General features: G+C 44.9%; 1 protein-coding gene across 1 annotated transcript; it reads left to right on the top strand.

Annotated features, from left to right (window-relative positions):
• The first annotated feature begins 33,321 nt into the window (after positions 1–33,321).
• On the top strand, positions 33,322–36,239 carry LOC123085263 (ribosomal protein S4, mitochondrial). The gene has a single exon (XM_044506885.1). The coding sequence runs from the start codon at positions 34,794–34,796 to the stop codon at positions 35,865–35,867; it is 1,074 nt and encodes a 357-aa protein (XP_044362820.1). The 5' UTR covers positions 33,322–34,793; the 3' UTR covers positions 35,868–36,239.
• Positions 36,240–72,089: the final 35,850 nt, after the last annotated feature.

The following is a 72,089-nucleotide window of genomic DNA, read 5'->3' as shown; positions in this document are numbered from 1 at the left end:
TATCCAAGTGTGAATTTTGGTTGCCAGAAGTGAGCTATCTAGGCCATGTAATCTCTGGCAAGGGTATTGCTGTCAATCCCGAGCGAGTTCAAGCCATCCTTGATTGGACTCCACCTGAGACGGTCAAGCAAGTTCGAGCTTCCTTGGCTTAGCGAGCTATTGCTGCCGCTTCGTCGAGAATTTCTCCAAGGTTGCTAAACCTCTAACTGAACTCCTCAAGAAAGATAAAAAGTTCGAGTGGACCCCACAGTGCGCGTTCAGCTTTCAAGAACTGAAAAGACGCCTGACATCTGCTCCCGTACTGGTACCACCAGATTTCTCGAAGGACTTTATTATCTATTGCGACGCCTCGCGACAAGGACTAGGTTTCATACTCATGCAAGATCGTTAGGTAATTGCCTATGCTTCACGGCCATTACACCCCCATGAGGAAAACTATCCCACACATGATCCAGAGCTTGCAGCTGTAGTCCATGCACTGAAAACTTGGCGACATTACCTTCTCGGTAATCGTTGAGAGATCTTCACCGATCACCAAAGTTTGAAATATATCTTCACCCAACCAGATTTGATTCTCAGGCAAAGACATTGGGTCGAGTTGATCTCAGAATACGACTTAGGAATAACATACACCCCGGGCAAAGCCAATGTCATGGCTGATGCGCTAAGTCGTAAATCTTATTGTAACAACCTGATGTTACAACAGAGTCAACCACTTCTCCACGAGGAATTTCGTAAGCTTAATCTTCACATTATTCCTCGAGGATTCCTATCCACCCTGGTAGCGAAACCTACCCTTAGGGATCAGATCATCAAGGCACAGAAGGTAGATCCGGGAATCTCCCATATTAAGAGAAACATTAAGAAAGGAGTCGCGAATTGTTTCTCCGTTGATGATCAAGGTGTCGTATACTTTGGAAACCGCTTATTGGTTCCCATGGCACGAAACCTGAGGCGGCTGATCCTTAAGGAAGCTCATGAATCCCCTCTCACCATTCATCCCGGTAGTACTAAAATGTATCAAGACCTACGACAGAGGTTTTGTTGGACTAGGATGAAGAGAGAAATTGCTCAATATATTGCTAGTTGCGACATCTGTCGTCGTGTTAAAGCAGAGCATCAACGACCTGCTGACACCCTTCAACCTTTGGCTATTCCTGAGTGGAAATGGGATAAAATCAGTATGGATTTCATTACTGGGTTTCCCAGGACCAAGAGAGGGAATAATGCTATCTTCGTCGTGATCGATCGTCTTTCCAAAGTAGCCCATTTCCTACCCGTTCATGAGAGTATCACCGCTAGCGAGCTAGCTGACCTATACATCTCCCGAATTGTGTCTCTTTATGGTGTCCCATTGGAAATTAACTCAGACCGTGGGAGTCTCTTCACCTCTCGATTTTGGGAAAGTTTCCAAAATGCTATGGGAACTCGTCTCTCTTTTAGCACCGCCTTCCATCCTCAATCAAGTGGTCAAGTAGAGCGAGTCAATCAAATTCTGGAAGATATGCTCTGAGCTTCTGTCATCTGATTCGGAATGGGTTGGGAGAAATGCCTTCCATTCGCAGAGTTCGCTTATAACAATAGTTATCAAGCTAGCTTGGGCAAAGCTCCTTTCAAAGTTCTTTATGGACGAAAATGTCGAACGCCTCTTAACTAGTCAGAAACCGAGGAAAGACAACTCTTTGTCCCAGATATGATTCAGGAAGTACAAGAGCAGGTTCGTGTTATTCGTGAAAAGTTGAAAATAGCCCAATCTCGTCAAAAGAGCCAATACGATCGTAAACATAAGTTCACGACTTATGAAGTCGGCGAGAAGGCTTACCTTCGGGTTACTCCGTTAAAGGGAAACTATCATTTCGGTATCAAAGGAAAATTGGCTCCTCTTTACATTGGACCCTTTCGCATTCTTGCCCAACGAGGAGAAGTTGCCTACCAATTGGAACTACCTTCGCATCTTTCCAGAGTTCACGATGTCTTCCACGTTTCTCAACTCAGGCGTTGCTTCGCGGATCCAATCCGTGGAGTGGACCACGAAACGCTTGATCTACAAGATAACCTCTCATATCGGGAATATCCTGTTCGTATCCTTGATCAAGCCGAGCGTACCACTCGATGCCATAATATCAAGTTTCTCAAGGTTCAATGGTCACACAATTCCGAGAAATAAGCTACTTGGGAAAGGGAGGACTGAATCTCCTTCTTCCCGACGAGTCCTAAATCTCGGGACGCGATTCTTTTGAGTGGGGGTGAGTTGTCACATCCCTGCTTTTAGTCATGCATTAGGGTTGGTTGAACTTGTGCATCATGTTTAAATTCCTTTTGAACTTGAAATGGGGCCTAATCAACCCCAACACCCCCCTGAAAATGCTAATTTCCAACAATTGGAATTTCAATGAACCCAAAATGCCCTTCATAAAAGCCCACCATTTTTGGTTCTGGTTTAAACCTCTGCCAAAAATGGTCTTGCGATTTATGGAGCCATTCTGGATTTTTGAACAAGCCATAAGTATTTGAATTTGGGCATTTTAAATGCTACAAATATTTTAAAGTGCTCAAATAATCTTGGAAGCATTTTTAGGCAGTTGAGAATATTCTCAAATGTGCCTCTGAATATTTCCAGGATTTTTGTAAATGGAATGGTATTTTAATCATTTAAATACATAGAGTAGAGCTAATAAAAAAGAGAAAACAAAAAGGAACAGAGGACTTACCTGGAAGCCCACCTAGCAGGCCCACCTACTGGCCCAGCCCACCTCTGTGCTAGCAAGCTTCCTGCACTCGCCAGCACAGGCAAGCAGCTGCTCGACGGCGAGCACAACATGCATGCCACGCAGCTGCCCGCCGCCTCGCCACTCCCCTCGTCGAGCTATCGACATGGGACGAACCCCTTCTCTCTCCCCGACCTCGCAGACACTCGCTCTCCACTCTGGCTCCTCTCTCTGGCCCTCCCGGACGACGCTCGAGCCGTCACCATCGCCGCCGCTCATCGCAGCCGCGTCCAACACCATCCCCGAGCCGCGCCACCGTGTCTAGCAGCGTCGCCGTCGTCGACTACATCGACTAGCCAAGCCGCACGATGCCGGAGCCCCTCCAACATCGCCGTCACCGTCGTCTTCAACCTCGGGCCGCCCGAGATCGCTGTTGCTGTTCCGACCGCACTGAGCCTTCCTCGAGCACGCTGACCGTCTCTACGGCTTCCCAGTGAGCTATTGCTCCTCCCCTTTCTCTCAGCTTCGTCGCTAGAGCTCTCTAGCCGCCGTGCCTCTTTCGTTCGAACTCACCGCTGCCTGAGCTCATTGCCGACGTAGCTACGGCCGCTTAGCGGTCCCACTGGCATGTCCAGCGTGCTCACCGCATTGCGTAGATGTTGTAGGTGCTAGCGCCACGCCGCCTAGGCCACTGCAGCCATGCGCACGAGCTGACCCGAGCTTCGGCCTCTGCCAAGCTCGTCGCCGGCGATGCTCCGGCCACTCCCCGGCCAAGCCATCACCACGGCTGGATGCGGGCGAGCACCAGTTGCCTGTAGCTGCTCTCCGCACAGCAAATGGTGCCCTATGGGCAAATCCCGCAGCACGCCGCCGCGTCTGGGCTCATCGGCGGCTAAACGCCAGCAGACGCTGACCGCTGACCGGCGAGGTTTGACCCTGCTGAGTCAGGTTGACTTCCCCCTCTCTCTCACTGACATGCGGGCCCCGCCCGATTAATTACTCTGTTAGTGCTAATTAACTAGGTTAGTTTAACTAGTATAGTCACTGACTAGTGGGCCCTGCCCAGTTAATTAGACTAACTAAACGTAGTTAGTGCACAGAGTCACTGACCAGTGGGCCCCACTGGTCAGGTTTGACTAGCCCCTGGCGCCTTTGACTCGCTGGCGTCACAGTGACACAGTGGTGATGCAGTTATTTAATTTCTGGATTTAGTTTCATATAGGAAATTCCAGAAAATAGCCTAAACTTCTAAAAATCATAGAAAATCAACCATAGCTCCAAATCAAACAAATTATATATGAAAAATGATCAGAAAAATTCAATATATCCATTTGTAATGGTTTCATGCATGACAAAACACTATAACCTTGCTGTTTAGGTGAAACAAGATAATACACTTATTATGCATAAGAACATTAACTTTCATTTGAATCTTTGATTCAAATGAACCCATTTCAACTTGTTTCACATTGCATTAGGCATGACACATCATTTTGCCATCTCATAGCATGCATCATATTGTTGCATGTTGTCATGTGTTGATTATGTTCTGTGTGTCCTTCGTGGTAGGTTCTGCCTCCGAGGATATCTCCGAGTATCCAACTAAAGGGCAGTACCCTACTACCACTCCATCAGGCAAGCAGCCCCATTGATCATATCTATACAATCCCATGTTCTTGCCTCTGCTCTCATTTATTGCATTAAGAGAACAACGTTTCAAACTGTTGTGTGCTACGGTAGTTGAACCCTTATCCTCTGCATGACCTGTCATTGCCATAGTAACTAGATGAAATCCACTAGCATGTGTAGGAATTTATGGAGCCATGTATGTGTTTCCTACCTTGCTATGCCTGCTATGCTTAGAGTTGTGTCAGGTCTGGTTCCTCTAGGTGATGGGCTAGAGTGAAATGATTATGCCGGTAATGTGAGGGATGTGTTGAACATGTTTTGGTAAAGGTATCGATGAGAGGCCATGTAGGAGTACATGGTGGGTTGTTTCATTGAGGCCGTCCATAAGAACTGAGATCTGTATGTGTGATTTAAGATTCAGTTACTACCATACATTGGGCCCGAAACCAATGGACACTCTCGGCTTCTTAATCACCCTAGTACTCTGTCCAGGAGTTGCAATTAGTTTCTGGTGTTTGTAGGTTACGTGTTGGCGGCCGTGCATAGCGCTGACCCTAGGGGTGGGCTATGTTGCGGAAGATACACAGTGGCCGGGTATGCCGGGCGTCCGTTTGGCGTCTCGAGACCCTGTTCAGATTGTTCGGGGCCGTATGTGGAAACCTCGGACCTACTCCCTACGGATGGAACCTGGATAGGCGATAAACCTGGACTAGAGACTTGAGTGTTTAGGTAGGCTGTGGCCGACACCCTCGGTGGGCTTCCGCTTGAAGGTTGCCGGGTACATGTCGTGTAAACGGCGGTAAGTGGTGAGAGCGTGTATGAAGAAGTACACCCGTGCAGGGTTAACATCATCTATTCGAATAGCCGTGTCCGCGGTAAAGGACTACTTGGTTGCCTATACAGTTCATAGACAAGTTAATGGCTACTACTAAAAGACTCAAGATAAGTGTGAGTACCGAGGATGGCCCTCTCGTAGGATGACGAGGGAGGATCCCCGGTGGAGTATTGTGTTGGTGATTAGTGGACTTGTGTGCGAAAACTATTTTACTAGTGGTGTCTCGTAGGATAGCCTAGCCAAGAGTCAAAGCTGTCTTGCTGCAATAACTCCACCACCTTCTTGAGAATGAGCACGTATAGTAGGTTCTGATGTAAGACTTGTTGAGTACCTTTGTACTCATGTTTGCTTAATTACTTTTTTCAGACGACAACACCGCCCCTCCGATGGGTTTTATGTAGATCTTGACGTCAATGAGTGACTTGCCACCCAGGTGGTGATCCTGGCCATGGAGGGCCCTATGTAGGTAGACCGACGTCGATGAGTGTCTGTACTCAGACTATTTGCTTCCGCATGTGCTTGTATGCTTGTATGACTTGAGTGTCGGGTCATGTGACCCCTACCTGTATGAACATGTTATGTATGGCTCTCTAGAGCCTTTAAATAAAGTGCTTGAGTTGTAGAGTTTTGTTGTCATGCCATGTTGTATTTACACATATCGAGCATATTGTGTGTATGATTGAAATGCTTGGTATGTGTGGGATCCGACAATCTAGTTGTTTATCCTTGGCAGCCTCTCTTATGGGGAAATGTAGTCTAGTGCTCCTTGAGCCATAGTAGTCCGCTACAGCCCGGTTCACCAGAGTCCTCCTAGCCCAGCACTACTACTCAGGACACTTGACTGGCCGGCATGTGTTTCACTTCGTTCCTATGTCTGTCACTTCGGGGAAATGTCACGCAGTGACTTCCGGAGTCCTGCCTAGCCTGCTACAGCCCGGGTCCCCCGGAGTCCTGTTAGCCCAGTGCTACAGCCCGGATTCACACGCTGATGATCGACATGCTCGATGTGATTCATGTATGCCTGTCTCCATAGGTTTGTGCCACTTTGGGTTCACGACTAGCCATTTCGGCCCGGGTTCTCTGTCATATGGATGCTAGCGACACTATCATATACGTGAGCCAAAAGGCGCAAACGGTCCCGGGCCATGGTAAGGCGACACCCGTGGGGATACCGTGTGTGAGGCCGCAATGTGATATGAGGTGTTACCGGCTAGATCGATGTGACTTGGAATTGGGGTCCTGACAATAAAAGTTCTCCAACTGCCCTAAAATTAAATATGATTTTTTTCTAGAATATTTGAGAATATCTGGCACTGAAAACACAACAGAGGGAGCAAGGACCTGTCTATGAGGGTGGAGGGCGCGCCCCCCTGTCTCGTGGGCCCACGGTGCCTCCCCTACACTTATTCAAGATACCACACACGCCTTCCTCCCACAAACACCACCAACCAGCTCAAACCCGAGCCCAAGCTCATCTTGCTGCCATTTACGATATGCTTGCTCAAAGTACCTCTCAGAAAACTGCTTTGGGGGATTGTTCCTTGGTATGTGACTCCTCCAATGGTCCAATTAGTTTTTGTTCTAGTGCTTTATTCATTGCATATTTTTGCTGCTTAGGTGACCATGTTCTTGAGCTTGCATGTCAAATTTATATGGCCAAAAGTAGTTTTGATGCATGATATAGTCTCTAGGCACTTATGGGAGTAGTTGCTATCAATTTTTTTGAGTTTGATTCACTTTTATTTTGAAGTTACTAAAATTTCAGAAATTTTTCAGAGGAAGAAATATGTTTAGGAAAATGTACCAAGGTGGTCCTTCAAGGAAGGAAGGACCCATGATCGCAATACGTGATGCCGACGAAGAACCACCGAGGGAAGCTCAAGTGCGGGCTTGTGAATGGCCTTCAGAGGACTTTATGGATCAAGCAGGAATCAAGGAAGAATTTAACGCATATGTGCGTAATGCTGATCTTGAGAGCTTCGACGCAAACAAATGTCGCCAGCACCACTATCTCACTGATTCCTTTGTGAGGAGGTTTGAATTTTCATCATCACGTAATTCTCAAACTGTCCTATTTGATCTTTATGAAAATTCTTATACTATGGACTTAGAGGATTTCAATACTGTTTGCAAACTTCCACAATGGGGCAGCACTAGTGAGCCTCGCAAATCTGATTTTAGAGATTTTCTTGCTAGTATAACTGTGGGGGAATCTAGAGATATAACACAAGCTACCATAGGGAGCATTCATTTTCCTGCCATACATTATTTTGCTCTCTTCATAGGTAGGTGCATAAATGGTAAAGATGAAGCATGCCACATATGTGTGCCTAATCTTAGCATTCTCAGAAGCGCTGTTTTAGGAGATAAACAATATAACTTGGGAGCCATTGTTGCATGTAGGTTGCATAATAATAGATTTAATGGAGATTTCTTTGGTGGAATTTATGCAACCCGTCTAGCTTATTTTCTTGATATACCCATACGTGGGTATGATATTGAGTTGCCTCCTATTTATTTAGATTATGAGGCTATGGTTCGTCATCATTTTGTTGAGAGGAACTATCAGTTCCTCCAATACCGACTAATCTTTGACAGATGACGCACTTATCACGTCGCTCTCCCTGCTCCTTCTTTCTTTGAATCTCAGGCAAAAGGGAGATATGTTATAACCAGGGAGGAGGCGGACGAGTATAAGAGGAGGACGGAGACGGCCCGTCTCCAAGCGATAGCTCATGAGGCAATAGCTGCTGCATCTCAGTACGACCCCAACTATTACATTGGATATCCACCAGGCCAGCCATGGCCATAGACCAACTTAGGCCAAAAGCCTAAGCTTGGGGGAGTACATATTTCCCACCGACATTACATTCATGTTCACACACTCATTGCTAGTTGTCGGTGCTCATACTTTTTCATTGTATCATCCATGCTAGTTTATTTTCCTTTTTATGCTTTCTTCTTGTGTGTTTAATAAACCTTGATAAAAACAAAGAAATTAGTTGTAGCTTTTAATTAGTTTACTTTCCATGCCTGTTGTAGTAGTAATTAAAAAGAAAACCCAAAAATATTTCTCGTTCTTCTTTTGCTTGTTGGGAGCTTTCCCGTGTAAATAGTATTATTTTATTTCTTGTTCTTTGGGGGTCGAGAGGAGAAGACCATAATGAAAATGTTAAAAGTGGCTCTTATATGCTTTATTGTTGATCTAACAAAAAGCCCATATTACCTTGTCTTCTCTCTTGAATTGAATGCTTGCTGATTCCAGCTTAGTCCAATGCACGTGTGACTATTATTATTATCCACACTATTCGGTCGTGCAAGTGAAAGGCCATAATGACAATATATGATGAACTTATTGAGATGTGAAAAGCTGGTATGAACTCGACCTCTTGTGTTTTTGTAAATACGATTAGTTCATCGTTCCTGATTCAGACTATTATGAATAAACATGTTTGCAATGACAAATAGAGATTATAGTTGCTTATGCCATGCTTAATTAGCTAGGAGCTTATAATGGTTTACCTTGCGTGCCAACATGCTATTAAAATGGTTGTGATGTGGTATGATAGGGTGGTATCCTCTTTTGAACAATTCGAGTGGCTTGACTTGGCACGTGTTCACGCATGTAGTTGAAACAAAATCAACATAGCCTCTATGATATTTATGTTCATGGTGCATTATATCCTACTCATGCTTGCATTCAGTGTTGATTAATTTTAATTTATGTTCATGACTGTTGTCGCTCTCTAGCTTATCGCTTCCCAGTCTTTTGCTAGCCTTCACCTATCCTAAGAGGGAGTACTGCTTGTGCATCCCATTCCATAAACCCCAAAGTTATTCCATATGAGTCCACCATACCTACCTACATACGGTATCTACCTACCGTTCCAAGTAAATTTGTATGTGCCAAACTCTAAACCTTCAAATAAACATTCTCTTTTGTATGCTCGAATAGCTCATGTATCAACTAGGGTTATCTGTTTCTTCCATGTTAGGCGGGTTATTCTCAAGGGGAGTGGACTCCGCTCCTCACTCACGAGCAAATGGCTGGTCACCAGGATGCCCAGTCCCATGCTTTATGCAAATTAAATCAAAATAACTGCAAACAAAACTCCCACGGGACTCTTGTTAGTTGGAGGCACTCGTTGTTTCGAGCAAGCCATGGATTGTTGCTTGTTGGTGGAGGGGGAGTATAAACTTTATCATTCTGTTTGGGAACCGCCTATAATGTGTGTAGCATGGAAGATATCGCCATCTCTTGGTTGTTATGTTGACAATGAGAGTATACCGCTCAAAATATTATTCATATCTATTTCAAAACTGAGCTCTGGCACCTCTATAAATCCCTGCTTCCCTCTTCGAAGGGCCTATCTAATTTACTTTTATGCTGAGTCATCATCCTCTTATTAAAAATCACCAGTTGGAGAGCACCACTGTCATTTGCATTCATTACTGTTAGTTTACATTGAGTATGACTTGACTGGATCTCTTTTACCATGAATTACAATGTCTAGTCAGTCCTTAATCTTTGAAGGTGCTCTGCATTTATGTTTTGCGGTCTCAGAAAGGGCTAGCGAGATACCATCTTGTTATATCATATTATGATTGTTATGAGAAAGTGTTGTCATCCGAGATTTATTATTATTGCTCGCTAGTTGATTATGCCATTGATATGAGTAAACATGAGACCTAAATGTTCTTATGAATATGGTTAGTTCATAATCTTTGCTGAAAACTTGAATGCTAGCTTAACATATTTACAACAACAAGAGCAACCAGACTTTGTAAAAGTTTTTCTTTATCACTTTGAGTTTATCAACTAAATTGCTTGAGGACAAGCAAAGGTTTAAGCTTGGGGGAGTTGATACGTCTCCGTCATATCTACTTTTCCAAACACTTTTGCCCTTGTTTTGGACTCTAACTTGCATGATTTTAATGGAACTAACCCAGACTGACGCTGTTTTTAGCAGAATTGCCATGGTGTTATTTTTGTGTAGAAGTAGAAGTTCTCGGAATGACCTGAAAATCAATGGAGAATTATTTTTGGAATATATAATGAATATTGGAAGGAAGATTCACGTCAGGGGGTGCCCCACCTGTCCACGAGGGTGGGGGCACGCCTGCGCCCCTGCCTCGTGGGCCCCCTGACGCTCCATCGACTTCAATCTGGACTCCATATATTCACTTTCGGGGAGAAAAAGTTAGAGGAGAAGGATTCATCGCGTTTTACGATACGGAGCCGCCGCCAAGCCCTAAACTCTCTTGGGAGGGCTGATCTGCAGTCTGTTCGGGGCTCCGGAGAGGGGAATCCGTCACCATCGTCATCATCAACCATCCTCCATCATCAATTTCATGATGCTCACCGCCGTGCGTGAGTAATTCCATCGTTAGCTTGTTGGACGGTGATGGGTTGGATGAGATTTATCATGTAATCGAGTTAGTTTTGTTAGGGTTTGATCCCTAGTATCCACTATGTTCTGAGATTGATGTTGCTATGACTTTGCTATGCTTAATGCTTGTCACTAGGGCCCGAGTGCCATGTTTTTAGATCTGAACCTATTATGTTTTCATCAATATATGAGAGTTCTTGATCCTATCTTGCAAGTCTATAGTCCCCTATTATGTGTTATGATCCGTTAACCCCGAAGTGGCAATAATCGGGATACTTACCGGTGATGACCGTAGTTTGAGGAGTTCATTTATTCACTATGTGTTAATGCTTTGTTCCGGTATTCTATTAAAAAGAGGCCTAAATATCCCTTAGTTTCCAATAGGACCCCGCTGCCATGGGAGGGTAGGACAAAAGATGTCATGCAAGTTCTTTGCCATAAGCGTGTATGACTATATTCGGAATACATGCCTACATTACATTGATGAACTAGAGCTAGTTCTGTTTCACCCTAGGTTATGACCGTTACATGATGAACCGCATCTGGCATAATTCTCCATCATCGATCCATTGCCTATGAGCTTTTCCATACATTGTTCTTCGCTTATTTACTTTTCCGTTTCTATTGCTAGCATCACTACAAAATACCAAAAATATTACTTTTGCTACTATTACCTTTTACCACCGTTACCACTACTATCATATTACTTTCCAACTAAACACTTTGTTGCAGATATTAAGTTTCCAGGTGTGGTTGAATTGACAACTCAGCTGCTAATACTTGAGAATATTCTTTGGCTCCCCTTGTGTCGAATCAATAAATTTGGGTTGAATACTCTACCCTCGAAAGCTGTTGCGATCCCCTATACTTGTGGGTTATCAAAACTCAGCTGCCTTATGTTCTAGTTCTATAGGTAAGTGACATGCTTTTCCATAAACCGTTTTATACGGAGCCATACCCATAGGAATTTTATATGCAGTTCTATAGGCCCGTAATACACCATCAAGTTTATTGGACCAATTCTTTCTAGATCTATTAACAGTCTTTTGCAAAATTAATTTAAGCTCTCTATTAATCAGTTCTACTTGACCACTAGACTATGGGTGATATGGAGATGCAATTCTATGATTGACATCATACTTAGCAAGCATTTTACGAAACGCACCATGAATAAAATGTGAACCACAATCAATCATTAAATATCTAGGGACTCCAAACCTCAGAAAAATAACTTCTTTAAGCATCTTAATATAGGTGTTATGATCAGCACTACTAGTTGGAATAGCTTCTACCCACTTAGTAACATAATCAATAGCAACTAAAATATGTGTATACCCATTAGAGGAAGGAAACAACCCCATATAATCAGAGCCCCAAACATCAAATGGTTCAATAACAAGTGAATAATTCATAGGCATTTCTTCACGTCTACTAATATTACCAATTCTTCAACATTCACCACAAGACAAACTTACGGGCATCCTTGAAAAGAGTAGGCTAGTAAAAACTGGATTGCAATACCTTATGTGCAGTTCTATCTCCAGCATGGTGTCCTCCATAAGCCTCGGAGTGACACTTGCGTAGGATCTGTTCCTATTCATGCTCAGTTACACAACATCTAATAACACCATCTACTCCTTATTTATAAAGGTGTGGGTCATCCCAGAAGTAATGTCTTAAATCATATAAAAACTTTTTCTTTTGCTGGTATGTGAAACTAGGTGGTATAAATTTAGCAACAATGTAATTAGCATAATGAACATACCATGGAGCAGTACGAGAGGCATTTATGACAGCTAATTGTTCATCAGGAAAGCTATCATCTATAGGTAGTGGGTCATCAAGAACATTTTCTAACCTAGACAAGTTTTCTGCAACGGGGTTCTCATCTCCATTTCTATCAATAATATGCAAATCAAATTCTTGTATCAAGAGAACCCATCTAATAAGTCTAGGTTCAACATCTTTCTTTTCCATAAGATATTTAATAGCACCATGATCAGTGTGAATAGTTACTTTAGAATCGACAATATAAGGTGTGAACTTATCACAAGCAAATACAACTGCTAAAAATTCTTTTTCAGTAGTAGCATAATTTCTCTAGGCACTGTCTAGAGTTTTACTTGCATATTGGATAACATTTAATTTCTTATCAACTCTTTGTCCTAGAACAGCACCTACAGCATAATAACTAGCATCACACATAATTTCAAAGGGTAAATTCCAATCAGGTGGCTGAACAATAGGTGCAGAATCAAGGCTCTCTTAAGTATTTCAAATGCTTCTACACAATCATCATCAAAGACAAAAGGAACATCTTTTTGTAAGAGATTAGTCAGAGGCCTAGAAATTTTTTAGAAGTCTTTAATGAACCTCCTATAAAAACTGGCGTGACCAAGGAAACTTCTTATACCTTTAATGTTCTTAGGACACAACATCTTTTCAATAGCATCAACTTTAGCTTTATCAACTTAAATACCTCTTTCAGAAACTTTATGCCCCAAGACAATACCTTCATTAACCATGAAGTGGCACTTCTCCCAATTCAAGACAAGATTAGTTTCTTCACATCTCTGCAAAACTCGATCAAGGTTGCTTAAGCAATCATCAAAAGAAGTTCCATACATGGAAAAATCATCCATGAAAACCTCAATAGTCTTTTCACAAAAGTCAGAGAATATAGCAGTCATACATCTTTGAAAGGTAGCAGGTGCATTACATAAACCAAAAGGAATATGTCTATAAGCAAAGGTACCAAAAGGGTAAGTAAAAGTGGTATTTTCCTGATCCACTTTCGACGCGGGTATTTGAGAGAAACCAGAATAACCATCTAGAAAGCAAAAATGTGTATGTTTGGATAATATTTCTAGCATTTGATCTTTAAAAGGTAAAGGGTAATGATCCTTTCTAGTAGCTTTATTTAATTTGCGGAAATCAATTACCATTCTATAACCTATAACAATTCTTTGTGGGATCAATTCATCTTTAACATTAGGAACAACAGTAATGCCTCCCTTATTAGGGATACAATGGACAGGACTTACCCACTGACTATAAGCAACAGGATAAATTATACCTGCCTCTAGAATCTTCAGTATTTCATTTCTTACCACTTCTTTCATCTTAGGATTTAACCATCATTGGTGATTAACAACCGGTTTAGCATCTTTCTCCAATTTTATGTTGTGATGGCTGATACGTCTCCATCGTATCTACTTTTCCAAACAATTTTCCCCTTGTTTTGGACTCTAACTTGCATGATTTCAATGGAACTAACCCGGACTCACGCTGTTTTCAGCAGAATTGCCATGGTGTTATTTTTGTGCAGAAATAAAAGTTCTCGGAATGACCTGAAAATCAATGGAGATTATTTTTGGAATATATAAAAAATACTGGAAGAAAGATCCACGTCAGGGGGCCCACACCCTGTCCATGAGGGTGGGAGTGCGCCCTACCCCCCTGGGCACGCCCCCTGCTACGTCTTGAGCTTGCGTTGGTTTTCCCCGAGAGGAAGGGATGATGCAGCAGAGTAGCGTAAGTATTTCCCTCAGTTTTTGAGAACCAAGGTATCAATCCAGTAGGAGGCCACGCGCAAGTCCCTCGTACCTACACAACACAAAGAGCTCAACGCAACCAACGCGATAAGGGGTTGTTAATCCCTTCACGGTCACTTACGGAAGTTAGATCCGATAGATAATATTTTTGGTATTTTTGATATAAATATGCAAAGTGAAAAGTAAAAGGCAAAGTAAAAACAAAACAAGATTAAAGTGATGGAGATTGATATAATGAGAATAGACCTGGGGGCCATAGGTTTCACTAGTGGCTTCTCTCGAGAGCATAAGTTTTCTACGGTGGGTGAACAAATTACTGTTGAGAAATTGACATAATTGAGCATAGTTATGAGAATATCTAGGCATGATCATGTATATAGGCATCACGTCCGTGACAAGTAGATCGAAACGATTCTGCATCTACTACTATTACTCCACTCATCGACCGCTATCCAGCATGCATCTAGAGTATTAAGTTAAAAACAGAGTAACGCCTTAAGCAAGATGACATGTGTAGAGAGATAAATTCATGCAATATGAAATAAACCCCATCTTGTTATCCTCGATGGCAACGATACAATATGTGTCTTGCTGCCCCTTCTGTCACTGGGAAAGAACACCGCAAGATCGAACCCAAAGCTAAGCACTTCTCCCATGGCAAGAACTACCAATCAAGTTGGCCAAACCAAACAGATAATTCAAAGAGACTTGAAAAGATAACCAATCATACATAAAAGAATTCAGAGAAGATTCAAATATTGTTCATAGATAGACTTGATCATAAACCCGCAATTCATCGGTCTGAACAAACACACCGCAAAAGAAGAAGATTACATCGAATAGATCTCCACAAGAAAGGGGGATAACATTGTATTGAGATCCAAAAAGAGAGAAGAAGCCATCTAGCTACTAACTATGGACCCGAAGGTCTGAGGTAAACTACTCACACTTCATCGGAGGGGCTATGATGATGTAGAAGCCCTCCGTGATGACGGCCCTCTCCGGCGGAGCTCCGGAACAGGCCCCAAGATGGGATCTCGTGGATGTAGAAAGTTGCGACGGTGGAATTAGGTTTTTGGCTCCTCTTCTGATCGTTTGGGGCTACATGGGTATATATAGGAGGAAGGAGTACCTTGGTGGAGCACCAAGGGGCCCACGAGGCAGGGGGGCGCGCCCTGCAGGGGGGGGGCGCCCCCTACCCTCGCGACCGCCTCCGGTACTTCTTGGAGTAGGGTCCAAGTCTCCTGGGTCTTATCAGAGAAGAAAATCACGTTCCAAAAAGAATTTTTCTGTTTGGACTCCGTTTGATATTCTGTTTCTTCGAAACACTGAAATAGGAAAAAAATAGCAATTCTGGGCTGGGCCTCCGGTTAATAGGTTAGTCCCAAAAATAATATAAAAGTGGAAAATAAAGCCCAATATAGTCCAAAACAGTAGATAATATAGCATGGAGAAATCAAAAATTATAGATACGTTGGAGACGTATCACCCCCTGCCTCGTGAGCCCCCTGACGCTCCACCAACCTCAACTCCAACTCCATATATTCGTGTTCGGGGACAAAAAATCAGAGAGAAGGATTCATCGCATTTTACGATACGGAGCCGCCGCCAAGCCCTAAACTCTCTTGGGAGGGCTGATCCGGAGTTTGTTTGGGGCTCTGGAGAGGGGAATCCATCGCCATCATCAGCATCAACCATCCTCCATCACCAATCTCATGATGCTCACCGCCGTGCGTGAGTAATTCCATTGTAGGCTTGCTAGACGGTGATGGGTTGGATGAGATTTATCATGTAATCGAGTTAGTTTTGTTAGGGTTTGATCCCTAGTATCCACTATGTTCTGAGATTGATGTTGCTATGACTTTGCTATGCTTAATGCTTGTCACTAGGGCCGAGTGCCATGATTTCAGATCTGAACCTATTATGTTTTCATGAATATATGTGAGGTCTTGATCCTATCTTGCAAGTCTATAGTCACCTACTATGTGTTATGATCCGGCAACCCCGAAGTGACAATAATCGAGACCACTCCCGGTGATGACCGTAGTTTGAGGAGTTCATGTATTCACTATGTGTTAATGCTTTGGTCCGGTACTCTATTAAAAGGAGGCGTTAATATCCCTTAGTTTCCAATAGGACCCCGCTGCCATGGTAGGGTAGGACAAAAGATGTCATGCAAGTTCTTTTCCATTAGCACGTATGACTATATTCGGAATACATGCCTACATTCCATTGATGAACTGGAGCTAGTTCTGTGTCACCCTATGTTATAACTGTTACATGATCGATCGCATCCAGCATAATTCACCATCACCGATCCATTGCCTACGAGCTTTTCATATATTGTTCTTCGCTTATTTACTTTTCCGTTGCTACGATTACAATCACTACAAAACCCAAAAATATTACTTTTGCTATCTGAAAGTTCAACTATCCCTGGGTGGTTTTGGTAATTCCTAACAACATATATTTCATTGAGCTAATGCTATTTCACGACGAACATTTCAGGAAAGCTCAATGATTGGCATGGCATGGATGAGAAAAGTGGACCCCTCAAAATGCTAATGACAAAGAATTGGCTCAAGCTCAAACCTCAGGACTCTACATCTTTTCATTTTAAGTGATCCAAGATCACATTGAGTCCATAGGAAAAGCCAATACTATTAAGAGGGGATGAGGTGTTGACTAATGGCTTGCTTTCTCAAAGTTCTTTGTGATATGCTCCAAAACCCTCAACTACTTTCTCACATCCACATATGTCCCAAACCAAAAGTCAAACTCGACCACACCGAAATTTTCTATCCGGCGCCAACGAGTTTAGTTGACATGGCCACTGCCATAAACCCTAGTCTTTTCGGTCTCACCAATAGGGATCTCGGTCTCACCAAGATGGGATTGTAATCTCACTGTTTCCCATTCGTAACATTCCGGTCAAACCGAGATGAGCGATCGGTCCCACCGAGATTGCAATGTAAACTCTCTGTTTCCCTTTCGAAACGTTTCGGTCCAACCGACATGAGTGAATCGGTCCCACAGAGTTTGCCAGACCAACTCTCTATTAGTCCATTACCAAATTCGGTCTCACCGAGTTTGTGTAAGCGGTCTCATAGAGATTACATTATGCCCTAACCCTAACGAAATCGGTCCCACCAAGTTGACATGTCGGTCCGACCAAGAATCCTAATTTTCACATTTCGAAGTAAATCGGTTTGGCCTAGTTTTATGATTCGGTCCCACCGAGTTTGGTGATTTGTGTGTAATGGTTAGATTTTGTGTGGAGGTTATTTACACCCCTCCACCCACTCTTCATTTATAGAGTTAGCCATCAGATCATGCTTATACTTCCAACTTACATTTTCTGAAGAGAGAACCACCTACACTTGTGTTGAGGTCAAGATATTCCACTCCAACCACATAAATCTTGATCTCTAGCCTTCCCCAAGTTGCTTTTCACTGAAGTCATCTTTCCACCAAATCCAAATCCTGTGTGAGAGAGTTTAGTGTTGGGGAGACTATCATTCGAAGCACAAGAGGAAGGAGTTCATCATCAACACACCATTTGTTAACTCTTGGAGAGTGGTGTCTCCTAGATTGGTTAGGTGTCACTTGGGAGCCTCCGTCAAGATTGTGGAGTTGGACCAAGGAGTTTGTAAGGGGAAGGATATCGCCTACTTCGTGAAGATCTACCCGAGTGAGGAAAGTCCTTCATGGGCGACGACCATGGTGGGATCGACAAGGTTGCTTCCTCGTGGACCCTTCTTGGGTGGAGCCCTCCATCAACGTGGATGTACGATAGCACCACCTATCGGAACCACGCTAAAAATCTCCATGTCTCCAATTGCGTTTGCACACTCCAAACTCCTCCCTTTACCTTCATATGCAATAGTTTTACTTTCCGCTGCTATACTCTTAGAATTGCATGTGTAGGTTGATTGCTTGACTTGTGCTAAGTTGCTAAAATCTGCCTAGAACTAAAATTGGGAAAAGGCTAGATTTTTATTTTGTCAAGTAGTCTAATCACCCCCCCTCTAGACATACTTTCGATCCTACAAGTTGTATCAGAGCTTTGGTCTCCATTTACTTTGATTTCCATAGCTTTTGTTGGTCATATCCTTGGTTTCACAACCTAGGAGAGTATGTCGTATAGCGAGGGAAATTACCACCGTAGAGGTCCTTATTTTGATGGTACAAATTTTGCTTGTTGGAAGCATAAGATGAAAATGCATATTCTTGGACATAACCCCGCCATTTGGGCTATTGTGTGTATTGGCTTGCAAGGTGAGTTCTTCGACGGGAGAGAACCAAACCGTGAAGCTACCGCGGAAGAGTTGAAGATGCTACAATACAATGCTCAAGCTTGTGATATTATCTTCAACGGATTATGTCCCGAAGAATTCAACAAAATCGGCCGTCTTGAGAATGCAAAGGAAATTTGGGATACTTTGATTGATATGCACAAAGGTACTGAATCTGTCAAGGAACCCAAATTGGATGTGCTTCAAAGTCAGCTTGACAAGTTCAAAATGAAGGATGGTGATGGCATCGCTGAAATGTACTCTAGGCTTGCTCTCATCACAAATGAGATTGCCGGCTTAGGAAGTGAAGAGATGACCAATAGATTCATCATCAAGAAGATCCTAAGAGCCTTGGATGGAAAATATGATACCGTGTGCACATTGATCCAAATGATGCCCAATTACAAAGATCTCAAGACAACGGAAGTTATTGGAAGAATTGTTGCCCATGAGATGTCACTCAAGGATAAGGACGAGCTCCGCAACAAGTCAAGTGGTGCTTACAAAGCCTCGTGTGATGCTCCCACATCATCAAGTGAGAAGCAAACCTTCAATGAATAATTGAGTCTAATGGTGAAGAACTTCAACATGTTCTACAAGAGTAGAAGCAAGGAAATAAGTTCCAAATCAAGGTCCTACAATGACAAAAGATCTTCTAGTCGTTAGTGCAATTGCTACAATTGTGGAAGACCCGGACACTATTCCAATGAGTGTACGACTCCCTACAAAAGAAGAGAAGATTCTCCCTACAAAAGAAGAAGTAGAAGAGAAGAATCACCATCACAAGAAAAAAGGAGTAGAGATGATCGTTATGAACGAAGACCCTCTCGGAGAAGCAAGGACAAAAGGAAGGACAAGTCATCAAGCAGCTACACAAAAAGAAGACATCAAGCTCATGTTGGTGAATGGGTATCCGGTTCTGACTCCGATGATCACTCCGAATATACTCAAGATGAAGGTGTTGCCGGAGTAGCACTTGTGACAACCAACTCCTTCGACATATTTGACTCACCAAATGAAGGAATTGGGAGATCCTTCATGGCTAAAGGTCCAAAGGTAACACATCCCGAGTATGTTGATTTCAATAGTGATGAAGATGATTTGCTAGGAGATGATGATTTACTTGTTGACAACTCTAGTTATGAAAACTATGATGAGCTTGCTATAAACCATGCTAATCAAGATAAAACGAATGACGATGATAAGAAGGAGATTGAGCATCTAACTAAAGAACTGAACACTCTCAAGTTAGCTCATGAAACTATCTTGGAAGATCATCGAGAACTTTTAAGGACTCATGAGAAGCTACGCTTTGAAAAGCTTAACCTTGAGCAAGAGCATGAGTTTTTAAATGCAATCAATGATGATCTTCGCAAGAAAAGTTCTTCTTACATTGCCAAGCGTTTACTCTTGTCTACTTACATGCCACAAGTTAAATCTAGCAACAAGAACAAGAAAGATTCTTCATCTAGTAGTAACAACAATCATGCTAAATTCAATGTTGTTTCCTCTAGTAGTTCTCTTGATTCCACTAATGATTCTCTTAGCCACGTTACACTTCAGCAAGAAAATAGCTTATTGAAGGGAATTATAGAGAAAGATGTTTACAAAAGCCTTGCCGGAAGTAAGTAATTTGAGGAAACTGTGCGTAAGCAAGTAAGACACCGGAAGAATCAAGGTGTTGGTTTTGAACAAAAGTTCAATGCCAATGGAGTTGAGTGGGAAGAAGATCAATACCCCAAGAAGAAGTTTGTTCCTCAACAAGAGAAGTATGATCCTACTTCTTTCAAAGGAACACAATCTCAAGATGATCTTCCACCATAAGACCACAAGCAAAAGGGCAAGGACAAGCTTCAAGAGGAGATTGATGCATTTGAAGAAGCTCCTAAGGCCCTGGTCAAGTGGGTTCCCAAGACTACATCAAGTTCTACTTCATCAAGTACGATTGCAACTCCAAGGATTCCTATCAAGATGGTGTGGATCCCGAAGAAGAAGAACTAGAGAGTTCTTGAGGGTGACTACACCAACATAATTCACTCACATATCTTTGGCAAGGACAAGTGCAAACAACTTTCATATCTTGCACTAGTTCAAGGAGTCACAAACCCTCTTGTTGGTAAGACAAGGGACAAGGTAATCTAATGCTTCGATGGACATCATCTTGTGTACACATCACTCTATGTCTATGGATATCATTGTTTGTTCCTTGTGGGACTAACCCATGTAGGTATTGAAAGTGCAACTCACTCCAAAGGATTGCTCCGAATGATCTACATAAACATTGAGCATCCACATCTTCAACACCTACATGAAGTCATCATCGACAAAACCCAAGGTTAGTTCATCCCTCTTAGGGGGGATATCACATCTAGGGGGAGATTTACTCTAATCAATTGAGCTAAAGCAACTCTAATGGTGTGAACACAACAATGCTTTATGTAAAAGTGGCATCCCCACTTGTGCTTCAACGATGAGTATGACTTACGATCAAATGTTCTCATTTGACTCATAAGTCAATATACTCATATATAGATGACCTAGTCATCGCCAGTTGTTTGATAGATGCTAGAGTGTTTGTGCATGCTTGTCACATTCTTTTGCTATCTTATTGTGTGAGCATGTTGGTTGCATATTTTACTCATTTGAGGACATCCATTTGTTGATTGTTTGGCCTATTTCTCTCTTGCCAAATGGACGGACAAGAATGCCTAAGAACTCCCTCTAGCTATCTATGCTTTTCTTGTCTCAAACTATATTCATGCTACATCACAAAGTTTGAAGAAGTCAGATTCGAACCACTCTGTGTGAGGAGCACTCGAAGTTCCCGATTCATCATAGACTTAAACTTCCAAAACCTCTTTGTGTTTCTCGGTCTGACCGATTCATCCTTTTCCATCCTACCGAGATCACTTAGTTGATCCAGGTTTTCAATCTCGGTGCAACTGATTAGAACCTTTCGGTCACACCGAGTTGCAGTAACTGCCTGCAATTTGGCATCTCGGTGCCACCGAGTTATTCCACTCGGTCACACTGACAGGGTTAGGTTATATATACAGACGGGCCAAAATTTGGAAAAATTTTCTGAAACCCCTTCGCCCGTGCCTAACCTACTCTGCCATTTCGGGTCTTCGGATCATCCTCTCATCGCTAGTGACCTCCCGCCACTGGTCTCCGCCGCTGTCAACGGAAATCTGCCCCGCCGTTGGCACCGTATCAAGTTCGCCGCCGAACTAGGGTATGAACTTGATCTTTGTGCTAATCCACAACTTTGATTCTTAGCACATTGTGTTGCCATGATTCTTGCCATGTGTGAAATCATCCTGTCCAGCGAAAATGCACCGTAGATTAGTTTTGATTTGAAAATTTAGGGTTAGGTCTCCGCCGAATTCATCTCAGACCGACCGAGTTGTAAAAATCGGTCTCACCGATTTGGCTTAGGCCATTGCACATGCGTTTTCGGTCTAGTTTTCCCACCATAAACTGGATTCTGAGGCACACACTGCTACCCAAGTCAGGTGATCACAAGATGATCAGAGTACATGCTATAAACTTGCTGCACATATTTGATGTCCCATAGTAGTTCAAGGTCATGAGCTTGATTGTTGAGACAATCAAGAGGACTGATGCTGACCAGAAGAGAAGTTGTGGGTATGCCCCACAAATTCAGGAGCTCATCAACTCAAAGATGCGCACATGCACATATCATTTGGATAAGGAGCACCTGCCCATCTACCCTGATTTTGAAGACAATACTGTTGTAATGACTGAAGAAGATCCATCATCTGTGCAAGGACATGAGAAGAGAGAGAAGGCAAGTGCAGAGAAAGCTGCAAGAATGCCAACTGCTGAGCAGGCATCTCAAGCCTTCTTGAAGACCAAGGAAGATCATCTTGGATATCTGATCCAATCCACCCTGAGGATTGAGAAGGGCTTGGCCACCCTGACTAAGAACCAGGAGAGTTTGGAGAGGATTGTTGAGCAGAAGTTCTATGATCTGGATGTCAAGGTAACTGCTATCCAAAGTGCAGTTGAGCAGCTACAGGAGGAAGTAGAGGAGAAGAAGGGAAAGTCCACTACTGATGCTTTCAAGAGAGTGCCACAAGGCCCAAGGTGTGCCGCAGTTCCTGTGTCCGATACTCGAGCTTCAGTGTCAGCACCAGCAGCCACAGCTCCAGTGTCACCTCTAGCACCCACTCCATCAACTCCAACTACTTCATAGTAAGCCTTCATCCTTGGAGTTCTCTCTACACTACCTCCCGAAGATCAAGCCTGAGAGTCATTTAGCACTATGCATTTTTGAACTTTTTGGTAACTTGTTGCCAAAGGGGGAGAAAAATGTATAGATCATAGGCTTCGAGAGAGAGAGAGAGAGGGAGAGAGAGTGTGTGTGTTGATCCTTTTGATCTCTCTTGCTATTTTGATTAAACTTCTTTATCGTGTCCTTGTGTGGGATACTTGTTTGATCATGTGTTTGATCATTTGCTACATTAATGTTTGGTTGAATGATGCTATCCGTTACATTCCTTATATGATCATTCACTTGCTTGGTGCTGAGTGCATGCTTTTAATCTCTATAATTTTGAGCTCCCCACAAAGATGTATGTGACATGGAAGAGTAACCCATGATCCTAATTGATTGTGCATTTGCATTCCAAAGCAAATTCTAAATAATGCACAAATTTAGGGGGAGCTCTTTCTTATCACATACTTCTCAAAGCGACGATGTTTCTTTTAATTTTTCTCATTTGTCGAAACTTTGATCTATATGTTGTCATCAATTACCAAGAAGGGGGAGATTGAAAGTGCAACTATCCCTGGGTGGTTTTGGTAATTCCTAACAACATATAGTCATTGAGCTAATGCTATTTCAAGATAAACATTTCAGGAAAGCTCAACGATTGGCATGGCATGGATGAGAAAAGTGGATCCCTCAAAATGCTAAGAACAAAGAATTGGCTCAAGCTCAAAGCTCAGGACTCTACATCTTTTCATTTTAAGTGATCGAAGATCACATTGAGTCCATAGGAAAAGCCAATACTATTAAGAGGGGATGAGGTGTTGACTAATGGCTTTCTTTCTCAAAGTGCTTAGTGATATGCTCCAAAACCCTCAACTACTTTCTCACATCCACATATGTCCCAAACCAAAAGTCAAACTCGCCCACACCAAAATTTTCTATCCGGCGCCACCAAGTTCAGTTGACATAGCCACTGCCAAAAACCCTAGTATTTTCGGTCTCACCGATAGGGATCTCGGTCTCACCGAGATGGGATTGTAATATCTCTGTTTCCCCTTCGTAACATTTCGGTCAAACCGAGATGAGCGATCGGTCCCACCGAGATTGCAATGTAAACTCTTTGTTTCCCTTTCGTCATGTTTTGGTCCAACCGAGATGAGCGAATCGGTCCCACCGAGTTTGCCCGACCAGCTCTCTGTTAGTCCATTACTAAAATCGGTCTCACCGAGTTTGTGTAATCGGTCTCACCGAGATTATGTTATGCCCTAACCCTAACGAAATCGGTCCCACCGAGTTGACATGTCGATCCCACCGAGAATCCTAACGTTCACATTTTGAACTAAATCGGTCTGACCGACTTTCATGATTCGGTCCCACCGAGTTTGGTGATTTGTGTGTAATGGTTAGATTTTGTGTGGCGGCTATTTATACCCCTCCACCCACTCTTCATTTATAGAAAGAGCCATCAGAACATGCCTACACTTCCAACTTACATTTTCTGAAGAGAGAACCACCTACACTTGTGTTGAGGTGAAGATATTCCACTCGAACCACATAAATCTTGATCTCTATCCTTCCCCAAGTTGCTTTCCCCTCAAATCATCTTTCCACCAAGTCCAAATCCTGTGAGAGAGATTTGAGTGTTGGGGAGACTATCATTTGAAGCACAAGAGCAAGGAGTTCATCATCAGCACACCATTTGTTACCTCTTGGAGAGTGGTGTCTCCTAGATTGGTTAGGTGTCAGTTGGGAGCCTCCGTCAAGATTGTGGAGTTGAACCAAGGAGTTTGTAAGTGCAAGGAGATCGCCTACTTCGTGAAGATATACCCGAGTGAGGCAAGTCCTTTGTGGGCTACGGCCATGGTGGGATAGATAAGGTTGCTTCTTCGTGGACCCTTCGTGGGTGGAGCCCTCCGTGGACTCGCGCAATAGTTTCCCTTCATGGATTGAAGTCTCCATCAACGTGGATGTACGATAGCACCACCTATCGGAACCACGCCAAAAATCTCCGTGTCTCCAATTGCGTTTGCACACTCCAAACTCCTCCCTTTACCTTCATATCCAATTGTTTTACTTTCCGCTGCTATATTCGTAGAATTGCATGTGTAGGTTGATTGCTTGACTTGTGCTAAGTTGCTAAAATATGCCTAGAACAAAAATTGGGAAAAGGCTAGATTTTTATTTTGTCAAGTAGTCTAATCACCCCCCTCTAGACATACTTTCGATCCTACACTATTGTTACCACCACTATCATATTACTTTGCTACTAAATACTCTACTGTAGATATTAAGTTTCTAGGTGTGGTTGACTTGACAACTCAGCTGCTAATACTTGAGAATATTCTTTGGCTCCCCTTGTGTCGAATCAATAAATTTGGGTTGAATAGTCTACCCTCGAAGACTGTTGCGATCCCCTATACTGGTGGGTTATCAAGACCATTTTCTGGCGCCGTTGCCGGGGAGCATAGCTCTATTCTTTGAGTCACTTGTGATTTATATATGCTTATCACTATGAAGAACTTGAAAGATCATAGAACCAAGATCTATCCCTCAACTACGAGGGGAGGTAAGGAATTGCCATCTAGCTCTGCACTTGATTCACCTTCTGTTATAAGTAAACTTGCAACACCTACACCTGCTATTCATTCTGATATGTCACATGTTATTGATGATGCCACTTCTGCTTTGCATGATACATATGATCAAACTACTTCTATGCTTGATACTAGTGTGTCACTTGGTGAATTTCCTGATGAACAACTTGCTAGGACTAAAGAGAATGAAATTATTGAAACTGATAATATTGATGAAAGTGATGATGAAGATTCTCCCCCTAGGTATGAATTGCATGTTGTTCCTGAGGGTTATGTTATGTATGAAGATACTGCTAGAGACTTTCTTGCCTGCAATGATATAAGTGATCTTAAGAAACTATTAGCTAAGCTTAAAGAAAAATCTCTGAATGCTAGAATGAAATATGATCCTACTTATGCTACTTCACCTATCTTTATTACTGATAAGGATTATGATTTCTCTGTTGATCCTGATATAATTACTTTGGTTGAATCTGATCCTTTCGATGGCTATGAATCTGAAACTGTTGTGGCACATCTTACTAAATTAAATGATATAGCTACCCTGTTCACTAATGATGAGAAAACTCGCTACTATTATATCCTTAAATTATTTCCGTTCTCATTAAAGGGTGATGCTAAGATATGGTTTAATTGTCTTGAGCCTGGTTGTGTGCGTAGTCCCCAGGACTTGATTTACTACTTCTCTGCTAAATATTTCCCCGCTCATAAGAAACAAGCTGCTTTAAGAGAAATATATAATTTTGTGCAAATTGAAGAAGAAAGTCCCCCACAACCTTGGGGGAGGCTTCTCCAATTACTTAATGCTTTGCTTGATCATCCTCTCAAGAAAAATGAAATACTTGATATCTTTTATAATGGACTAACCGATGCTTCCAGAGATTACCGGATAGTTGTGATGGTTGTGTTTTCAGGGAAAGAACTATTGATCAAGCTGAATTGCTATTGTATAATATGTTGACTAATGAAAATAATTGGACACTTCCTGAACCAACTCCTAAGCCAACTCCAAAGAAAAGGGGTATTCTATTTCTCAGTCCTGAAGATATGCAAGAGGCAAAGAAATCTATGAAAGAAAAAGGTATAAAAGCTGAAGATGTTAAGAATTTACCTCCTGTTGAAGAAATACATGGTCTTAATTCATCACCTATTGAAGAAACACACGGTCTCGATAACCTGACACAGGTAGTAAAGGTAAATTCTCTCTATAGATATGATAAAGCTGAAATCCCTCCTGCTAAGTTTGTTAGCCAATGTTTGGATGAATTTGATAACTTTATGGTTAAGCAAGAAGATTTTAATGCTTATTTTGGTAGACAAATGAAACACAATGCTTGTATGATTGAACACTTGAGTGAATATATGGCTAGTGTTAAAGGTGAACTTAAACTTATTAGTAAACATGCTTCTATGGTTACCACTCAAGTAGAACAAGTACTTAAAGCTCAGAATGATTTGCTCAATGAATTGAATAGTAAGAATAATAACTTTGATGTTAGAGTTGCAACTAGAGGAGGTAAAGTGACTGATGAACCTTTGTATCCTGAGGGCCACCCTAAGAGAATTGAGCAAGATTCTCAGAGAAATAACATTGATGCACCTAGTCCTTCTAAGAGGAAGAAAAAGAAAAATGATAGGACTTTGCATGCTTCTAGTGAACCTGTTGTAGACACACCTGAGAATCCCAATGATATTTCTAACTCTGATGCTGAAACACAATCTGGTAATGAACATGAACCTAGTGATAATGTTAATGATGATGTTCATATTGATGGTCAACCTAGCAAAGATAATGATGTAGAGATTGAACCTGTTGTTGATCTTGATAACCCACAATCAAAGAATCAACATTATCATAAGAGAGACTTTATTGCTAGGAAGCACGGTAAAGAAAGAGAACCATGGGTTCAGAAACCCATTCCTCCTAAACCATTGTGATAGCCTGGCTTAATAGGGATAATAGACTACTCATATCAATAAGGAATTACTTCTTTTCCGGAAGCCCATTCGGACAGAACTCCAAAGTTAAGCATGCTCATCTTGGAGTAGTTTTAGGATGGGTGACCGACCGGGAAGTTGCTCCCGGGTGCGCACGAGTGAGGACAAAGTGCGCAGAAAAGACTAGTATTGCTGTGGGGCTAGTCTAGATCCCGCCAGGAGTAACGACCACCGGCGGGTGTGTCCGAGGCGTTACAAGTTGGTATCAGAGCCGACCCTCGCGGTTACATGGATGTTTGCGGATAGGTGTGCGGTCATGTTGTTCATGACGTTTGTGACCCGTCGTGGCACACGACATGGTACATGTACCGGACTGGATGCACAGACGTATGTGCCAAGAGGGAACATTCCTATGGCCCAACGAGGACGTCGGTTTCTCTGAGTGGGGGTCTATGTGATAGCCTGGCTTAATAGGGATGATAGACTACTCATATCAATAAGGAATTCCTTCTTTTCGAAAGCCCATTCAGACAGAACTCCAAAGTTAAGCGTGCTCAGCTTGGAGTAGTTTCAGGATGGGTGACCGACCGGGAAGTTGCTCTCGGGTGCGCATGAGTGAGGACAAAGTGCGCAGAAAATACTAGTATTGATCTGTGGGTCCAGTCTAGATCCCGCCAGGAGTAACGACCACCGGCGGGTGCATCCGGGGCGTTACAACCATCGAAGAAAAAGGACGATGAGGATTTTGAGCGCTTTGCTGAAATGATTAGACCTATATTTTTGCGTATGCATTTGACTAATATGCTTAAAATGAATCCTTATGCTAAATATACCGGAAGCTGACATAAGAGAAAGATACCGGAAGCTGCAATTTCCACCATGCTTTCTAATTATACTTTTAAGGGTGGAATACCAAAGAAACTTGGAGATCTAGGAGTACCAACTATACCATGCTCCATTAAAAGAAACTATGTTAAAACTACTTTATGTGATCTTGGAGCCGGTGTTAGTGTTATGCCTCTCGCTTTATATCACTACTAGGAAAAGGGCTATAGATAGGATTGACACTAATGGCGCACCAGGGAACTAGTGCGCCACTACTATATACTAATGGCGCACCAGTTGGGGATGCGCCATTAGTGTGGAAGACACTAATGGTGCACCGGAAAATAGGTGCACCACTAGTGATAATTTTTTTCCATTTTTACATACATACTAATGGCGCATCCTACAGAAGTGCGCCATTACTAGTTCTAACTAGTAATGGCGCACCAGACAGGGAGTGCGCCAGTACTGAATTTTTTTATATTCTTTTTTTTGCAAAACTACTAATGGCGCACTGCCTCACAGTGCGCCATTACAAGTTTAAACTACTAATGGCGCACCCTGTAAAAGTGCGCCATTAGTATATATACCGGAAGCTGACATAAGAGAAAGATACCGGAAGCTGCAATTTCCACCATGCTTTATACCTACTATTCCGTCTGGTTTTTGGTTTCTAGTCTGATTTTATTAGTTGCTATGATTGGGGCTATAGTACTTACTATGCATAGGACTACAAAGGTGAAAAGACAGGATGTATTCCGACGAAATGCCTTGGATTCTAGGAGCCATATAATGAACAGGACTATTTCTCCTTTTGGCCATAGCCATAGAAGAAGCTTCTCCTCCGGAGCGGGGGGACCGCCTGACAATTACAAAGAAACCTTTAAAATGTGGATTTAGTGCTCAGAATATAAGGATTTCCCTGGCTTAAAATGCAAGATAGACAGACTTCTTGCATTCCTTGAGCCTGGGGAGATCCTATTCATGGTAAACACGTTCCCCCGGGACTTTCCTCTGCTCGAGATCTTAGAACCCCAGGATATCCGAAATATAATTGCTCACTCGCACAAGCAGTGGAAGCCACCCAAAAAGGGAGGCTAGTAATTTTTTTGGTAGGTTTGTATTGTTTCTCGAATTGGTAGGTTTCTCGAAGTAGTTTTAGTAGGTTTCTCAGGAAATAGAGATGCCGAGGCCCCTACTTACCTTATGGGTAGGTAGGGGGAAGGAAGAGTGGGTCAGAGGGCTTCCTTCACAGTGCATACCTCTCTTTCTCTTTTGAGTTTTTCTGGTCGCGCAAGATCTTTGGTCTTCCCCCGGAACCGATGAAAAAGCGGGTCGCTTCTTATGGACTCGCTCAGAATGATTCTTTTATATCTAAGGAAAGGGGATGACATTATCGCCATTGATTGAATTCGTACGTCTATCGCTATCCCGGGCCGAGGAGAGGGGGTTTCGGAAGGAGGAAGGCTCGTTTCATTATCGAATATCGTGTAGAACTCACTTGCCCTGCCTTTTGCTAGGAGAGTGTAGTTCGAGCATTCTATTGTGTGCTCGATCCGTGATACGCAAAGCAATCTCCTGTTTACTATTGATCTAATGACAGTTGATTGAGACTTGCCATTGTCGTCTTTCGAAAGCGAACTCTTATCTGGTTGCACTCGGGTTCTCCTGTCGACTTGTTTTTCAATAGTAAATCACAGGCAGTATGCCCTATTTGAAAACATGCAATGAGGGTACGAGCAACACTCCCCAAACTTGGCATGACTCATCGCCATCTTGTATTCATGATCTTACCTCTATTGGTCACAAATGCATAGCATAGGATCGAGTGGATCGGCACCCAATAGGCCAGATTTTCCTATCTTTGATGTTAGAAGTGATTCCAATCTATTTTTCTATAGTGATAGTTCACACATTAGCAATTAGCACTGCCTCAAAGCAAACATAGGAACTAGGGAGTTCATCGAGAGAAAGTCCCTTTAGTTTCGTACTTCCCTGTTTCGGATTTGCATATGTCTTTAATCGCAATAGTTGTAGAGAAATCCCTCAATCACGGGACAATCCTCCAGGGCAAAGGTACTTCCAAAGCTCAGAAGGTTCATCTGTGCATGAAAGGAATGAAACAAATTCCATAGAAAAAATAGGAAAATCCCCACCGAGATCGGTACCTATCTAGATCCCCAGCTTCGACAACAAAACTCCTTCGCATTTTGCGACCATTCCCGCGAGGACTACGATTCGGATTATCTAATGTCATCCCCAAACAGAATTACACCTCTTAAGAGGAAGGGACGGCCCTCTATCCGGTGTGGGTTCCTACGAATTATTGTATGGTTCCGGATCCAGGTCCCTCTGCCCTTGCTTTTTGTTATTCCATAGGGGTATGGATTGAAGTAATCACTAATCCAGGAAAGATGGATCTTTAGCTAGAAAAACGAAAAGCCAATACGCCATGTATCAAAACAATAGGGATAGGGGTAGTTGTATACCACCTACGAATAGGAAGATCCTGGGTTTTGTAAGAAAACTACGAATAGGAAGATCCTGGGTTTTGTAAGAAATCCAATTTCATCAATTCTAAGCACGGTAACGGCAGTGCTCCTATCCAACGGCCGGGGATCTATTCGATTTCTCAATTTGCTAATGCCGATAAGCTTAGGTTGTTATTTCATCGTCTTGCGCTAAAAAGGCACCCTCCTATTATGCTAACAAAGGGACGGATAACGGCAAAGCGGAACAGCAATAGCGAAAGCAGGTACAGTAACGGCGCAATCCCTAAAAAAAGAATCAAAATAGAGAAATTTAGAGCGCTGCGAATTTCCTTCTTTTGATAATGCTACCCACACAGTCACGGCTCCTATCCGGTCACCGGGTTAAACAATTGATTCCTCTCAACGCATCCCCGCGGTAAAGAGCTAGTCGTATTCTTTTGAGAATTCTCTAGTTGTATTCAAGCAAGAGTCCTCGGCATCCTACGAAAACAAGCGCTAGGAATATCAATAGCGTTAGCGTTAGCGTCCTGGCCTTTGCTTGGGGATTCCTCTATGGAATTCCAAACATGCCATTGCTTTGCCTTTGCTCGTCCCTTTGATTCAATCCTTCTTCTCCTCGAAAGCTACAACTAGAAAATATATTCTTCTTTGCCGGTGCGAACCCTTCTTTTGAATAACAACCATTGGCAAGACCAGCGAAATCCGAATACTAATCCGAGGAAAGCCCATCCCTACTTCCCTTTGCTGTTGTTCCTCGAAATCCTCTACTAGTCATTGGTTTCAAAGCAAAGGTATCCGGTATAGGGGGTCGTGGGCAGGTTAGTGTTTCATTTCGATAGGTGATAGTGGTATACCCAAACCATATGGTATAGGTCTTGGAAAGGAAAGTAAATCAAGTCCATCTTACAGGATTTCTTCACTTGCTTGGGCTTAAGCGGTACCAGTACCCGGAGAATAGTTCCATTCTCTTTCTCCACATGACACCCTTGTGTTGTCAAACTAATGAATCCCTCTCCGCCCCTGCTCCGACAAAGCAATAAGCACTAGGGTATCCACCCACCCGCCAGTTCGAATAGCCGGTTTCCTCCCCTTCCGCTCAAGCTAAAGGTTCTGGGCTACGGCTTCCGGTTCCGTATTCCGATTCGTCTTCGGATAGCATTAGAAAATCCCTTTCATGCCTTGCCAATACAACTATTATTTTTCTTAGCCGAGGAGCCTTTGGAAGTACCGTTGTTGGATCGGATTGAGCCATTATAGGATCGGATAAAGATTCACTCTTTGCCAATGCCTGCTTCCTTGGTTTCCTACTTTCTGCATCGAAAGTGACTTTTTGCTCAGTATCGAGAACCACTTCTTCTCCTTTTCGAGGCGTAGATCGCCCGTCATCTGATTTGCTTCGTCAAAGCGGATAGCATTATGGAATTGATTATATTCGTAGAAAAAGCACCCCTATTTAATAAGTCCTCGGAAATGATCTCATCCAGTACTTCTCTCAGCCTATTTGCCAAGACTTTGGAGCATAGCTTGTAAATGACATTGCACAAAGATATCGGCCTATACTGTGAGATTTCTTGGGGGTTCTACTGTCAGCAAGTGCACTATTATTTACTTCACCGCGTACTTAAAGAATTGTTGGTAGCAAAGAACAGCACCTGATAGAAAGGATGCTAACCAAGCCTCTTCTGTTTAAGCAAGGCTAAGCCAGAATAAGGGGTACAGTAGGCTGGTGACCCTGACGATAGCACTAAGACTGCCTCGGGAATCTCCTCAATCGTTGAAGAGTGCCTCGGGAATTGAATAAAAGCACTGATATCCATATAATCCTACAATTATGCTCTATTCTCTTGAAGAGAAGACACTTGAACTTCGTCATGTGCTATTGATCCTTTTGAACCTAAATTCACATTGGCTCTTTTTGGCATACAGCTTTTGTTTTTCTGTGAAAGTCCTCCTTCCTCTGGACAAAGATTACATTAGAGGTGCCTCGACCCGAAAGAGCATGATACAATCAATTAGGACGTAGCTCTGCTACAAGAAAGGATAGGACTTTTGCCAAGTCTAGAGTTCGACTTCTAAAAAGAGAAAGCCACTAACAAAAAGAAAGAAAAGAGGAGGAAGCTGGACTTACCTCTGTTCGAGATACAATGAATCGAATAAATAAGTCTTATGGATGAATGTTGAAGACGGACGATACAACCCTACTAAAAGTCACAAAGCTCACTTCGCTATCAGGCCTAGCAGCTGCTTCATAATATAGGTGAGATAGATTAATTGATTGTTTCTTTTTTTTGTTATAGAATTCTAAATCGAGCATTAGTTTGAACGACATAGAAAACTCTTTTCCAACTAAGCACTCTTGAGCATCAAGCAATTATATGGCTTGGATTCGGTCTGTTCCATCTTTTACCTTTGGAAAAATAAAGGGATTGGAGCCGCAAATCCTTGTTGAAGAGGATATCGAGCACAAGAGTGAAGAGTGAAGAGTAGAGGGCGCATTGGATGTGCGCTCCCTATGAACGATGTCCCACTAGAAATGGATCTTCGGAAAGAAGAGTGTTTCTCTTGATATTTCTATTCTATTCTATTTCTATAAGTGAATTATTGATCAAGATCAAATGGAGAAAATGTAGATGTGAAACTATGTTCTTTGAACACCTTCTTCCATGCTATTGAAGCTGGCAAACAGGGGAGTGAGTGAAGAGAGAAGCCATGCCTCTTTCGATGTGAGGCAAGCGATGAACGAGTAGATGCTGCCCTTAGACCAATTTTCTCTTTCGGTAGCTGACACCGAGATGGGCTAGGCTAGGAAACCTTATTCGAGACGATAGGGATGGTAAACAAAGCGATGGGGTATACGTACGAATTGGAATACAAATGAAATCATTGCCTATAAAGATGAACCCGTTAGCGTATAGGAACAACAGCATATGAAAGTTGGGTGGATACTCCTATTTAATTGGTTTAACCAGAAACAGAGGATAGGATTCGAAAAGTCAACCGGAAACCGAGCCCTAACCTTTAATTGATGAGAATTTCCATACCCCTACTACTCGTATGTATTGGCGTGGGTTCGTATGTAAACATTCGTATTGGCTTAGCAGAGCACTTCGTATCCCGCCACAACCGATCCTTTGCTTCCTTCTCACTCAGCTTTTTGACTCAACAGTCGTTCCCCCTGTTACACAAAGCTACGTATACAGGGGTAGTTGTTCATCCCTTTTGCTCGTGACATATCCCCTCGCTCTGTCTTCTATTCCTTCTGTGCGTTACGTTACTAAGGCCATCGGTCTTATGGAAAGAGAAGGCATATAATCGATTCTTTGACCGGCTTTGCTTCTTTCGTGATTCACGTAGATTGGAATTCACTTTCTTTAGGGCATGGCTAGTTTCGGGTTTTCTAAAACCATCGCCCAACTCTTTCTTATTCAGACACGCCAACTGATATGTTGGATTAACAAGCTAGGGAATAATTGGGGCTTATGTGGACCCCTTCCCTTTAATTTAAGAAAGAGGTCTTCCTAGCTGACTTGAAACTAGATCTTCTTCCGAGTTTCGTTCTCTATGGCTTGTGAATTGCTGTACTGCCTGTTTCACTCTCTTCTAAGGGATCTCCTCCTATGGAGGTATGTAAAGTGGGTTCTATCGCATTTTCCATCTTAGGGCGAGCAATATAAGCAATTCTGGTATCAACAGATACATTGTTTGGGAAAGAAAGTGAAAACAATAGATCCAATTCTGGGTTTTGGGGATGGATTTCTCACAACCCTGAGGTGCTTGCTAATCTCTCGGACGAGTCGATGTCAATAGCAATTCTGATGAAACATCTTAAACATCTTTAGTGCCTTTTGCCTTTGAGCTCAATCGATCAGAAGAAAGGGAATATAACCTGCCCCTCATTGTCCTTCAATCATGGTGCAATGAATATCGTAGATAGAGTGATTTCGATCTCATATAGCTAGCTTTCCTTTCAAAGTGAAACGATTTTCCTTTTACGTTGAGATATTTGAATTGGATTTTCTTTCACCACTACTATCGTAACGCACAGAAAACACTGACGTTTCCGCTCGCTTTCAACCACTGCCACTTTACCTGAGCACTGTGACGCAGTCGGTCAAGTATTGAGTTTCTGCTAGTATATCAAGGACTTATGAGAACTGAAAAGAAAAAAACGAAAAAAGGAATTCTCATAGTTCATTGAATTAAGGGAGGGCCATTCGTGGGGGGTTCGTGGAAGAGTTGGGTTCGATTCCCTTTATACGCGATGTGGCGAAAAAGACTGATTCAACGAAATATGCCATGCCAGCATTAAGATTTAAAACGTGTCGTCTACTTCCAGGAAATGTTCGGAACAGAGAACTTTCTCTAATCCAACGCCGTATTCTCCGAAGATTGAGGAACAAGAGGAGATCCATTAAAAGAAATCTTTCTCGGAGAGAAAATCGAAACAGTAACATCAAATCACAAACTACACGAAAGTTGTCTCTTTATTATGGGGATTTACCCATAAGGGAGATGCACAGAGGAAGAGAACTAACTTCATATATCCCTTTTTTACTCAATCAAGAAACAAGATCGGACGTGATTCCGGTTCGTCTCCATTTTAGTGACACTCTTCCTCAAGCAAGGCAGCCGATAAGTCATCGAAGGGTTTGTTTGAATAATGGACTGGTAACCATTACTCATTTGAAAGTTTCCCACGGTGATCTAATATCTTTTAAAGAAAATGACGCGAGAACCCGCGGTTTTGAAATAAGGAGATCTTTCTATATCGACATATCAGTTGGAAAAATCATAGGCAAATTCCTATCGGCCATATCAGTTGGAAAAAGAAGAGGCAAATTCCTACCGGCCAGAATCTGGAGAAGAACAAAAAAAGAATGGTTCCGCTTACTCACAACTCAGAGGGGATGCCGCTTACTACTCAAATCCAAGGAATTGCAAAAGTTGCGTTCTTATATGCAAGAAGAAGACTTTGAAAGAACAAAGAAGTTTGGATCCGCAAAAGTATGCTTAGGCAGTTCCTTCGCTGAGCACAACAGAATGAAGAGGAATTTGTTTCATTTCAAATACTTCTTCTTATTGAAAAGAGGGAAGGAGAAAAACCGAAATCTTCCTACTCGAACAATAAGTCCTTTTGTAGAAAAGTCTTCTTTATATAGTAATTCGACCTATTGCTCCGGATCCCCGTTTACTAGGAAGATAAGAATCAAAAGGATCGAACTACCTACTCATTATTCGGAGGTGAATCATAGAACACTAAAAGCTGTGGTATCTTATGGACCTAACATAGGTCACATCCCTCACGACATAAGATTGAAAGATCCAAACCTTCCTCTTCGGAGCGGAAACGGACGTGGCCAAAACATATAAAAAAAGATCGGCCTAGTCGCTCATAGGGACATATCTATCCGGATAGAGGATAGTCTAGATCAATTTTGAGAAAAATCTCTCTCTATATAGATAGGTATCTCTGTGGATAGAGATAAAGATAGGGATCCCTATAAATCGAAATATATGGAAAAAGTGCACTTTTTGACTACTACTACTATTTCTTAGACTTTTTCAAGGAAACATCGTTTTTTCGATTTTGACTGAATTGGTCGGAGCGTAGACGAGCAAGCAGAGCCCAGGAAAGAGGTCAGATCGTCATAGAGCAGTCGACTATAAGTATAAGACTGCTGGCCTGAGAGAAGGCAGTCTCTCTCGGGAAACATGGCCCAATTTCTCTTCTTTCTTTTCACACGGGCAACAATTGGGAATAAAACAGACCATGAACATGAGTTTAAAATGTAAAAAAAGGGAAGAGTGCATTCTCCACTTTCTTATCTCGAAAATGCGTAATATAGTGATGTCATGTGTCTGTTTCTCTGAAAAGGTGGGTCGGCCCTTAGGGCAAACAGTAGTGCCAGGTTCCATTGTGGAACGGTCGTTTGCCGGTGACCTTTGTCCGCTGTAGTACGAGTGACTGGCGCATCGCATCCAATCTCTCATGTCAATGAGTCAGTTAGAAAACAGCTCCAAATGAATCAGTGATTTCCCCTTTATTTCCCTCGGAGCGCAAGGGGAAACAAGATTGAGAATGAATTAAAACACACCAAATGTTTCATTTTGCCTATTATCAGTGGTCAGCTCTGATACAAACCAGGGGAAAAAGAACCTGGAACGCCTTCTTTAAGGCGCTACTATTTCTAGCGGCATAGGTGCTTTATCACAAATACGAAAGATGTACATACGAGGACTACGATTCCTATTTAGGGATATTCCTACGAGCGATAGACGTAGTAAGGAAATTACGTACGCCAATAACAAATACGAATACGAATTACGCCTACGAGCCTACGCAATGGCATGTTTCTGGTTTTTACCTACTATTCCGTCAAGTATAATTAGAAACTACTCCGTCTGGAAAATCTGGCCTATTGGGTGCCGATCCACTATAGAAAAATAGATTGGAATCACTTCTAACATCAAAGATAGGAAAATCTGGCCTATTGGGTGCCGATCCACTCGATCCTATGCTATGCATTTGTGACCAATAGAGGTAAGATCATGAATACAAGATGGCGATGAGTCATGCCAAGTTTGGGGAGTGTTGCTCGTACCCTCATTGCATGTTTTCAAATAGGGCATACTGCCTGTGATTTACTATTGAAAAACAAGTCGACAGGAGAACCCGAGTGCAACCAGATAAGAGTTCGCTTTCGAAAGACGACAATGGCAAGTCTCAATCAACTGTCATTAGATCAATAGTAAACAGGAGATTGCTTTGCGTATCACGGATCGAGCACACAATAGAATGCTCGAACTACACTCTCCTAGCAAAAGGCAGGGCAAGTGAGTTCTACACGATATTCGATAATGAAACGAGCCTTCCTCCTTCCGAAACCCCCTCTCCTCGGCCCGGGATAGCGATAGACGTACGAATTCAATCAATGGCGATAATGTCATCCCCTTTCCTTAGATATAAAAGAATCATTCTGAGCGAGTCCATAAGAAGCGACCCGCTTTTTCATCGGTTCCGGGGGAAGACCAAAGATCTTGCGCGACCAGAAAAAACTCAAAAGAGAAAGAGAGGTATGCACTGTGAAGGAAGCCCTCTGACCCACTCTTCCTTCCCCCTACCTACCCATAAGGTAAGTAGGGGCCTCGGCATCTCTATTTCCTGAGAAACCTACTAAAACTACTTCGAGAAACCTACCAATTCGAGAAACAATACAAACCTACCAAAAAAATTACTAGCCTCCCTTTTTGGGTGGCTTCCACTGCTTGTGCGAGTGAGCAATTATATTTCGGATATCCTGGGGTTCTAAGATCTCGAGCAGAGGAAAGTCCCGGGGGAACGTGTTTACCATGAATAGGATCTCCCCAGGCTCAAGGAATGCAAGAAGTCTGTCTATCTTGCATTTTAAGCCAGGGAAATCCTTATATTCTGAGCACTAAATCCACATTTTAAAGGTTTCTTTGTAATTGTCAGGCGGTCCCCCCGCTCCGGAGGAGAAGCTTCTTCTATGGCTATGGCCAAAAGGAGAAATAGTCCTGTTCATTATATGGCTCCTAGAATCCAAGGCATTTCGTCGGAATACATCCTGTCTTTTCACCTTTGTAGTCCTATGCATAGTAAGTACTATAGCCCCAATCATAGCAACTAATAAAATCAGACTAGAAACCAAAAACCAGACGGAATAGTAGGTATAAAGTAAATTGCCCAATGTTTCCAAATTAGTAGTTTCTAATTACGCCTACGAGCCTACGAATATTTGACTAATATGCTTAAAATGAATCCTTATGCTAAATATACCGGAAGCTGACATAAGAGAAAGATACCGGAAGCTGCAATTTCCACCATGCTTTCTAATTATACTTTTAAGGGTGGAATACCAAAGAAACTTGGAGATCTAGGAGTACCAACTATACCATGCTCCATTAAAAGAAACTATGTTAAAACTACTTTATGTGATCTTGGAGCCGGTGTTAGTGTTATGCCTCTCGCTTTATATCACTACTAGGAAAAGGGCTATAGATAGGATTGACACTAATGGCGCACCAGGGAACTAGTGCGCCACTACTATATACTAATGGCGCACCAGTTGGGGATGCGCCATTAGTGTGGAAGACACTAATGGTGCACCGGAAAATAGGTGCACCACTAGTGATAATTTTTTTCCATTTTTACATACATACTAATGGCGCATCCTACAGAAGTGCGCCATTACTAGTTCTAACTAGTAATGGCGCACCAGACAGGGAGTGCGCCAGTACTGAATTTTTTTATATTCTTTTTTTTGCAAAACTACTAATGGCGCACTGCCTCACAGTGCGCCATTACAAGTTTAAACTACTAATGGCGCACCCTGTAAAAGTGCGCCATTAGTATATATATATATTTTTTACTTTTCTGCAAAATTACTAATGGCGCACCACCTGTAGGTGCACCATTAGTAACCAGGGTTACTAATGGCGCATTTGCAGGTGGTGCGCCATTAGTAACCTGGGACCCCAACAAGATATTTTGGACAGCCACACCTACCCACTCACTTTCCCCACTTCATTCCCTCCACCTCCTTCTCCAAGCTTTCGGCTGCCTCCTCCTCCTCACCTCATTTCCACCATAGATTCATCAAAATTAAGTGGTGAAATTACCTTTTTTTGATAGGTAAGTAAGGGGAAAGCTATCTTCATGATGTTTGTGGTGTTGCATGTGTTTGTGGTGTTGCATATATGTTTGTGTTTGCAGGTACCGATATTTGAAATGTGATAGTTGCCAATATTTTGCCAGAATGTTGATTCATTTCCGTTTCGGCGAGAATTTTGGCACTATGCATTCTTTTTGGTCCTATTTTTAGGGAAGGTCATGCCAAATTTTTTCTTGGTTCTAAAATATCGTTTTGCTCTACCCCGCAGGCGACCATGGTCCGCACGATGACCGAAGGCATCGTGAATAGGTTTTTGAGGTCCGCGAAGGCCGAGATGCTTCAAAAGAACGAGACGGAGATAAGATGTCCGTGTCGAAGATGCAAGCTGAAGAGCCTTATTGCGGACTCGGATTCCGAGCAGGTGCGGGACTACCTACTCTTGCGTGGTTTCATGGATGGCTATCGGTGGCAAGGTGATGAAGATGACTATGAAGTCTTCCATGGGGGCCGGGCAAGAAATGAGGAAGGGCAACAAGACAAGAACCACCGCGGCGAGGGCGGGCGAGAAGACGAAGAATCTCCAGGACATGATCACGACGGTGATGCTGTACACAGTCATCATGTAGAAGATGTCGTACATGATGATGAGGAAGATCAAGACGAAGGGCATGATCATGAAGATGAAGATGCCGGAGCAGACGACGATGGAGGCTGGGTGCAGGACCCTCATATTCAAGAGCTGCTTCTCAAGCAGACGGATAACGCAACAGCTGCCGCCCGAGAGAAAGCCAAGCTGGATCAACTAGAGATAGACGCGGTTACCCCATTGTATGAAGGATGCAGGCCCAAGGATACCCGCCTGAAAGTAACACTCATGGCTCTGGAGATGAAGGTAAAACACAAAATGACCGACGCATGCTTCGATGAGAACATGTCATTCTGGCACGAGCGTCTTCCCAAGGGGAACAAGTGCCCGACCAGTTTCGAGGAGGCGAAGAAAATCGTGTGTCCTCTGGATTTACCGCACGTGAAATACCATGTGTGCATGAACAATTGCATCATTTATCAGGACGAGCACGCGGAGTCTTCCAAATGTCCGGTGTGCGGCGTCACTCGATACAAGAAGAGGAAGAAAGCTCCTTGAAAATCGGTGTGGTACTTTCCGATCACTCCCAGACCCTAAGGTAGCAAAGCTCCTGCATTGGCATGCGGATAGGGAGGAGAAGAAGCGGGAAGATGACGGGAATGATCCGGAGATAAATAAAAAAGACAAGATGCTGAGTCACCCTAAGGATGCGAGCCAGTGGCAAGAGTTGAACTTCGAATACCCAGAATTTGGGAAGGATCCAAGGAACATCGTGTTGTGTGCGAGCACCGATGGAGTCAATCTGTTTGGCAGCCAGAGAAGCACACATAGCACCTGGCCTGTGTTTGTGTGGATGTACAACCTTTCCCCCTGGCTGTGCATGAAGAGGAAGTACATTCACATGAGTATGCTAATTGAAGGGCCGAAACAACCAGGGAACGACATCAATATGTATCTACGGCTGCTGAAAGAGGAGCTAGACACGCTGTGGAAAACGCCAGCCAATACGTGGGACGCCGCAGATAAATAATATTTCCCTATGAGAGCCGCACTGCTCACGATGGTGCATGACTATCTCGGTTACGGATATCTCGCGGGGCAGGTAGTCCACGGATTTTCTGGATGCGTAAGGTGCATGGATGACACAATGTATCACCAGCTAGATAGAGATCTCGGGTCTTCGAAAACCGTGTTCATGGGACATCAAACGTGGCTTCGCGACGATGACCCGTGGAGGAAATGCAAGGATCTGTTCGATGGTGAAACCGATCCCCAAAAACGCCCGCGTACGAGGAGCGGCGAGGAAATAGACGAGCTGTTGAAAAATTGGAAAGATTGCCCACTGTCGGGAAAGAAGCAAAAGGCGCCAGAGCCGGGAAAGAAGCGAAAGGCGCCAGAGCCGTTGCTGAAGGTATGGAAAACGAGGTCTGTTTTCTGGGACTTGCCGTACTGGAAGATCCACCGTGTGCCTCACAGCCTTGATGCCATGCATATCACGAAGAACGTGTGCAAGAGTCTGCTTGGTACCCTGCTCAACATGCCAGAGAGGACCAAAGATGGGCCGAAAGCAAGGGCAGACTTGAAATCAATGGGCATCAGGCAGGAGCTTCATGCTAATGATGATGATGATGATGATGATGATGATGAGGCAAAACAGGACACAGAAACTCGTCGCAAAGGCAAAAAGGCCAAGAAGACCGGAAGTGACTACCCTCCCTCGTGCTTCACTCTAAGTCAGGAGGAGATCGAGCAGTTTTCACCTGCCTCGTAGGAATAAACTTCCTTACGGTTACGCGAGGAAGATAAGTAGATACCTAGACCCAGCGAAGCAGAAGTTCAGCGGGATGAAGTCTCACGACTGTCACGTGCTGATGACGCAGATACTTCTAGTTGCAATCCGTGGGATCATGGACGCGCACATCCGTGAAATGCTATTTGGTGTATGCAACTTTTTCGACGTCATCTCTCAGAAGTCGATTGGCGTGAGGCAACTCAGAAGGCTACAGGAAGAGATCGTGGTGATACTATGCGAGCTTGAGATGTACTTCCCGCCCGCATTCTTCAATGTTATGGTGCATCTGCTGGTCCATATCGTGGAGGATATCATCCAACTCGGGCTGACGTTCCTGCACAGCATGATGCCGTTCGAAAGGATGAATGCTGTCATCAAAGGATACGTTCGCAACATGTCACATCTAGAGGGAAGTATAGCCAGGGGCTTTCTGACCGAAGAGTGCATCTCCTACTGCACGAATTATCTAGGCATCGAGAACCCCGTTGGTCTGCCCGTCAACAGGCACCTCGGCAGGCTCGCTGGATGGGGTCACCGTGAGGGTCGCCGCGAAATGCATGTCGACTTCGAGGGTCGACTCGCCGACTTTGAAAGAGCAAACCTAGTCGCGCTACAACACATAGACGTGGTCGATCCTTGGGTGGTAGAGCACAAAACCTTTATTCAGAAGACGTACAATGACCGAGGCCAACAGAGGACGGACGGAGATATAATCAAAGAGCACAACTCATGTTTCACGCATTGGTTCAAGCAGAAGCTTTTGTCGTACCCTTTACATGAGGATTCTTCCGCGGAAGAACAACTCATATTCGCCATGTCACAGGGCGCCAACGCCGGCATTGGAGCTTAATGCACCCGGGTGTACGCCGGACGGCACCTCGCCAGCAAGCGGCCACTCCGTCAGTTGCACGCCCGCCATTGGCGGTGCCTCGACATTAGCCGAGCTCGATGGCATCATGGTAACTAAGCCTCTCGGCCGAGGACTTCATCTCCTTGCCTTTGACTGGGCATCCTTGACGCCCTACATGTTTTCGCAGGGCGCCGCCAACGTTCCTTGCACTCTCCTGCACTTCGTGGGCGGCGAGTTGGTCGATGTCGCCAAGGGCAGAATCATTCAACAGGGCAACCCCGTGTTCCACGGTAATCCGATGCCACCCACAATGTATAGGGTTGAAGTGGTTCAGGTGCTGCCAGGCTGCGACGAGTTGTTACCTCCGATTCGACCCGCTGGGGCCGACGAAGAAGATGAGATGACCCTCAGCGCCTGTGTAACCTGGCCCCTGCTTTGGCCGAAGAGCCAGATTCGTTTGGGGGCGGGGGACACCACCCCACAGACAAGACCGCCAGTCGTGCCGGCTCCAAGCCATGGCAAGAACGCCGCAACGCTACCGGACATGCCGGACATCCCTATGGCACAGGATCCGGACATGCGTATGGCACAGGATCCGGACGACGACGACAACGACGATGGTACATTTACCAACGTCGATAAGTACTTTGCCGAAAATGGGTACGGTGACGAGTTCTGCGGGCCTCCTTCTCAAGAACCCAAACAAGACGATCGCGATCTAGCTGGTACGGCGGAGAAACCCAATTGCAACAGGCGTCGTCTGGTGTTCAGTTCTCAGGAGACGCCTCCAGCTGCCGCCTTCACCGAACTTCAGATAGCGGAGGTGCCAAATATTATCAGCCCCAACACGCTTAAGAAGGCGGTCTGTGAGCAGAACTCGGTCCCATTACAGCAGATCAAGAAGAAGGGCCGGAAACGACCGACTAAGAAGGCCGCCGGTACGAGCCAGCCGGCACCGAGTACAATCCGTGCTTAGGACGGGCCACCTTGACCTAAGGATATCTCGAGGACGGTGCATGTGGCGGGTAGGGCGATGCTACTGACAAATATGCTCAATGCTGCAATCGTTGCTATGCGGAGTCTGGACGACAGTGTTCTTTCCTTGGAGAAGCGGCGTCTCAGAGAGAATGACGTGGCTTACCCGGTCTTCGTGGCCAAGGTGCCAGAGGGCAAGGGCTTTGTGGATGGCGCCATCGGGGGTACGATCGTCCTAAAGGTTTGGTGACATCTTCGCTATGTTCAACCTTCATCCGCTGCACTACACCTTCGTTCGGCTGTTTTCGCCGAGTATGGAGATACGGATCATTAGAGACAAGACCCCGGACATCGTGATCGTCGACCCCTTCTACATGCGTGCCAAGCTCTTGAGCAGCGCTGGGGACCGCCAAGTCGCGAGTTCACACCTCGAAGACGTCATTCTGGCAAACCCAAATAAGGATAACTTCCTTGTGCCTTACTTTCCCGAGTAAGTCATCCCTTAACCGCCCCGTAACATATGATTTCTTAGATTTCGATCGTTCTTTTTTTCTAACATTCCGTGTTCTGTGCAGTGACACACATTGCACACTCATCCTCTTAAGCCCGAAATATTCCATGGCCACATATTTCGACCCGAACCATAACTCCAAGATAGACTACACAAATATCAAGAAAGTTCTTGATGATGTTCTCCCTGGCTACGCCAAATCTGGAGGCACCTTCATCAGGGTAGTTCGTAAGTACAACAAGCATGTTTTCGCCCACAATACGATGTTCTGCTGCGTCAAGCAGCCGCCTGGTGGTCAGAAGGATGCCTACTACGCCCTCCATCACATGCGGGCGATCGTAAGGGACCATCATCACCTTCTGCTACCAAATAATCTCAAAGATTTGGCCGCGAGCTTGTCGGCAATCTAGGACATGGACATCAGACAAGAATTCTTTCGCATCTAGTCGGATTTTGCGGACATCATCCATCAAGATGTCCTTCATACCTCGGGGCAATTCTTCCTCAGATATCAACCATCCAAAATTGAGATAGACGGAATGCTACAAATGCAGGCTAACAACGCCCGCGATTTCATGACCATCACGACAGACGGCGGCTCTGTCCATGAGTCGAGTCGAAAGTAGTGATGTGTAGTTCTGAAACATTGATTGGCTCATGTTGTAATTAAACTTTAATGAATTGTATGTCTCTTTGGTTTGGACAGTCGTTCAACTTAGATGTAATTGATGCTATTTATTAGTAGGACCATGAATTGTTCTATTAATGTCTTGCTTTTCTCTTCCGATCCTTTTGTTGCATACTTATATATTGCTTATGTATGTATTGTCTGTTGTTTGGCTTGTGCATAGAGATGCCATCGTATGTCGTGTACAAGGGTAAGGTTCCCGGAGTCTACGATGACTAGGAGGAGTGTCGGAGACAGGTTCACCGTTTCAGTGGTAACAATTACAAAGGGTACACCACTAGGGCGGAGGCCGAATCTAGATACGCCTGCTATCTAGCGGGAGAGAGGAGGGAGCGTTGGAGGAACCGGATGAAGACCAGTTTGATCATGATGATGCTCATCGTGATGAGCACAGCTCTCTTCTATGTGATGGTAGTTTAGATGATTGATATCGACTTGTAATGTGAAGACAAACTTGATACTCGCGGTCTCGAGACTTGTAATGTTTTATCTTTGTTCGGTCTTTCGAATTCGGAGACTAATATGATGAATTGTATTCGGAGACTAATCTTCTATTGTATTCGATGAATCTGCTATTGTTGTGTGCTACTGTCTATATTCTGTCAAATAATATATTTTGTAACCTACGCAAAAATCAGAAAAGTAAAAAAAACAAATATTCATACTAATGGCGCATCACCACAAGGTGCGCCATTAGTATGCCAAAGGATACTAATGGCGCATCAAGACAAAGTGCGCCATTAGTATGCCAAGTATACTAATGGCGCATCTATCCGCAGTGCGCCATTAGTGTGCAAAAGCACATGGTTAAATATGGCCCGTGGGAGGCATACTAATGGCGCATGGCGTTATATACTAATGGCGCACTGGGTGGTGTGCCATTAGTAAAAATACTAGTGGCGTGATACTAATGGCGCACCAGTGATGCACCATTAGTAGGCAAAACTGGTGCGCCATTAGTAGGCCTTTTCCTAGTAGTGTATCGTAGACTTGATTTGAATAAGTTGAAACCTACTGAAATATCTTTGCAAATGGCCGATAAATCAACTAATATACCTGTCGGTATTAGTGAGGATGTGCCTATTGTGGTTGAAAACGTTAATATTTTAACGTACTTTGTCATTCTTGATATCCCCGAGGACGATAGTATGTCTATTATTCTTGGAAGACCATTTTTGAATACTGCAGGGGCTGTTATTGATTGCACCAAACTCAATGGCACTTTTCATGTTAATGGTAATGAGCATACGGTACACTATCCGAGGAAACAACCTCAAGTCCACAGTATCAATTCTATTGGAAAAATTTCAACAATTACTATTGGAGGTTTTGAATTTCCTCTTCCTACTGTCAAGAAGAAATATGATATTCTTATTGTTTGGGATGTGCATATCCCCGTTGAGGTAACCTAGTGTTATTCGAAAATTCTTCAGTTTCATGTTATTCGAAATGAGTTTGTTAACAAGACCTGATCAACCTTGTTAGTGGATTCCTTTTGATGAGCATGAGATGGGTGAATTTCGACAACACAACTTTCTGTACCCTCCTTTTACTTTCTGTTATTTATATTAAATAAAACAAAAATAGTATTTTCTCTTTGTTTTCTGAATTATCCATGCAATAAAAAATACCCCGAAAATAAAAGTTCTCCAAATGCCCTGAAAATTAAATATGATTTTTTCTAGAATATTTGAGAATATATGGCACTGAAAACACAGTAGGGGGAGCAGCCACGTGCCCACGAGGGTGGAGGGCGCGCCCACACCCTGGGTGCGCCCCCTGCCTCGTGGACGCCACGTGGGTCCCCTCCACTTATTCCAGCCACCACACACTCCTTCTTAGTCCCCAAAAAATCACCAACCAGCTCAAGCACGAGTTCTAGCTCATCTTGCTGCCATTTTCGATCTCCTAGCTCAAAGCTCCATTCACAAAACGGCTTGGGGGATTGTTCTTTGGTATGTGACTCCTGCAATGGTCCAAATAGTTTTTGTTCTAGGGCTTTATTCATTGCAAATTTTTGCTGCTTAGGTGACCATGGTCTTGAGCTTGCATGTCAAATTTATATAGTCCCAAGTAGTTCTAAGGCATGATATAGTCTATAGGAACTTGTAGGAGTAGTTGCTATCAATTTTGTTGAGCTTGGTTCACTTTTATTTTTAAGTTGCTAAAAATTCCAGAAATATTTCATAGGAAGAAATATGTTTAGAAAAATGTACCAAGGTGGTTTTTCAAGGAAGCAAGGACCCATACCCGCAATACACGATGCGTATGATGAACCACCAAGGGATGCTCAAGTGCGGCCTTGTGAATGGATGTTAGAGGACTTCATGGTTCGAGCGGGAATCAAGGAGGAATTTGAAGCATATGTGCGTAATGCCGATCTTGATGGCTTCGTGGCAGATAAGTGCCGTAAATAGCACTACCTCACCGATTCCTTTGTGAGAAGGTTTGAATTTTCATCATCACGCAATTCTCAAACTGTCCTGTTTGATCTTTATGATAAATCTTATTCCATGGACTTAGAAGATTTTAACACTGGTTGTAAACTCCCACAGTGGGGTAATGTTAGAGAACCTCGCAAATCTGAAAATAGAGATTTTCTTGCTAGTATAACTGTGGGGGAATCTAGAGATGTAACACAAGCCACCATAGGGAGCATTCATTTTCCCGCTATACATTATTTTGCTGTCTTCATAGGAAGGTGCATAAATGGTAAAGATGAAGCACGTCACGTGTGTACCTGATCTAAGCGTTCTCAAGAGCACTGTTTTAGGAGATAAACAATACAACTTGGGGGCTATTGTTGCACGTAGGTTGCATAATAATAGTATTCATGGAGATTTCTTTGGTAGAATTTATGCAACTCGTATAGCTAACTTTCTTGAGATACACATACGTGGAGATGATATTGAGTTGCCTCCTTCTTATCTATATTATGATGCTATGGTTCATCATCAGTTTGTTGAGAGGAACGACCATTCCTGCAGTACCGACTAATCTTTGACAAACGACGCACCTATCACGTCGCTCTCCCTACTCCCGCTTTCTTTGACTTTCAGGTAAAGGGGAGATATGTTATAACTAGGGAGGAGGCGAACGGGTATAAGAGGAGGACAGAAATAGCTCGCCTCCAAGCGATAGCTCATGAGGCAATAGTTGTTGCATCACAGTACGACCCCAACTACAACTTTGGATATCCGCCAGGCCAGCCGTGGCAATAGACCAAGTTAGGCCAAAACCTAAGTTGGGGAGTACATATTTCTCACCAACATTACATTTATGTTCACACACTCATGCTAGTTTTCGGTGCTCATACTTTTTCATTGTAATATCCATGCTAGTTTATTTCCCTTTTTATGCTTTTCTCTTGTGTGTTTGATAAACCTTAAGAAAAAAACCAAAAAAATTTAGTTGTAGCTTTTAGTTAGTTTACTTTCCATGTCTGTAGTAGTAGTAATTAAAAGAAAACCCAAAAAGATTTCCCGTACTTCTTTTGCTTGTTGGGAGCTTTCCCGCGTAAATATTTTTGTTTCTATTCTTTGGGGGTCGAGAGGAGAAGACCACAATGAAAATTTTGAGTGGCTCTTATATGCATTATTATTGATCTAACAAAGAGCCCATATTACCTTGTCTTCTCTCTTGAATTGAATGCTTGCAGATTCCAGCTTAGTCCAATGCATGTCCACTATTATTATTATCCACACTATTCAGTCGTGCCAGTGAAAGGCAATAATGATGAGAAAAGCTGGTATGAACTCGACCTCTCTTGTTTTTGTAAATATAATTAATTCATCATTCCTGATTCTGCCTATTATGAAATAAACATGTTTGCAATGACAATTAGAGATTATAGTTGCTTATGCCATGCTTAATTAGCTAGGAGCTTATAATGGTTTACCTTGCGTGCCAACATGCTATTAAAATGGTTGTGATGTGGTATGATAGGGCGATATCCTCTTTTGAACGATTCGAGTGGCTTGACTTGGCACATGTTCACGCATGTAGTTGAAACAAAATCAACATAGCCTATACGATATTTATGTTCATGGTGCATTATATCCTACTGATGCTTGCATTCGGTGTTGATTAATTTTAATGCATGTTCATGAATGTTGTCGCTCTCTAGCTGGTCGCTTCCCAGTCCTTTTCTAGACTTCACTTGTACTAAGCGGGAATACTGCTTGTGCATCCAACTCCATAAACCCCAAAGTTGTTCCATATGAGTCCACCATACCTACCTATATACGGTATCTACCTGCCGTTCCAAGTAAATTTGTATGTGCCAAACTCTAAACCTTCAAATAAACATTATGTTTTGTATTATCGAATAGCTCATGTATCAACTAGGTATGTCTATATCTTCTTTGCTAGGCGGCTTATTCTCAAGAGGAATGGACGCCGCTCCTCACTCACGAGAAAATGGCTAGTCAACGGGATGCCCAGTCCCATGCTTTACGCAAATCAAATCAAAATAACTGCATACAAAACTCCCCCGGGACTCTTGTTAGTTGGAGGCACTCGTTGTTTCGAGCAAGCCATGGATTAATGCTTGTTGGTGGAGGGGGAGTATAAACTTTACCATTCTGTTTGGGAACCGCCTATAATGTGTGTAGCATGGAATATATTGCCATCTCTTGGTTGTTATGTTGACAATGAAAGTAGACTACTCAAAATATTATTCATATCTATTTCAAAACTGAGCTCTGGCACCTCTACAAATCTCTGCTTCCCTCTGCGAAGGGCCTATCTATTTACTTTTATGCTGAGTCATCATCCTCTTATTAAAACTCACCAGTTGGAGAGCACCACTGTCATTTGCATTCATTACTGTTAGTTTACAGTGAGTATGACTTGACTGGATCTCTTTTACCATGAATTACAAGGGCTAGCGAGATACCATCTTGTTATATCATATCATGATTGTTATGAGAAACTGTTGTCATCCGAGATTTAGTATTATTGCTCGCCAGTTGATTATGCATTTGATATGAGTAAACATGAGACCTAAATGTTATTGCGAATGTGGTTAGTTCATAATCTTTGCTGAAAACTTAAATGTTGGCTTTACATATTTACAAAAACAAGAGCAAACAGAGTTTGTAAAAGTTTTCTTTATCACTTTTAGTTTATCAACTGAATTGCTTGAGGACAAGCAAAGGTTTAAGGTTGGGGGAGTTGATACGTATCCATCGTATCTACTTTTCCAAACACTTTTGCCCTTGTTTTGGACTCAAACTTGCATGATTTGAATGGAACTAACCCGGACTGACGCTATTTTCAGCAGAATTGCCATTGTGTTATTTTTGTGCATAAATAAAAGTTCTCGGAATGACCTGAAAATCAACGGAGATTATTTTTGGAATATATAAAAAATACTGGAAGAAAGATCCATGTCAGGGGGCCCACACCCTTTCGATGAGGGTGGGGGCGCGCCCGCTGCCTCGTGGGCCCCCTGACGCTCCACCGACCTCAACTCCCACTCCATATATTCGTGTTTGGGTAGAAAAAAATGGGAGAGAAGGATTCATCGCGTTTTACGATACGGAGCCGCCGCCAAGCCCTAAACTCTCTTAGGGGGGGCTGATTTGGAATCCGTTCGAGGCTCCAGAGAGGGGAATCTGCCGCCATCGTCATCATCAACCTTCCTCCATCACCAATTTCATGATGCTCACTGCCGTGCGTGAGTAATTCCATCGTAGGCTTCCTGGACGGTGATGGGTTGGATGTGAATGTGATAGTTATCGACTAGAGGGGGGGTGAATAGGCGATTTTTATAAATGTCTGCAAAACATGGGAGTTTTGAAGACAAACAGTAGAAATGAACCTATTGACATGCAGCATAAGATAGACTACACTAGGCAAGCCATAGTCAAGTACTCAATGAAGTGAAAGCATGAAGACTAATAGCAGCTAGGTAGTGATGATCAGGATGGGAGATAGTAGGAAGACAAACAATAATAAAAGTCACACAGTGAAGTCAAACAAGTAGCACATGCAGGCAATGACTTCACAAAGACAAACTATAAATAAAGAGAGGGATAAGATAGAACTAGTCGCTTGGTGACGACAAGGATCTTTTGGGCCAGTTCCAGTTGCTGTGACAACTGTACGTCTGGTTAGGGAGGCTGAGATTTAACTCATAAGACCATGTCTTCACCTTATTCCCCTTGAGCTAAGGACACCCAGTCCTCGCCCAATCACTCAGGTAAGTCTTCAAGGAAGACTTCCAAACGTTGACACACTTCGTTCACCGGCGATCCACAATGAGTCTTGGGTGCTCAGAATGCGATGCCTAATCGGCTGGAGGATTCACAATCCTCAAGTGTAACAAGTCTTCAGATCACGCGGACAGAAAGACTTCAGTGATGCCAAACACTCTTTGGGCTCTGGGTGTTTTGGGCTTTGTCCTCGCAAGGATCTCTCTCTCAAATGCTTCGGAGGTGGGTTGCTCTCAAACGACAAAAGCCGTGCACTAACTTTGAGAAACCACCAATTTATGGTGTAGTGGGTGGGCTATTTATAGCCACTAGGCAGCCCGAACTGATTTGTCCGAAATGCCCCTGGGTCACTAAGGAACTGACACGTGTTCCAACGGTCAGATTTCAAACACACGCGGCAGCTTGACTTTGGCTATAAGTAAAGCTGACTCATCAAGCTCTGGATAAGATTTGCTCTCATTGTCTTTTCTTGAAGACATAGGATTTGGTTGAGCATCACTTTATTCACTCTGACTTTGTTCACTTGGACCCCACTTAATAGTACGGTGGTTCCTATGACTCAACAAAGAAGAAAATGTACAAAACAACTATGTCTTCGCGCTCCAAAGACTTCATGCGATGTCTTCTCATGTCATAGTCTTCAATGTGAATATCTTCACATACCACCATTATCTTCAATGTGTTCACACAATTTTAGGGGTCATCTCCGGTAGGTAAACCGAATCAATGAGGGACTACTACATGTGTTATCCTGCAATTCTCACAAACACATTAGTTGCTCAACCAGGTTTGTCGTCAATACTCCAAAACCAACTAGGGGTGGCACTAGATGCACTTACAATCTCCCCCTTTTTGGTGATTGATGACAAACTGGTTGAAGTTTTCAACGGTGATAAAAGTATGTGAAATTGTAAAGGATTGAGGTATTGTCTTCATAAGTAGCAAAAGGCTCCCCCCTGGAGATGTGCATATAAATATTTTGCTTTCGAATGCAAATGCACATGGCAGGTTGTACTTGTGGAGATCCTCTTCAACTTATGAAGAAAATTCATCATGCATGAAAAGATATAACGAAGATAATGACATGCATAATGATAAATGGATGTCTGCAAAATGAATTCATGCGGAATTTATCGTCGCACATGCGGAATTTATCATCGCATCACATAGTTGAGAGAAAAGGTAGCAGCCGACCATCAAGTTTAAGTGTTACGACTCAAAAGAACCAAATGTATCGAAAGCGAGAGTTGTAAGCACTTGGCAAAAGTATAGCAACCACCCTTATGGACACGCTTGAAGACTATCAACTCATATGCTTCTCCCCCTTTTATCAATGAGGACCAAAAAGGTTTGAAGACATAGAGCTTCTATTCGTTCCCATGAGGAGTCTTGAAGCAGCAAGGTCGTCGTTGAGGTCTGGTGGTACAGAAGAACTTGGGGCAGTGTCGATACGCAGTGATGTTGTATTTGGTGAAGTAGCATCATCTTCGTCATCAATGACTCTGGCATTGACAGTTGCGGCTGAGGAGGAATAGTTAGAGTCTTCAAGTGAGGGAGTCCGACGCAAGACAACATTCCTTGGAGGAGTTGAGTCAAACTTGAATCTTTCGATGAAGCCATCGTCTTGAAGATCAGCTTCGGGACTGAGCAATGTCAAGCTCTTCCACGACCTCCGATAGGTTTCATGAGTGACAAAGGCATTCTTGGTGGCAAGGTTGCGAATGCGATTGACATCCACCAAGAGGCTTTGCATTTGACGCTTGAGCCAGTCGTGATGCTTATCCTGTTGTTGATGCAAGGCGACGAGAAGCTCTCGGTCATTGAGAACACGAGATCGCTTCCGAGGCCTTTGAGCAATAGTGCTTTCAGTGGCTTCAGTATGGGCACAGTGAGGTGCACGTGTATTTCCAGCCAAAGGATAAACACGAGTTGCACCAAGAACTCCTTCAATAGGTTGAGTGAAGCTTTGGTGATAGGCGTTGTGAAGATAAATTGGCTCCTTGGCAGGTGAGGGAGTCCTGGTATGGGGGTGTTCGGATAGCCGAACTATACCTTCAAGCCGGACTCCTCGACTATGAAGATACAAGATTGAAGACTTTGTCCCGTGTCTGGAAGGGACTTTCCTTGGCGTGGAAGGCAAGCTTGGCGATACAGATGTTCAGATCTCCTACCATTGTAACTGACTCTATGTAACCCTAACCCTATCTGGTGTCTATATAAACCGGAGGGTTTTAGTCCATATAACAACAGACACATCAACAATCATACCATAGGCTAGCTTCTAGGGTTTAGCCTCTCTAATCTCGTGGTAGATCAACTCTTGTAATACCCATTCCATCAATATTAATCAAGCAGGACGTAGGGTTTTACCTCCATCGAGAGGGCCCAAACCTGGGTAAAACTTCGTGTCCCCTGCCTCCTGTTACCATCCGGCCTAGACGCACAGTTCGGGACCCCCTACCCGAGATCCGCCGATTTTGACACTAACATTGGTGCTTTCATTGAGAGTTCCTCTGTGCCGTCGCCGTCAGGCCCGATGGCTCCTACGATCATTAATGGCGATGCGGTCCAGGGTGAGATCTTCCTCCACGGACAGATCTTCGTCTTTGGCGGCTTTGCACTGTGGGCCGATTCACTTGGCCATCTAGAGCAGATCGAAAGCTACGCCCCTGGCCGTCAGGTCAGATTCGGAAGTTTAAACTACACGGCCGACATCCGCGGGGACTTGATCTTCGATGGATTCGAACCACTTCCGAGCGCGCCACACTGTCACAATGAGCATGATCTAGCTCTGCCGTTGAACAGTGCCCTGGAGGCCGCACCTGCATCAGCTCCGGCCCCTGGTTCGGAGCTGACCGCGCCGATCGAGGATGGGCGGTTGGACGCCGCCTCGGGGGCTGCGATCCCAACGAAGGTTGAGCCGAATACCAGCCCCGTACTCTACAAGACTCGTGACTCCATGGAGCCGAATTCTTCTCCGGACTCCGAACCCTCCACGCCCCTACCGAGCGAATCCGATTGGGCGCCGATCATGGAGTTCACGGCCGCGGATGTCTTTCAGCACTCGCCTTTCGGCGATATCCTGAAATCACTAAAGTCTCTCTCTTTGTCGGGAGAGCCCTGGCCGGACTACGGTCACCGAGGTTGGGGCACGGACGATGAAGAAATTCAAAACCCACCCACCACCCACTTTTGTAGCCACTGTCGACAACTTAACCGACATGCTCGACTTCGACTCCGAAGACATCGACGGTATGGATGCCGATGAAGAAGATGATGAAGAACCAGCGCCTACTAGGCCCTGGAAAGCCACCTCGTCATATGACATATACATGGTGGACACCCCAAAAGAGGGAGAGGGCGATGAAACAACGGAGGATCACCCCTCCAAGAAACAGCAAAAGCGCCGGCGTCAGCGGCGCCGCTCAAAATCCCGCCAACACAAAAACGGCGATTCCAGCACGGGAGATAATAATACCCCGGAAAGCGGCGAAGAACATCCCCCCGAGCAACATTTAGCACAGGAGGATGGAGAAACCAGTCCTCATGGGAGAGCGACCGACAGAGAGGTCGAGGACGATAATTGTATGCCTCCCTCCGAAGACGAGGCAAGCCTCGACGGCGATGAATTCGCCGTGCCGGAGGATCTCGTCGAACAAGAGCATTTTCAACGCAAGCTTATGGCCACGACAAGAAGCCTGAAGAAAAAACAGCAGCAGCTTAAAGCTGATCAAGATAGGCTAGTCGATAGATGGACTGAAGTCCTCGCGGCCAAAGAGCATAAACCCGAGAGCCGCTCCAAGTGCTACCCGAAGCGCAGATTGCTACCCCGATTAGAAGAGGAAGCACTCGACGCGGCCGACAGGCCACCTCGTGGCCGCAACAGAGAGGCCTCATGGCCCTCCACCCAAGCCGCACCCCGTACCAAGGCACGGGAATATGCGCGGGACTTACGAGACATGTTGGAGGACAAGGCATGGCAAACAAGATCGATCTACGGATTGCATAGGCACCCAACGGCTCGAGACGATAATCGTCATGGCAATAAATTCGGCAGGGCCGAACACTGTAGACAAAGCTCATTGGAGCTACATCATGATATCGCCCAGTACAGAGGGGCCGCACACCCATTGTGCTTCACAAACGAAATAATGGATCATCAAATCCCCGAGGGTTTCAAACCCATAAACATCGAATCATATGACGGCTCAACAGATCCTGCGGTATGGATCGAGGATTATCTCCTTCATATCCACATGGCCCGCGGCGATGATTTCCACGCCATCAAATACCTCCCACTCAAGCTTAAAGGACCAGCTCGGCAGTGGCTTAACAGCCTGCCAACAGGGTCAATCAGCTATTGGGAGAACCTAGAAGCCGCATTCCTCGACAATTTCCAGGGCACCTATGTGTGACCCCCAGACGCTGACGACCTAAGCCACGTAATTCAGCAGCCAGACGAATCGGCCAGGAAATTCTGGACACGGTTCCTAACAAAGAAAAATCAAATACTCGACTGTCCGGACGCAGAGGCCTTAGCAGCCTTCCAGCATAATATCCGTGATGGGTGGCTTGCCCGACACCTAGGACAGGAGAAGCCGAAATCTATGGCAGCACTCACGGCACTCATAACCCGCTTTTGCGTGAGAGAGGATAGCTGGCTTGCTCGTAGCAACAATATGACCAAGAACCCTGGTAGTTCGGACATCAGGGACGTTAGTGACAGGTCGCGTCACAACCAACAGAAGCGCCGCATCAAAGGCTCTAAATCCGGTCAGCGGAAAAAATCATTCAAAAGGAATACTAGGGGCCCGTCCAGTTTGGACCGACTACTCGACCACTTGTGCCAAATACATGGCACCCCTGAAAAGCCAGCCAATCACACCAACAGGAATTGCTGGGTGTTCAAGCAGGCAGGCAGATTAAGCGCTGACAATGAAGACAAGGGGTTGCATAGCGACGACGACGACGAGGAGCCCCGGCCGCCGAACAATAATGGACAGAAGGGTTTTCCCCCACAAGTGTGGACGGTGAACATGATATACGCCACCCATGTCCCCAAAAGGGAGCGGAAGCGCGTGTTAAGGGACGTATATGTGGTAGAGCCAGTCGCCCCAAAGTTCAACCCATGGTCCTCCTGCCCGATCACCTTTGATCGAAGAGACCATCCCACTAGCATCCATCATGGAGGATTCGCCGCATTGGTTCTTGACCCAATTATTGACGGATTTCATCTCACTAGAGTCCTTATGGACGGCGGCAGTAGCCTGAACCTGCTTTACCAGGATACAATGCGGAAAATGGGCATAGATCCCTCGAGGATTAAGCCTAGCAAAACGACCTTTAAAGGCGTAATACCAGGTGTAGAGGCCAGCAGCACAGGCTCATTCACACTTGAAGTGGTCTTCGGATCTCCGGATAATTTCTGAAGTGAGGAGTTAATCTTCGACATAGTCCCGTTCCGTAGTGGCTACCATGCACTGCTCGGGCGAACCGCATTTGACAAGTTCAATGCGGTCCCGCACTACACATACCTTAAGCTCAAGATGCCAGGACCTCGAGGAGTAATTACGGTCAATGGAAACACCGAACACTCCCTCCGAACGGAGGAGCACACGACGACCCTTGCAGCGGAAGCACAAAGCAGCCTCTCCAGGCAGTTCTCCAGTCCGGCCATTAAACATCCGGACACAGTCAATCGTGCCCGGAGTAACCTACAACAAGACCTCCTGGCACGTTCCGAGCAGGCGTAGCAATGCGGCCCCAACCCCAACCCCCGCAAAAAGGCGATGCCAGTACTTCGCGTAAATAACTACGCCCTAGAAATACCATGGGCATATGGGGAGGGGCACCATCACGGCACGCCCAAAACACGGCTTAAACCGCACCAGGGGCTGCCGACCTTTTTTATACTTTTCTCTTACTTCCAGGGCTCTACTCTTCGGAAGGCTTGTTCGGCAGTTCAATTGCCGCACAAACCATGCAAGGACCAGGGAAGCAGACAAGCCATGCCGCATTATGGAAATCCCAGGTGGTCTCTATCACGAGCAGTATACCTGTTTCGCATACTATCCCGCAGCTTGCCCCCTAAAGCAAACATGTTAAATAGTCCAACTTTTCGTTTATCGCATCACTTGTATCGTTCTGCTTTGATCGCAGCTATTTCAGTGAACAATGCGTAGCTTTTGTCCATTTTTTGCATTACCCCTTTTTTTAATATATATATATATATATATATATTCCTTAAATGACATGCTGCACCCGTACACTTTGGTACGGCCAAAATACGCCAGGGGCTTCAGTACCCCTCAACATGGTGTGAGAAGTCCGAACACTTTAACAAGTGCGGCACTCCGAACTTATAGCATTATATGCATCGGCTCCGAATCATGTCTTGGGTCAATAGTTGGGTTTGCCCGGCTCCTATGTTTTGGTGCCTTACGTTCCGCTATATCGGCTAAGGTAGCACTAGGAGAACCACTGCGATTGTGCCCCAGTTGAGCTGGGCCGAGCACCTCAGTGGAGAAATCTAAAACTGACTGTCATGATGAAGCGAGAGCTGGTCGCTGTTCGAGAGGTTTTTTCGAGTCCCTAAAGACTTATGCCGCTTCGGGCGAGGAGCCGGCTCTGTCCGGCCAAGGCGTGGATAGCGCCCTGAAATCGGTCTTTCGAATATTAGGGGCTTCGCCGAAATTTAAAATTATAGAATTCTATGGCTAAGTGAGAGTGTTCATGCATTATAGTCCGATTGCCTCGTTCATTAGGCTGAGCGCCTCCCTCGAAGGACCCAAATATGGGAAAAAGAGCGCCCAGGTTTATCCCCGAACACCCCAGCACTAGCGGCATGGGGGCAGAAGCCGACGACTCGCCATCTCTCAGTATTGATAAACAGCCGCACAGAAGGTAATATTTTAAATTCAAGCAGCATTTCTTAGCGCATATGAACAAGTTTTCAACGCATAGGATAACACGAGCGGGTTTTACTCAAAAAAGATGGGCACCCTTCAGAACATCCTTATAATAATTCTCGGGCTTGCGATGCTCTTTCCCCGGAGGTGGCCCGTCCTTCACAAGCTTCTCCGCATCCAGCTTGCCCAGTGCACCTTCGCACGGGCAAGGGCCCTACGGGCACCTTCAATGCAGACGGAGCGCTTGATGTCTTCAAGCCTCGGACAGGCCTCCACCAGCCATCGCACCAGCCTGAAATAGTTCCCAGGCGGAGCCTCTCCAGGCCACAGCCGAACTAGGAGGCCTTTCATGGCCTGTTCGGCCGCCTTGTGGAGCTCGACCAGTTGCTTCAGCTGGTCGCTCAGGGGCACGGGGTGTCCAGCCTCAGCATACTGAGACCAGAACACCTTCTCCGTCGAGCTGCCCTCCTCGGCTCGATAGAATGGGGCGGCATCAGATACACTTCGGGGAAGATCTCCGAACGCTCCTGGAGAGCTCCGGATTCGGGTAAGTAACAGGTAACTCATGTTTATGTGTTTGCTTTGCATAAAGAATGCCTTACCCGCCACAATCTTCTTCACCTCATCCAACTCCTGGAGGGTCTTCTGGGACTCGGCCTTGGCAGACTTGGCATTTTCTATAGCTGCCGCGAGCTCGGATGCTCGCGTCTTCGAGTCAAGATCCAAACTCTCATGTTTCTTCAAGAGAACCTCGAGCTCTTCCCGCACCTTGCCAACCTCAGCCTCATACCTCTCCCGCTCGATGCGCTCCACGGCCGCACTCTTCTCGGCCTCGAGTAGTGCTTGCTTAAGGGTCACCACCTCAGACGTGGCCCCTGCAATAGCCATGTCAATCCTGTCATTTTTTGCAATTGCACCTTTTATATATACATATTCAAACAGGGTATTTCTTACCTTCCTTCTCCTCGAGCTGCTTCTTGGCACGCCCGAGCTCTTGCTCGGCCTTCTCGATACTCTGCTTCAGCACGTCCACTTCCGCAGTCAGTGCAGCGGACGCTAGCAGAGAAGCCTGTATATGCATATTGACTCCTTTTATTAGACTCCTACGAATTCTTTGATCCTCTATTCGGCTTTTCTTCCCGAATGCACAACAGAGCATCAGGGGCTACTGTCTATGCGGTAACATTATTTGAACAATCTTTACTTACCTCAAAGCCTATTAAAAGGCTTGTACAAGCTTCAGTCAGTCCGCTTTTGGCGGACTGAACCTTCTGGATCACCGCACTCATAATAGTGCGGTGCCCCTCGTCGATGGAGGCACCTTGGAGCGCCTCCAACATATTGTCTGGTGCCCCCAGATGGGCGGAGGTCACCGGCACGGTAGGCTTGTTCCTCTTGGAAGGAGGTCGCCCACCGGACTCTGGAACCCTTGAAGATTCCGGAGCTGTGTCCGACCTTAAGCAGGACTTGGAGCCCTGGGGGGTTTCATCCCCTTTACTCCTGGAGTCCGGGAGGTCGCCTTGCGGTGCCCCCAGGACCACCTCCTCCTGGCTTGGAACCTGTTGGGACAACACTTCGATGTCGTCCGCAGGGCGGCGGGATGAAGCCGTCGGAAGCGAGTTCACCTCCGACGGGTCCAGTGAGCCGCTCGACGATGCGTCAAGCCGGTCTTTGGGTGGGCTGCACAAACATATTCGACATAAGGAAAAGCTGTGCGAAAAACGGATACTATGAATTACCCCGTTATCCGGACACTTACGATTTCGCCAGGGGCTTGGCCCTGGGCTGCCACTCCTCTTCGTCGTCGGCAACGTCGGTGGAGCAGTCCGGAGGAAGGGTTTTCCCCTTCTTGGACCCTCCGGCCTCCTCGGGGAGGGCGGCCTTCCTTTTCTTCTCTCCTCCCGCTGGAGAGGGAGAGGTCTCTTCTTCTTCCTCCTCGTCTTCATGAGAGGAAGGCGCTTCGGGACCGTCGGATGACGAATCCGACACCTCTTGACGCCGGGCACTCTTTCGAGTCCCCGTGGCCCTTTTCGTGGCCTTCTTCTCTGGCACCACATAGGGTGCCGGAACCAGCAGCTTCGCCAAGCGAGCGTCCGCTGGGCCTTCCGGCAGAGGAGCCGGACAGTTGATCCTTCTGGACGTCACCACCCAATCCTATCAAAGATAAGGGAACTCAGATCCCGCTTAGAGTCAAACCATGAAAAACTGATACCCTGTAAAAGGACAAAAACGGCTTACCGCATGAGCGTGATGCTGAGTACTGAATCCGCGATCCTCGGCGGTGGATGCGGGAGCCTCGGCGCCCTTGAAAAGCACCCTCCAGGCATCTTCGTACGTCGCGTCGAAGAGCCTGTTTAGAGTTTGATGCTGCGCCGGGTCGAACTCCCACAGGTTGAAGGCCCGTCGTTGACACGGGAGGATTAGGCGGACGAGCATAACCTGGACTACGTTGACAAGCTTGAGCTTCTTGTCCACCAGGGTTTGGATGCATGTTTGGAGTCCGGTCAGCTCTCATTTTTTTACCCCACGACAGGCCGGTCTCCTTCCAGGAGGTGAGCCGCGTAGGGGGTCCAGACCGAAACTCGGGGGCTGCGACCCATTCGGGGTCGCACGGCTCGGTGATGTAAAACCATCCCGATTGCCACCCCTTCAGAGTCTCCACAAAGGAGCCCTCGAGCCACAGGACGTTGGCCCTCTTGCCAACCATGGCACCGCCGCACTCCGCGCACCACCTTCGGCTTGACGTTGAAGGTCTTTAGCCATAAGCCAAAATGAGGGCGGATGCGGAGGAAAGCCTCGCACACGACGATAAATGCCGAGATGTTGAGGACGAAGTTCGGGGCTAGATCGTGGAAATCCAGGCCGTAGTAGAACATGAGCCCCCGGACAAATGGATACAGAGGGAAGCCCAGTCCGCGGAGGAAATGGGGGAGAAATACCACCCTCTCATGGGGCCTAGGAGTGGGGATGAGCTGCCCCTTCTCGGGGAGTCGGTGCGCGATGTCGCTGGCCAGATATCCGGCCTTCCTCAACTTTTTGATGTGTCCCTCCGTGACGGAGGAGACCATCAACTTGCCTCCCGCTCTGGACATGACTGGAGAGGGTAGAGGTGGTAGTGCGGACTTGGGCGCTGGAGCATGAGTGCGCAAGAATGGATAGGCAGAGGAGGAAGAAGGCGTGGGTAAAAAGGTGAATCCTTATCCCCTTATATGGTTGGACGCGATTATGTATCCCCACCCGCCTGGTAAAACTTGCTTATCTCCAAGCGCTGTAATCAAAGGCGCGGTTGGGTTACCCGTGCCCGTATTGATGAGAATCCCGAAATGAGGGGACACGATCTCTGCTTTGACAAGACGTGCCAAGGAAACCGCCTCGCATAACGCGCTAAGGTGGGATAATGAAACGATTAGGATGAAGGTTTGGCCGTGGCGTGTCGCACCACGGAATACGTCAGCAGATTAGATTTGTATTAATATTATTATTCTCTCTATGGCAATATGTGGAAACTTATTTTGCAGAGCCGGACACTATCTTTGTGTTCAAGATCTTCTATGAAGTATTTGGAGGAGGAACCCGCCTTGCAATGCCGAGGACAATTTGCGCGCCGGACGCGTCATCATTGAAGCCTAGTTCAGGGGCTACTGAGGGAGTCCTGGATTAGGGGGTGTTCGGATAGCCGAACTATACCTTCAAGCCTGGCTCCTGGACTATGAAGATACAAGATTGAAGACTCTGTCCCGTGTCCGGAAGGGACTTTCCTTGGCGTGGAAGGGAAGCTTGGCGATACGGATGTTCAAATCTCCTACCATTGTAATCGTCTCTATGTAACCCTAACCCTATCCGGTGTCTATATAAACCGGAGGGTTTTAGTCCGTAGAACAATAGACACATCAACAATCATACCATAGGCTAGCTTCTAGGGTTTAGCTTCTCTGATCTCGTGGTAGATCAACTCTTGTAATACCCATTCCATCAATATTAATCAAGCAAGACGTAGGGTTTTACCTCCATCGAGAGGGCCCGAACCTGGGTAAAACTTCGTCTCCCCTGCCTCCTGTTACCATCTAGCCTAGACGCACAGCTTGGGACCCCCTACCCGAGATCCGCTAGTTTTGACACCGACAGCAGGCTCTGGGTATATGACTTCGACAAACAGATCAAACTCTGGCAAGAATATGAGATGATTGCGCGTAGAAGCCTGATAGTTGATAGTAGAGTGGAGGTTGATGAGGCGCATTACCCATGGAGCATAGAACTTCAGACCAAATATATCGGAGCCAGATGCAGCCAATTGCCTAATGAAGAAGTCCTGAGCATTGAAGCTGATGCCATTGAAGATATAGAAAACCAATGTCTTCATTGTGCCTTCCAGCTTGGCTGCAGGAGAATGTCCTTTGACAAGCCGTAGAGTTCGCCTGATGATATGATAAATAGTGCGGGGCATACACCCTAGGTCTTCAACAAAGAACACCTTTGGATATTTAGCGTCTTGGGGTAGTGGCTTCATCATGCTCAACATTTGGCTCATGTTGGGATCAGGCTTCTGGAAGATGCTCTCCAAAGCATTATGGTGCAGCTGACAACCTGGTTTATAGTGTTCACTAGGAGTGGGCAGGGTAGTAAGCTCAATTATATCTTGGGCTTTGGCTTCATGGTGTACATCACCTGTCATCCACTCAGGACCCAAGCCTTCGGATCCCTGTAGTAGCCGCGAATGTGGAGAGTTGTGTAGAATTGCAGCAGAAGCTCTTCATTCCAGTACTCTTTATCGGTCACAAACTTTAGAAGGCCAACATCTCTGAAGCTGTCAAGAGCTTCTTCCAGACAAGGCAGTCCAGCAATGGCTTCGCAGTCTAGACGCATATGAGGAAAAATGTGCCCCTGATTGTATAACATGCAGGTTCTTGGCTTGGAATATGGGTTCTTGGCTATAACGCCCCAAGTCCGGAGCTTCAGATGCCTTCCATGTTTTTCAAGTTTCGTCGGGTGATTTATTTTGTCTGTTGCATTCATCTTTGCATCTTGAGCATTGCATCATGTCATCATGCCATCATGCCATTTCATTTTTTTAAACTCAACCAAATAAAATGCATAGATCTTTGGTCTATTTAAATTGAGGGAACTCACATGGTGATTTCTTTTTATAACATATATCCTCCCAAAATTATTAGGGAGCTATAAAAATATATTCCATTAATTTGGAATTTACCGCAACACACGTGCATGTTAAATCCCTACCTTTCCTTCTTTAAGTTTTGACTCTCTAACTTTGCGCCTAATTCTTTTATTCTATTCCCAAGCTCCCTGGTATTTATCAACACCTTTGGAATCTCGTAAAGCCTAGCCTCCATTCAAACTCATTGACTCAAGTCAACATGTTTGGGATTAACTTCTCCTAATTTGTTTGAACCAATTTTGTTGGGGTGGAAATGTCCCATAATTTTGTTCTTATCCATGGCCTCTTCTCTTAATTCTATTTGGCCTATCTCTTTTGCTGAAAAGAGAAATTAAGAGAGGGGGAGAGGAGTAGTGCAGCAACCCAGCCAGGTTGGCATGTTCCTCTCAGCCCACCAAGGCCCGGCTGCCCTCTCTCTAAAACCTAGCGAGGCTTCTGCCTCCCTCTCCTCGATATCCCTCTCCCCTCGACTCGATCCCCTCATACCAGTGCTTGTTGCCCAGCACAGCCTCCTGTCCCAGCAGCGCCGTCGACCCCAACCTCTTCCCTGTCGGACATCTGAAGCCTCTCGCACGCTCGACTCCTCTTGTCGTCCTCTACTCCGGCCAACGCCGAGTTCCATCGCCGCTTGGAGCTGCTCGAGTCCGCCGGGTTCCCAGCGCCGCCGCGTCTTGGTCACGTTCCCCTCTCCCTCTTCCTCATCACCTTGCAGCCTTCGTCACCAGCCCCATCGCTGCAGTTCAGCGGCAAGCTCTTCCAGCCGCGCCTCCGTTTCCATGGCCCCGCGCGCCTTTGTCCTGAGACGCCGTCCAGCGCCCGCATCCGCACCTCCCTCCGTTTTCCTGCACCACTGCATCGCCGGAGTAGCCCTACATCCCGCAGTCAGCCACCTCAAGCCCTCGTCCGCAATGGCGCCAACTCCAAAGAGGGGTCGCCATACCCATTGACTGCATCACCTCCCCTGCTCCATTTGGTGGACCACGAGGCGTGCCCTCACAGCGTGCCTCCTCCCAAAGCCCAGCCGCCTCCTCATATAGCGCCACATCAAGCTCGTCGGCCTCGGCCTCCTCTGCATTGCGCCCCCTGATGCCACCCCACCTCCGTCGCTCTTCTTGCTGCTGCTAGACCACCATGGCCACCTTCCCATGTTTCTTCTTCGGCCATCAGTGCATCGAACACCCCCCACCAGTGCCTCCGTGATCGTTGCCGAGTTTGGCCACCACCGAGCCCCTCAAATCCTGTACCTAGAGCCCAAGTCTGAAGACTCCGTGGATGTGCATCTCACTTGTGCCACTTTGGATCGTCAAGACTGTTTTGGGACATGACAAGTTCCGTTGAAAGATGTTCAACTACATCCGATGTGGATTTTGACAAGTACCACGACGCCCGGAGCCCTCGGATACGTCAAGTTTGACTACACTGCAAGACGAAGAACGCCAAGTACCTCTCCAAAAACGAACATGTACCACTACGCCCGGAGGCATCGGATCCGTCAAGTCTAACAAATGACTGTGCTTAACTACCCACGACCCCGAACGTCTACGAAAACGGGTACCACTTCCGTCGCCGAGATCACGAGAACCTCTACCTACGAACCTGGAGCATGTGAGAACCTCTACTGACGAACTCAAACTGTGTACGTTGACCGTGGCCAAAGACCGTCGAGTGAACAACTACCTCGCCATGGATTCGACAAGACAATGTGTACAACTACTTCCACGACGACCATGTACCACTACCGTCGTGAGAACGACTACTTCCTACGACCATCCCAAGAACACCTACTTCCTTTACGGAACTCGAACCACCCCGAACGCACGCTTCAAAGGTATACCGCCAAGACGATGACCCATGGACGAATGCATGTGTTGTATGAGATGCTTGTTTGGTTGTTGTATTCGCTCGTGAGCATTAGTTGTTCCCTCGTTTGACACCGCCGACGACCCTCGGGAACCCGGTAACCGGGAGCACCTCACCATCTCTTGTGTGGTCCATGCTCCCATCACACTTCCTTTTGCACCGGCATCTCAATCGAGTTACCGGAATCGGAATCTTTCTGTGGCACCTTTTTCCGTTGTCGTTGCCGTGGCACCCCTTCCGTTTCCTCCATGATGACTAATGCTTCATATCATGTTCATGTCAACTTTTAATAAAAATTGCATAAAACTTGCACATGTCATTCGCATCATGATAACAACATCAATAATGTTTAAATTGTTGTTTGCTTCAATTGCTAATGCACATGAGGATTTACCGGAATTGTTGTTTGATGTTTCCGGCCTCATTTAAAATGCCTAGTTGTGTATTTTACTCATGTTTCACCTCTTGCCATGTTAACCAACATTGAATTTTTTTGAGTACCTAAACGGGTGAGAACTAAATAATCGAATGTGTGTTTCGTAAATATGCACCTCGTTGCATATTGAGCTCCACTTAATTTGTAGTATTGTTTGTGCACTTTGCCATGCCATGCCTCTTTAAATCGGACATGCATCATACTTGTTTGTGCATCATGCCATGTTTATGTGATGGTTGTTTACTATGTTGCTTGCTTCTTTCCGGTGTGCTTCTCTCGTTAGCTTTGGTTTCGTTCCGGAGTTGTGAGGATCCATTCGACTATGTTTGTTTGTCTTCTTCATGGACTCTTTCTTCTTCCTTGCGGGATTTGAGGCAAGATGACCATACCCTCGAAATCACTTCTACCTTTTCTTGCTAGTTGTTTGCTTTATCGCCATGTCGTGAAGCGTCGCAATACACCTCATAATCCTTGGTCTGGTCCGGTAAAATCAACACGGGTGAGGTAACCAAACATTTCTTCAACTCCTGAAAACTAGCCTCACATTCCTCTGTCCATATGAACTTGGTATCCTTCTTCAACAACTCAGTCATAGGCTTCGCAATATTTGAGAAATTCACAATAAACCTCCGGTAGTATCCTGTGAGTCCAAGAGAACTCCGGATCTCTCCCACGGTGCTTGGTGCTTCCCACTTGGTAACGGTATCAACTTTAGTGGGATCTACTGCTATGCCTTCTCCGGATATAACATGTCCGAGAAATCCAACTTCCTTCAACCAAAACTCACATTTGCTAAATTTGGCATATAATTGATGTTCTCTGAGCTTTTCCAAGAACCAAACGCAAATGCTCCTTATGCTCCTCTTCATTCTTTGAGTAAACCAGGATATCATCAATGAACACTATGACGAACTTATCCAAGAACTCCATAAACACCTTGTTCATCATGTTCATAAAATATGCAGGTGCGTTAGTCAGACCAAATGACATAACGGTATACTTGTACAGCCCATACCTGGTGGTAAAAGCCGTCTTAGGTATATCCTGTTCCCAAATCTTCAACTGGTGGTATCCTGATCGCAGATCAATCTTGGAAAATACCTTAGCTCCTTGCAATCGATCAAACAGATCATTGATCATCGATAGGGGTACTTGTTTTTGATGGTTACTTCATTCAATCCTCGATAATCGACAACCATCCTTAACGATCCATCTTTCCTCTCCACTAGAAGTACTGGCGATCCCCAAGGCGATGAACTTGGGCGAATATATCCTTTATCCAGTAACTCCTTAATCTTCTTATTAATTTCCACCAAATCCTTTGCAGGCATCCTATATGGTATCTTTGATATTGGCCCTATGCCTGGAAAAAGCTCAATCAAAAACTCAATATCTCTATCCGGTGGCATGCCTGGCAACTCTTCTGGAAATACTTCGAGGAAATCCTTCACTACTGGTACTTCCTCCTGCACTACTCCGGTTAAACAATTTACTTGAGTCCTCTTTGGCACATGTCAGGATACATACTTGATTCTTCTCCCTTCTGGGGTGGTAAGTGAAATTGACTTACTGGCACATTTAATATTTCCTTCATACTTTGATAACCAATCCATGCCTAATATCACATCCAATCCTTGGGATTCCAATACTATTAGGTCCGAGGGAAAAACATAGTTACCAATCCTTAATGGTAACTGATCACACCATAGACTAGCCATATGTTCTGCTCCAGGCGAGGTTACTAACATGGGTGACCTAAGGGCTTGGGTTGGCAGTTTATACTTATCCACAAATCCCCTTGATATGTATGAATGTGATGCACCAGTATCGAAAAGAACGAGTGCAGTAAATGACTTAACCAAAAACTTACCAATTACTGCATCCAGCTGCTCTTCAACCTCCTCCACGTTAACGTGGTTCACCTGTCCCCTGTTGAAAGGGTTCGGCTTGTTCCCAGAGCTTCCATTGCCATTTCCATTCTGGGATTCAGGACATTCATTGGCATAATGTCCGGTCTTATGGCACTTAAAGCAAGTGACTTGGCTTAGGTCTTTCTTGGCTGGGGTTGATGGGTTGGTGCGGTTCTGGCCGTTACTTCCTCCATTCCCATTACCATTCCTGGGGCCATTGTGATTGTGCGAACTATCTCCTCCATGGGTATGTTGAAAATGTCCGCCCGGCCTAGGGGTAAGTCGTGGCTTCTGCTGAGCTCCTGAATTGTACTTTCCTTGTGCATACTTCCTCTTGCGATTCTCGATTTGCTGCTGCTTCCCTTCAATCATAAGAGCACAATCTACAACCTCCTGGTAGTTGTTGAAGGTTGCTACCATCAACTGCATGCTCAACTCATCATTCAGTCCTTCCAGAAACTTCTCCTGCTTAGCTGCATCCACAGCAACGTCATCCGGGGCATAACGTGCTAGCTTACTAAAGTCCTCCACATACTGGACAACTGTCCGTCCTCCTTGGTGCAAGTTGCGAAACTCTCGCTTCTTCATGGCCATAGCTCCTGCTGAAACATGGGCAGTACGAAAAGCCTCCTGAAACTGGTCCCATGTGATAGTATCGACAGGGAAAGTGGCTGTTAAATTCTCCCACCATGATGCTGCGGGTCCTTCGAGCTGATGTGCGGCAAACTTCACCTTCTCCGCATCAGTGCATCCTGCTGTGTTCAACTCTCTAGCTGTCTTGCGGAGCCAATCATCCGCTACTATTGGCTCAGTGCTACTGGAAAACACCGGCGGATTTAGCCTAAGAAAACGGGCTAAGTGATCAACAGGTGGTGGTGGTGGTGGGTTGTTGTTGTTGTTCCTCCCCTGGTTCTTATTCTGGACTAGTAACTGCATCAATGTGTTCTGCTGCTGGATCAACTCAGTGAGCTCCGATGGGAAGGTAAATCCGGGGTCACGTCTTGGAGGCATCTGAGGTTTAAAAAAGATGAGATTTAAGAATAGATGGGGTCTAAAGAGAAAACACTACCCATATGCACATGAGGCAAAAGCAAACAATTCACTTCATTCAATCAATCAAACAAGGGCATACAATCGATCTAACTATCGCAAAAGTGCTCGGGTTACTATATTTACATGGTGGACTACTACTACTGTTGGGGTGGTCTACTAGAAATATTCTTCGGTTGCAGACTCCATGATATCTGCTCCAGCTTCATCAACATAGTCATCATCGCTATCATCTGGATCCGAGTCGGTGTCGTCGATGATGATGTAGTCTTCCGGGCGAATCTCCTTGGGTTATTCGTCTTCCTCTACCGATGTAGGGTCTCCCATGAATATTCCAATCTTCTTGATCAGATCGTCATTCTTTTCCACTAATACTTCAATTTCTTCTTCAAAATCTTCACGTGTAGCCTTGAGTTCTTCCTCCAGTTCCTTGATTCTTGTCCTTGCCTTCTTCAGGTCTATCATGTCGGCGCACATCTAGTTCTCCTGACGTCGAATGTGCTGGTTTAACTCCTGGATAAAAGCTGCAATTGATCTATCCTTTCTGGTGCTGATCATCTCCCAGTGCTCATCTCGACGCCCACAAATCTGGTAGATAGTATCCTTGAGATCATTATGGTAGACTTCTGCAATGCGTCCCATGGCGATGTGAGCTGCCATGCTCTTTCCTAGACTCCAGGTTGGTGCATCGAAAGAAAACTCTATGGGCTCAGTGACTGGCATGAACGTCCTTCCTGGAACTTGAACTTGAATCATCCAGCGCTGTTCTTCAGGTAAGGTGGTGTTGTAGGTTCCGGTGAAGCTTGGTACTCCTATGTTCAGGTATCTAGTGACTTCCTTCAACTGACGTCCAAAGGGTGTATCTTCATCCGGTTGAGTGAACTTGTTCCTTGCATCCGCCATCCTAAAAGAGTAGAAAAGATGAGAGGTTAGAAGAGAAGAGAGTGAGTAGTGATCTAGGTCTTTAGCTTAGTGGTCGTGTCCTACAGTCAGCGTGTGCTCTGATACCATCTTGTAGCGACCAGACCTCAAACGGTCCAATCTCTGTGCTCAGTGTCATCCCTAGATCAGTAATGCTGACACCGCAGTACTTGAAGGATTTATAGCAGAGTAGCAATCACACACTTATTACATCGAGTGTCTCCAAAGATAACTTATTACAATAAAAATGGCTTAAGGCCATCTAATAACGATAACAGTGGAAGGCTTGGAAGATAAGTGAGTCCATCAACTCCAACGGAATCACTGAGTATAGAACCACGACCTAAAACTCCTTAACCGTCGTCTGAAAAGTCTGCAACATTAATGTTGCAGCCTGAAAACGGGTCAGCACATGGAATATGCTGGCAATATAACACATAGAGAATAATGGAATGTAACAGCTATACTATATGCATATTTGGCTGGTGGAAAGCTCTATGGTTACAGTTTTGCGTAAAGCCAATTTTTCCCTACTGCAAAGGAATAAATTTATTTAACTATTATGGTGGTTGTTCAACATTGAGAATGGTTGACAGCATTCTCAATCCCAATTAAACATCATCATTAAACAAACCCAACAAAATTAATCCTTAGAGTAACATGTTGAGATTCAGATGATAATCCAGGTACTAGATACTCAAGATGTCCATAACCGGGGACACGGCTAACCATGATTAGATTATACACTCTGCAGAGGTTTGCGCACTTTTCCCCACAAGACTCGATCGCCTCCGTTTGGTTTCTTGCACTACACGGTGTTTGAGAAACGGATGACTGAGACATAGTCTTTCAGAAGCGCTAGCACCTTACGATGGGTAGACCGTACCACCTACATCCCCTACATCTGCTAGTCTACCACTGTAAGAGTTCGCATGACTTAGTCAACTATACTAGAGCCCATAATAGCTTGTGGGTGCACACGGAAGTTTCTAGCATGAATAATCTCATGATCCCTTTGAGCCTGGGTGGCGGTCCAAAAGAAAACAGGCAATCCTAGAATACCCGGGTGCCTCAATCCACCCAGATGTGTGTTTAGGTTGCCACCTTAATTAAACCATTAATTAACAAAGCTCACATATGTCATGGATACACTCACCCAATCCACGTCTACTAGCATAGAATAGCAATAATAAGCAAACGTAGAAGTAACTCCCAAAGGTTTGATAATTAGACAGGTAATAGGTACTACCTCAACTACTTCCCAAACCGACAATTTAATTAGATCCTAATCATGCAATGTGTAAGGATTGAGCTAATGCAATAAAACTGGGTAGTAGGAGGTATGATCAAAGTGTTACTTGCCTTGCTGATGATCCGAGAAACCTAACGATTCGAAGTAACAGGCGGCGCACTCCGGGTACTCTATCGCAAACAAAAAAGCACACAATAAGTACACAACTAATGCACAGGTAAAACTCAAATAAGAGATTTAACCAAAGTGCCATTCTTTCAATAGTTTTGGACGCAGTCTTTTTTTGATCTCATCAAGTATCCTCTCATCTTGTCAAATTCATGTTGAATTCTTTCCATTTACAGTTGGAGTGCTGCCCAAATTATATCATTCTTTTTCCTCCTCTATCTTGTGTTAACCGGAGTGTTTTGGCTATCATTCCTCTTCTAACCGGACTCTCATCCAAGTGCTTTCATTTTGCCAAGCTCATATTATTTACCTTCCATTGCCAACCGGAGTGTTGTCGTAATTGATCCTTATCGTTCCTTGTACATCTTGTTCTACCGGAGGGCTTGCATGTACTTCTTGTCCATTGCAACCCTTTTCTTATGTCTTTCAACCTACAAGGTTCTCGCAATGTTCCTTATCCCTCTGTTATAACGAAGTGTTTTCAACTTCTTGCATCTTTGTTGGATTCCTCCTTCCAATTTGTTTAACCTCTCAAGGTTAGTTGGTTTCAATTATTTGTCAAAGAAGCAACTTTGTTTTACCTCTTCCTCTTCCGTTTTCTCTGCGGTGCCATCCTAGATCTCGGGACGAGATCCTCTTGTAGTGGTGGAGTGTTGTAACACCCCAAGAACGGAGCTTTAGATGCCTTCCATGTTTTCCGAGTTTCGTCGGGTGATTTCTTTTATCTATTGCATTCATCTTTGCATCTTGAGCATTGCATCATGTCATCATTCCATCATGCCATTTCATTTTTTAAAATCAACCAAATAAAATGCATAGATCTTTGGTCTACTTAAATTGAGGGAACTCACATGGTGATTTCTCTTTATAACTTATATCCTCCCAATATTATTAGGGAGCTATAAAAATATATTCCATTAATTTGGAATTTACCGCAACACACGTGCATGTTAAATCCCTTCCTTTCCTTCTTCAAGTTTTGACTCTCTAACTTTGCGCCTAATTCTTTTATTCTATTCCCAAGCTCCATGGTATTTCTCAACACCTTTGGAATATCGTAAAGCCTATCCTCCATTCAAACTCATTGAATCAAGTCAACATGTTTGGGATTAACTTCTCCTAATTTGTTGGAACCACTTTTGTTGGGGTGGAAATATTGTGTAAAGCCATACAAAAATGTCCCATAATTTTGTTCTTCTCCATGGCCTCTTCTATTAATTCTATTTGGCCTATCTCTTTTGCTGAAAAGTGAAATTAAGAGAGAGGGAGAGGAGTAGTGTAGCAGCCCAGCCAGGTTGGCCTGTTCCTTTCAGCCCACCAAGGCCCAGCTGCCCTCTCTCTAAAACCTAGCGAGGCTTCTGCCTCCCTCTCCTCGATCTCCCTCTCCAGCAGCGTCGCCATCCCTCTCCCATCGACCTGATCCCCTCGTACCAGTGCTTGTTCCCCAGCACAGCCTCCTGTCCCAGTAGCACCGTTGACCCCAACCTCCTCCCTCTCGGAATTCTAAAGCCTCCCGCATGCTCGGCTCCTCTTGCCGTCCTCTTCTCCTACCGTCTCCGAGTTCCGCCGCCGCTTGGAGCTGCTCGAGCCCACCGTGTTCCCAGCGCCGCCTTGTCCTGGTCTCATTCCCCTCTCCCTCTTCCTCATCGCCTTGCAGG

The sequence above is a fragment of the Triticum aestivum genome, chromosome 4A (assembly GCF_018294505.1).
Source record: "Triticum aestivum cultivar Chinese Spring chromosome 4A, IWGSC CS RefSeq v2.1, whole genome shotgun sequence".
NCBI classification, from domain to species: Eukaryota; Viridiplantae; Streptophyta; class Magnoliopsida; order Poales; family Poaceae; genus Triticum; species Triticum aestivum.
This window is presented reverse-complemented; position numbering and strand designations above follow the sequence as displayed.

Excerpts from the sequence above, each read along its gene's own strand:
- LOC123085263 (XM_044506885.1), top strand. The coding sequence starts at position 34,794 with ATGCCAGCATTAAGATTTAAAACGTGTCGTCTACTTCCAGGAAATGTT.